Source organism: Gymnoscopelus microlampas (genome assembly GCF_963454915.1).
Source record: "Gymnoscopelus microlampas genome assembly, chromosome: 18".
Classification (NCBI taxonomy): Eukaryota; Metazoa; Chordata; class Actinopteri; order Myctophiformes; family Myctophidae; genus Gymnoscopelus; species Gymnoscopelus microlampas.
The window spans coordinates 1374359-1445959 of NC_139955.1; the positions used below are offsets into that span (position 1 = coordinate 1374359).

Sequence of the window (71601 nt, forward strand, 5' to 3'; positions counted from 1 at the left end):
ACCAGGGAAGCCTGTGTGCACATGAGGACTGTTTGGTCCCTGCTTCAGTGCCTTGTGGCAGAAACGGCACAAACGCCCTGTGGGTTGCTGGGAGTCTGACCGTTTCCTCTTTTGCCCTCTCTCCTCCACCCTCTTCTTTGTGTTCTCCAGTTCCTGCGGAAAGAATTTGGTCTGTACAAAGTCTTTAAAGGGCATTCTAGGATTTGTTAGACCCTCAGCACCATAGGCCTTGTACACCTTAGTGGAGCAGTAGAAATAGCGAACAGTGCCTTGCTGGTAGAAGTAGTGGATGGAGGAGCCGTCATTTTCGAACATGGACTTTGGCTGACCGCAGGACAGACATGTTTTTGTTTGTTTCTTGCGCCCTGGCTGTTGTTGTTGTTGTTGTTGTTGTTGTTGTTGTTGTTGGTGCTGCTGCTGCCTCTCCATGATGCCTATCACAATGCCTTCAATGGACGCCTCTGTCAAAGCTGTGGCTGCAGCAGGTTCAGGTGGATTGACAACCGCTGGTGGCATGGAAACCACAGGCACACTTATGGTCTCACTCCCCTCTGTCAAAGAGTGCCATAGCTGCTGTCTCTCCTGGAGATTCTCTGGGCTGGTGTTTAGAGAGGAGCTGGTGTTCAGTAGCTTGGCCCTGTACTTCACATACTGCGAAATGTGGTGTTTCGTTGTTGGGTGGAGCATGCTGTTTGGGTCAGTTGCAGAGTTATTAACAGCAGCAGCATATTCCTGGTCCACGCGTGTCAGCATGTCCTTCTGTCCATGATATTTGTTTAGCAGGTTGTTGATCGCCTCCTTCATAGGGGATGTCCAACGCTTATGGTCCAACACAAACACTCTCCCACCAGTCTTCACTGGTCCAGTGCGGGCACTGCTCGGTGATGCCTGCAAGGGCAGCGGGGGTGGCATCCAAGTAGTTTCTACAAGAGAGTAAAATAAGTAATGAAACTAATTATTAAAGCCTATATCTGATCAAGCACATTTTTAAAGAAAAAATAAATATATATATATAAATAAATAAATAAATCCTCTTTTTTTCTTTCTTTTTTTAAAGGGTGTAATTACAAAGCTGTCTGGGTGATATACATTTTGGCCTGACAATTACAATTGTATTGCTATAATATCGTACAAATGATGTTGTATTTGTTGTATCACTGTTGTATGATAGACAATATATGAAGTGGGCTTCAAAGTGGGTAATAGTGTAATCACAAGGAAAAACGAAATTACCTACCTGGGATGTATCCTAGAGGCTAATCTCTCCAGTGACAAAATGACCTCTAAGGTAATCAAAAAAATCAGCCAACGAACACGATTTCTATACAGGATTGCCCCACTGGTCAGTAAGAAAACCCTGAGGACACTAACTAGAGCACTCATCCAGCCCTTCTTTGATTATGGAGTACACGTTTGGTACTGCAGCGCCTCAAAGGCCCTAAAAACAAGGCTCCAAACAGCCCAAAACAAACTGGTTAGACTACAACTTAACCTTCCATCTCGGGCTCACCTTGATCATAATCATTTTATTAGTCTGGGATGGCTCACAGTAGCTAACAGAGTACAGCACCTTGCATTGGGCCTGGTGTTCAAGATACACAACACCACCAAGATACCCAAGTACCTGACAGACTACTTCCTTAAAGTCAAGGATCGTCACAATTACAACACCAGAGGTAGCTCCACAGATCATGTCCAACCCAGACATAGCTCAAACAAAGGGTTAAACTCATTCTCTTGCTATGCCACTAAAATGTGGAACGCCCTACCGAAGGCTTTAAAAGAGCACACATCCCTTCCCTCATTCAAAGCCGCACTGAAGAGCCACTTACAAGCTGGTACTTCTAGAAAATGGTAAACGTAAACCGACATTCCTCCGTAAAACAGTATTCCCATTGTAAATGCCATATCTCTCCCCTTCATTGTAAATATCCTTTGTTTCCCATTGTAAATCCAATTTTTCCCCCCCTCTGTACTTTTTTATTTTTATTATTGACTGTAAATAATGTATATACTTTTTCTCTCTCTCATCTACTGCATAGTACCATGTTTTATTGGTATGTCATTCAATGTTATATGAGTTAAAAAAGGGATCCCAATTTAAAATAAGCCTAACAGCTTTCTTGAGTGTCCTTTTAGTTGACCTTGTACCAGTGAACTGTACTGTCATGAAACTGTACCTTTTCTATGCAAACGGCTAATAACATCACGTTTCAGATTTGGTAATGTGAACAGTGAAATTTACATTTAATTTAAACATACAAGACAAAGGTGACAGAGCAGGGTACCGCAGGGAGTCGCACCCTGTATCCAGTGGAAGTACTACTACCAGTGCCTGGTTTGCTTTGAGAACACCATGTCTTTAGTTGCATGTGTGAATACAGCTGTTACACCACAGATCAACATTAAACATTTGAAAACATAGGGTGAATATCTATCAGTCTAAAGCCCATTACAGTGTCAAAGGCAGTTGAAAGTATTACTACATCTTCAAATATCTGCCCTGTTCAAGGGAGAGGCTATAGTGGCCTAAATGTCCCAAAAGAGTGCATCTATACGAGAATGATGTCATACAGTGTGCAGTATGACATCATTCTCATCACCCATTAATTATAACACAGATGCTATTAGACACTGAGCTATCCATGTCAACATGCTCTAGGAGTCTCAATAACAATTATAACCTTAATTAATGTAGCAGAAGAGGCAATTTATTGAACACAGTTTTGCACAATTTTAACATCCCAGGTCGATCAAAATATGAATCCACTGTGTTGACTACACCATGATATAGGAGCACAATAACGTTGCATTGTGAATAAAAACGTAACCACAGTGTGGTTGCAGTGTGATGCAACCATGAGTGTGCTAAAGATTAGCACACTATCTGCTTTATGTATTAAAATTAAAAGTGCATTCCGGTACTGTGAATCAATGAATTGAGTGCTATTGTTAATTTCATGAAAGCACCAACTCCAGTGTTTACTGATTGACATACAGTATAACCACAATATACAATAGCACAGTGAGTCTCAGACTGGGGTACGGGGACCCCAGACTTTTTTTTTTTTTTTTTTAATATAGCATCAACATCAGCTATAACCACTATTTACATGGGCTATTTGAAACTAGTCGATCTACGAGCTTGTTGATCAGTAGCCCTAGAATGTCTGTGATCTTACATACATTTCAAGTATTTGGAATACTTGAAATGTATGTAAGATCACAGACATTCTAGGGCTAGTTGATCAGCTATTTTCAACAAATCAGACCATTATTAACATAACATCGAGTCTTTTGTAGGGTCTGAGGAGTAGTAACTGATCAATGATTAAGTCCTATGTCATTATTATTTGTCTGTCTAATATGGACTGTTGGTTGCTATGCTGGTTGCTATGCAGCGTTCCGACCCATGTGTTGTGTACAGTCAGCCCAGTACACTATTAACAAATCCCCGATCGATCTAAAAACTAATCCACTATATTCACCAAATCACCAAGACAGCAAAGCATTAAAACGTTTCCTTTGGCGAGCCAGAAGGTGATCTATTCAAAAATGCCCTAAAGATACACCTTCAGGAGGCTGCAATTCAAAAATGGCCCCTGTCCAAGTCCTAACCTACCCCATGTCCTAACCTAACCTACCCCCCCCCCCCCTCTCTTTCTTTTTTGTACATATTTTTCACCCTTCATACTTCATACCAGTAACCTGTAAACTGATTGTATGACATTCTGTATAGTAGTGTGTATATCTGTCTGTCTCTTATATGTCAACATGATTTGTGTGCATGGGGATCTCATCTTAAACAAGCTACGTGCTTAACTGAGCTATCCAGTTTAGTAGACCTTGTATTGCGAATTTGTACTTCCATGTACTGTTATGTACTGCCATGTACTGTTCTCATGTCTTACTAAATAAAGTACATCAATCAATCAATCATGCCCCACGGAGCCATAATGCGTCTGTTTACAACGATGCTAACACGCTAATCCAATTAGCATCCGTCCAAATAAAACAATGTGTCAATTTAAACACACTATGTTACATGTCTTCAGTGAAGTTTCTGTTGTCAAGAAAATACATTTGGCCTGTCTGTTGCTGCTGCTCCCCATCTCCTCCGCTCCGTCTCTCCATCTGCTGTACTGTATGTGGTGTAAACATTAACAGGCAGCGATACATCCTCCATGTAAACATCAATGGCCGCCGTTCGAGAAACTCAGAGACGAGGGAGGGGGCGGGGACGGGGCCCATCCGAGTCAATGGAACAGCGCCACAGCGCATTGACACCCACGTTGTGGCCAGAAATGGCATTACGTCCGTAGTGGTTTAGCACTACCATAGAGAATGAATGGGAAAGCGTTTAGGGCCGTTTAGCTAAACGCGGGGGAGGCCTGGGTTCGATTCCCGGCCAATGCATGACAGGCCAGCCCGCGATAGTTGGCACAGACGGACAGCCAATGAAAAAATGGTGTGTCTTTGCTGCCAGGCAGTTTTGCCATCCTTTTCACCCAATCAGAATTTTGCACTTTTCTTGGTTGGGATTAGTAGAGCCTAGTTCGATTCCCCCTCATGGAAGATAATTCAGGTATTATGAATCAATAAATGGAGTGCAGTGCTGTCCTTACTTGCATGACAGCACCTACTTCTGATTGTCCTATAATCAAAATATCTAATATCACAGTGATTTTCAGACTGGGGTGCCCAGATTATTATTATACATATTTTTTTTAATGTAGCATCAACATTAGCTTGCCACTATAGACCCTTTATGCATCAGCTATTTGAAAATAGCTGATCTACAAGCCTGGTGATCAGCTATTGAACAGTCAATGTAAATGTGTGTAAGATTATGTATATGGTGATATATATAATGTGAATTATCCTCTCTTCGCTATCTACTGCTGTTGAACATAGAGCTCGGAAAACACAAAGACATTTTACTCTGTGTACAAGTATGTAAGATGTAACAATAAAGAACCTTGAACCTTAGGGAAGTGTCTCAATACAAAGTCTTTATTTAAAAAAAAAACAACGAAACAAAGAGAAATAGTATTATAAAATAAATAAAATATATATATTAAAAAAAAAGAAGTAGGATACAGTATATCGGATCGAAACCTCCTAACTCTAAATCTTCATTTTCGGGAAAATGAACTTAAGTGGAGTTAAGAGGTTTTGACCGGAGCACTTTTTACTACTTTTCATTGGCTCAAGTGTGTGTGTGTGTGTGTGTGTGTGTGTGTGTGTGTGTGTGTGTGTGTGTGTGTGTGTGTGTGTGTGTGTGTGTGTGTGTGTGTGTGTGTGTGTGCTTGTTTACAAGTGCTGCCGACCAAGTCCAACTTGGCAACCTGGTACCCATCAGAACATGACCCACACTGTATCCTACACCCAATCCCACATGATAAAGAGACAGTCGCACACATCTTAAATGGATGCAGCCACTATAAAGGACTGTACATTGCCAGACACGACCGTCTGGTGGACCTGGTCTCAGATAAGATCAGAGAAGTACAGGAAAGGACAACAAAAATGTATAAACACAGCACTGTAAAACTAGACTGGTTTGATCAAAATGACACACATGTCAATTCACTGCAAGATATTCCAAATACCCCAGATATTGTGTTCATTAATGAAAATAGAAAAACTGTTACTATCTTTGAAATAGGCTGCCCATTTGATTTGTATATGGACACTTGTTTTACATCCAAACTTATGAAATATCAGCCTTTGGTAGAACGTATTATGGCCTTGGGATATAACTGTCAGCTTATTGTCCTTGTGTTTGGGAGTCTGGGCCACATTCACAAACTTGTGCTCCGTGGCCTGCAATTTGGAGGATTGCAAAAGACAAGAGTGTGTGTGTGTGTGTGTGTGTGTGTGTGTGTGTGTGTGTGTGTGTGTGTGTGTGTGTGTGTGTGTGTGTGTGTGTGTGTGTGTGTGTGTGTGTGTGTGTGTGTGTGTGAGTCTAGGGGGTGGTGGTGGGGGGTTGTGCTAGTCCAGAGTCAGTGGGGGCTGAGTATGTGAGAGGGTGAGGGGGACGGGCTGGGAGAGAGAGTGGTCTATACCAGTCTGGATTCTGGTATAGACCACTCATTTCCCCTTTTCCACCTCCCACCTCTGTTTTTCTTTTTCATAAAACACAGACTCCTTGAAATCTTTCCAGGTCATCTCCTTGTCCATGCCCTGGTCTTTGTACAAGGAAAGGACTTTGGCTGGACAGTATATGTACTTTCCCGCAACACCAGGGAAGCCTGTGTGCACATGAGGACTGTTTGGTCCCTGCTTCAGTGCCTTGTGGCAGAAACGGCACAAACGCCCTGTGGGTTGCTGGGAGTCTGACCGTTTCCTCTTTTGCCCTCTCTCCTCCACCCTCTTCTTTGTGTTCTCCAGTTCCTGCGGAAAGAATTTGGTCTGTACAAAGTCTTTAAAGGGCATTCTAGGATTTGTTAGACCCTCAGCACCATAGGCCTTGTACACCTTAGTGGAGCAGTAGAAATAGCGAACAGTGCCTTGCTGGTAGAAGTAGTGGATGGAGGAGCCGTCATTTTCGAACATGGACTTTGGCTGACCGCAGGACAGACATGTTTTTGTTTGTTTCTTGCGCCCTGGCTGTTGTTGTTGTTGTTGTTGTTGTTGTTGTTGTTGTTGGTGCTGCTGCTGCCTCTCCATGATGCCTATCACAATGCCTTCAATGGACGCCTCTGTCAAAGCTGTGGCTGCAGCAGGTTCAGGTGGATTGACAACCGCTGGTGGCATGGAAACCACAGGCACACTTATGGTCTCACTCCCCTCTGTCAAAGAGTGCCATAGCTGCTGTCTCTCCTGGAGATTCTCTGGGCTGGTGTTTAGAGAGGAGCTGGTGTTCAGTAGCTTGGCCCTGTACTTCACATACTGCGAAATGTGGTGTTTCGTTGTTGGGTGGAGCATGCTGTTTGGGTCAGTTGCAGAGTTATTAACAGCAGCAGCATATTCCTGGTCCACGCGTGTCAGCATGTCCTTCTGTCCATGATATTTGTTTAGCAGGTTGTTGATCGCCTCCTTCATAGGGGATGTCCAACGCTTATGGTCCAACACAAACACTCTCCCACCAGTCTTCACTGGTCCAGTGCGGGCACTGCTCGGTGATGCCTGCAAGGGCAGCGGGGGTGGCATCCAAGTAGTTTCTACAAGAGAGTAAAATAAGTAATGAAACTAATTATTAAAGCCTATATCTGATCAAGCACATTTTTAAAGAAAAAATAAATATATATATATAAATAAATAAATAAATCCTCTTTTTTTCTTTCTTTTTTTAAAGGGTGTAATTACAAAGCTGTCTGGGTGATATACATTTTGGCCTGACAATTACAATTGTATTGCTATAATATCGTACAAATGATGTTGTATTTGTTGTATCACTGTTGTATGATAGACAATATATGAAGTGGGCTTCAAAGTGGGTAATAGTGTAATCACAAGGAAAAACGAAATTACCTACCTGGGATGTATCCTAGAGGCTAATCTCTCCAGTGACAAAATGACCTCTAAGGTAATCAAAAAAATCAGCCAACGAACACGATTTCTATACAGGATTGCCCCACTGGTCAGTAAGAAAACCCTGAGGACACTAACTAGAGCACTCATCCAGCCCTTCTTTGATTATGGAGTACACGTTTGGTACTGCAGCGCCTCAAAGGCCCTAAAAACAAGGCTCCAAACAGCCCAAAACAAACTGGTTAGACTACAACTTAACCTTCCATCTCGGGCTCACCTTGATCATAATCATTTTATTAGTCTGGGATGGCTCACAGTAGCTAACAGAGTACAGCACCTTGCATTGGGCCTGGTGTTCAAGATACACAACACCACCAAGATACCCAAGTACCTGACAGACTACTTCCTTAAAGTCAAGGATCGTCACAATTACAACACCAGAGGTAGCTCCACAGATCATGTCCAACCCAGACATAGCTCAAACAAAGGGTTAAACTCATTCTCTTGCTATGCCACTAAAATGTGGAACGCCCTACCGAAGGCTTTAAAAGAGCACACATCCCTTCCCTCATTCAAAGCCGCACTGAAGAGCCACTTACAAGCTGGTACTTCTAGAAAATGGTAAACGTAAACCGACATTCCTCCGTAAAACAGTATTCCCATTGTAAATGCCATATCTCTCCCCTTCATTGTAAATATCCTTTGTTTCCCATTGTAAATCCAATTTTTCCCCCCCTCTGTACTTTTTTATTTTTATTATTGACTGTAAATAATGTATATACTTTTTCTCTCTCTCATCTACTGCATAGTACCATGTTTTATTGGTATGTCATTCAATGTTATATGAGTTAAAAAAGGGATCCCAATTTAAAATAAGCCTAACAGCTTTCTTGAGTGTCCTTTTAGTTGACCTTGTACCAGTGAACTGTACTGTCATGAAACTGTACCTTTTCTATGCAAACGGCTAATAACATCACGTTTCAGATTTGGTAATGTGAACAGTGAAATTTACATTTAATTTAAACATACAAGACAAAGGTGACAGAGCAGGGTACCGCAGGGAGTCGCACCCTGTATCCAGTGGAAGTACTACTACCAGTGCCTGGTTTGCTTTGAGAACACCATGTCTTTAGTTGCATGTGTGAATACAGCTGTTACACCACAGATCAACATTAAACATTTGAAAACATAGGGTGAATATCTATCAGTCTAAAGCCCATTACAGTGTCAAAGGCAGTTGAAAGTATTACTACATCTTCAAATATCTGCCCTGTTCAAGGGAGAGGCTATAGTGGCCTAAATGTCCCAAAAGAGTGCATCTATACGAGAATGATGTCATACAGTGTGCAGTATGACATCATTCTCATCACCCATTAATTATAACACAGATGCTATTAGACACTGAGCTATCCATGTCAACATGCTCTAGGAGTCTCAATAACAATTATAACCTTAATTAATGTAGCAGAAGAGGCAATTTATTGAACACAGTTTTGCACAATTTTAACATCCCAGGTCGATCAAAATATGAATCCACTGTGTTGACTACACCATGATATAGGAGCACAATAACGTTGCATTGTGAATAAAAACGTAACCACAGTGTGGTTGCAGTGTGATGCAACCATGAGTGTGCTAAAGATTAGCACACTATCTGCTTTATGTATTAAAATTAAAAGTGCATTCCGGTACTGTGAATCAATGAATTGAGTGCTATTGTTAATTTCATGAAAGCACCAACTCCAGTGTTTACTGATTGACATACAGTATAACCACAATATACAATAGCACAGTGAGTCTCAGACTGGGGTACGGGGACCCCAGACTTTTTTTTTTTTTTTTTTAATATAGCATCAACATCAGCTATAACCACTATTTACATGGGCTATTTGAAACTAGTCGATCTACGAGCTTGTTGATCAGTAGCCCTAGAATGTCTGTGATCTTACATACATTTCAAGTATTTGGAATACTTGAAATGTATGTAAGATCACAGACATTCTAGGGCTAGTTGATCAGCTATTTTCAACAAATCAGACCATTATTAACATAACATCGAGTCTTTTGTAGGGTCTGAGGAGTAGTAACTGATCAATGATTAAGTCCTATGTCATTATTATTTGTCTGTCTAATATGGACTGTTGGTTGCTATGCTGGTTGCTATGCAGCGTTCCGACCCATGTGTTGTGTACAGTCAGCCCAGTACACTATTAACAAATCCCCGATCGATCTAAAAACTAATCCACTATATTCACCAAATCACCAAGACAGCAAAGCATTAAAACGTTTCCTTTGGCGAGCCAGAAGGTGATCTATTCAAAAATGCCCTAAAGATACACCTTCAGGAGGCTGCAATTCAAAAATGGCCCCTGTCCAAGTCCTAACCTACCCCATGTCCTAACCTAACCTACCCCCCCCCCCCCCTCTCTTTCTTTTTTGTACATATTTTTCACCCTTCATACTTCATACCAGTAACCTGTAAACTGATTGTATGACATTCTGTATAGTAGTGTGTATATCTGTCTGTCTCTTATATGTCAACATGATTTGTGTGCATGGGGATCTCATCTTAAACAAGCTACGTGCTTAACTGAGCTATCCAGTTTAGTAGACCTTGTATTGCGAATTTGTACTTCCATGTACTGTTATGTACTGCCATGTACTGTTCTCATGTCTTACTAAATAAAGTACATCAATCAATCAATCATGCCCCACGGAGCCATAATGCGTCTGTTTACAACGATGCTAACACGCTAATCCAATTAGCATCCGTCCAAATAAAACAATGTGTCAATTTAAACACACTATGTTACATGTCTTCAGTGAAGTTTCTGTTGTCAAGAAAATACATTTGGCCTGTCTGTTGCTGCTGCTCCCCATCTCCTCCGCTCCGTCTCTCCATCTGCTGTACTGTATGTGGTGTAAACATTAACAGGCAGCGATACATCCTCCATGTAAACATCAATGGCCGCCGTTCGAGAAACTCAGAGACGAGGGAGGGGGCGGGGACGGGGCCCATCCGAGTCAATGGAACAGCGCCACAGCGCATTGACACCCACGTTGTGGCCAGAAATGGCATTACGTCCGTAGTGGTTTAGCACTACCATAGAGAATGAATGGGAAAGCGTTTAGGGCCGTTTAGCTAAACGCGGGGGAGGCCTGGGTTCGATTCCCGGCCAATGCATGACATCCTTTTTACCAACATTTAGCTGCACATACACGACATGTATGAGCATGTAAAAAAGGAGTGGTTTTCTTCTCAGACTGTCTCTGGATTCACCATTAACTATTCGTCTGAACAGTTTATCATGTTGTATATGCTATAAGTCAGAATTAGTCTGGTATGGTCCTTTAAAAGGTGAAAGAGAGGCTCAGTGAATTTAGAGAAAACTGTTTCCGTGGCCCACTCAGAACCAAAGGATACTATTAATGGGCTTTATAACAGCAGCTGGTATCTACCATTTTAGGTTTCTGCTGCCATCTTGTGGCTTGTGTATAATAAAACATATTCAAACTGAAAATCATGCATTCCTTAAATTAACATACACTTACAAGTTGTTATTGGCATAGTTTACTTACATTCAGTGGTGATTTTATTGTCCAGATCTGATCCCAGCTCTTGCTTTTTGGTATTTTTCTTTATTATTGTTTTCTTTATATAAACCTAATGGTAACACTTGCTATGCATCCCATGTTTATAATGCATTATAATCTACTCATAACACTGTATAATTATAGATATAAGAACTCATAAATACTCTTAATGCTTTATAACTTGTAGAACCCTTTTTGAATGGATCATAGTGTAATTATAATTGCCATAGTTGCAATACATTATAATAATGTTATGTATTACTGTTATAATGCATTATAGTGTAATAAAAAGGCACTACAAGTGGTCATTGGGTGCTTTAAGTAAAGGAACTACATCCCTGAAGGTATAGGCAGAATACGTTTTTCTTGCATAAATTCAATGCTATTTATTGTACCTTACTTAAAGCACCCAGTGACCACTTAAAGTGATTTATAATCACATTGTAATGCATTATATACTTATCATAATGTATATGACAAAATCTTGCCCCCTCGGCTGACAAAGACTTAAATAATGTATGCTTTCAACTGATGTAAGAATTATGTTTTTACAATCGAATCAGGGGAGAGCGCGAACGCAGTCCCCCACTACCAGAAATTATGCAATCGAGATTCCCACATTTGAGGAATTCGCAGGGGTCAGCAAAGCACGGAGTGCAATGGCTAAGCCTCGCCCTGGGTGAACCACCTTCTTGATCATGGTGTCTCCCTTGCCAGGTAAGTATGAGTTGTACAAGGAGACATGGAGGATCTCATTCACAGACATACCAGTCACAGTGATGCTTCCAACAACATAATGCTCATCCACACAACCACTATGTTAACTTGAACATTACATTACTGGAACATAGTTGATGGTAAAGGTTGGAAGATATGCAACATTTCGACTAGTATACATTGATTTTGGAAGTAGACTTCTGTACCCATCATGCATTGCGGTATTAGCATAGGCAAAGGCATGCTGGGTAATGGGGTAAGAATCCATTATGCAAGTCAGGATTGGTGTTCTCTAGCGGCTCTGTTAACACCCCTCCCCCTCCTGCCTGAAGACGCTGCCGCCTCTTAACACACACACACACACACACACACACACACACACACACACACACACACACACACACACACACACACACACACACACACACACACACACACACACACACACACACACACACACACACACAACGAAGTCTCACAGGGATGAGCAAACACTCCGCATAACAAAGAATACAGTCGTTTAGCAGAACTTTAACAAACCAGAGGAGCGCCAACAGTATGAAGAAACACAAAACGATTCTCCCTTAAAAGCAGAATAAAATGCATATCCTGTATAAAATAATTCTGACCTATGAAGATATGTCCTATATATTTTTGATTCTGTCTTACTGTAAAGTCCTGTACATTTTCATCGTCCCGTGTTTTTATAATGTTATTATAGAATTATGGGATGTAAGCATTGGTGGTTCAGTGGTAGAATTCTCGCCTGCCACTTAAAGGTAGGGTAAGTGATTTTCTTTGGTTAAAATAAGTGTTAAATAGCTCTATATTCTGATAGTACTCATTGCTATGGAGTGTTTGTTCAGTAAAAGGAGTCTCCTTGTCTCTCCAGCTCTTTATAAAACAGAAAATGCATTTTTGTTTCAGTTTCAGTTTAATTTCAGATTCTATCCAATCAGGATAGAGAACTCAATCAGGATATAGATTAAACAAGTGAAATTGGAAGTGATGACACTAAGAAATGAGCAGGCAAAATTGGAACTGGAACACTATAAAAATGAAGCTTAACAATGGGTACTTTCTCCTGATTGGCTGAGATTTTGACACCTACCGAAAATGTTATTTTCTGTTTATTAAAGAGCTGGAGAGAGGGGGAGACTCCTGTTACTGAACAAACACTCTATAGCAATGATTACTATCAGAATTTATTACACGGCTTGGTTGAATGCTCGATTCTGATTGGTCAGTCATCGGTCATTATTTCTGGATAATGACCGATGAGCTCAATAACGGACCGCTGTCTAATCAGAGACTCAGAACACCTGCTCATATCAACCTGCGCTGCTTGATTTTATGCTTTATCCAACATGACAGCCATGTAAACAAACAACCAATGTCATTTACAACTAAACGTTGCTCTCAAGAATGTTTTTGAAAACATTTGAAGTGAGAAATAGACGATGCAATAACCGAAAAGTCATTCTATTTGATCCACTACACTTCCTTGTTTATCGTGGCGCAACAACGGGGGAATACCAAAACGCTCGCCCCAAAACATAGTCGCCCCGGGGCAAATCCGGCGGTATTACAGGCAAATCGGCAGTAAATAGAATGGGGGGCGAGTGTGTTTTGGGGCGAGTTTTTTTCCATTTCGTCATTTGTTTTTGCGAGGCGAACTTGTCCGCCCAGCCCAATACTTATGGAATACTTTCATTGCCGTAAGCAAGGAAATACTTCGTTTTGTTGTTACTTTTGGGTAAATGTATTTATGTATTTATTAAGTAGCCGTGTAATAAGCGGGATAATGCATGGGGAGGTAGTCATTATTGAAATTTAAAGCCCTTCAGGGCGATTAACCACCTCGGCTGCGCCTCGGTGGTTAATCGCCCTGTCGGGCTTTAAATTTCAATAATGACTACCTCCCCATGCATTATCCCTTGCATAGTGCGTTAACCTTTTAACAAAATACTTTTTGTTTTAACCAAAAAATATCACTTACCCTAAGTAAGTAAGGGCGAGACGTGTATAGTCGCCACCCACTGACAGCCAATAGAATCGCATCAAGTTTTCCCAACGCAAAGGCCCTGTAGTATCAATGTCCAGTGAACAGGAGGCAGCATATCGCGGTAGGGCCACTTTGAGGCCAGCACACATCAAAACAGTATACTTGGCCACCAGACGGTGGCAGCACTGCACTGTAATAACAGATCAATAAAGCTTTGCTAGTAAACCGTTACTATCAGCTCAGCGCCATACGTGGCCATTGTTAGGACTAAAAAAAAAACTGTAATAGGTCTAAATCAACTATTTAGACATTTAGAATTCATTTCTGATATTGTTTTGACCATTAAGGATCATCCTGTCATTGAAAAATCAATGTCAATACCATTTTTCAATAACTCGATTACGATTTTGTTCTTTACTGTCACTTTTATTGCATTGTTTGCGTAATGATTTGTTTCATAACAAAAGACATGAACATGAGAAATTATAAACATCACCCTTTAACTTTTATTTTTATTTTAATTGACTGTTGAAATTAGCAAATAAGACTGAATAAAAGGGATAAATAAAATCATAATGCAAAATTAAATAACAATTTCTCTCAAAGTGCACCATATGTGCATGCAGATCAGTGTGATGTGTTTTTACAGGATGGATTTTCCATGCCTGAACACTTGCATACTGTGAGCAGAATCGAGGTAAAAAGGCCTTCAGATATTTTGATGGCAGGAGTTTACCAAAGTGCTCCAGTCTCCTCCCATCCATGATCCATTGGTTCTAGTCTTAACTCAGGTTCTTTGGCCGTCGCAAGCAGGTGGTAAGAACTATGCACCAGAAAGGTTGGATGTGGCCTCTGATCACACTATTTGTGGGAGGGAGAGCATAAATTCCAGCACTGGCACTGGTATAGTTTTCTACCCTGAGGTCATCTAACGTCTCAGCAGTTTATACTTTACCTGGCCCCTGCCCAGACACGCACCAAGTACTTCTCTGCCAACGCTGTGTCTTGTCCTGTCAAGGTGTCTGCCTCTCCAAAGTTTATTAGATATTGCACTGGGTCAGAAGCGATAGCTGCATATTTTAGGTCCCCTAATATATTGTAATGTAATAATGAAATGGCAGAAATGTTATACATGGTTATTGTAAGGATATTTGTACTATCATTGAATTACTGTTTTATTGCTTTTAAAACTGTTCATGTACAACAGTAGGCTGTTTATTTAGGTACATCTTTAAATCAGCATCATACACTTTTTATATTAATTTAAAACTGTTAAATATTTGGCTTCTAAACCAGTGGTTCTCAAACTTTTTCATGTCAGGGACCCCCACATTGATGTATATTTGGCCGCAGAACCCATCTGAAACAAGAAAAACATTTTTTTGCAGATCTACAAGCTTGCAGAAGCACGAAATGACACACTGTGAGCTTGTAGATCTGCTGTTTTTTAAATCACTAACGTATAAACCGATAGTGGTTAAAATGATTGTGATGCTACATTAACTACTTTTTCTAGGGACCCCTGTAAGACCCTCAAGGACCTCTGCCTTGGGGGTCCCCAGACCCCACTTTGAGAACCAACACTCTAAAACAAAGACTCAAATTGTCCACCAGAGGGAGCTGCAGCTGAACTATTCACATAGGACAGTGATTCTCAATCTTTTTCATTTCAAAGAATCACAGTTTGATATGCATCCGGCCACAGACCCGCATTAGATACAAGTTTTTAGCTCAGCGACCCCACTCTACATAGCAAAATCCTCAGTGATAATTTAACTCGGTGTACAAATTCAACCAAATTGAGTAAACGTCAATTTTACACATCCTCAAGGGTCCATTTGGGGCCTAACGATCCTATTTGAATCCTGAAAAGTACGTTTTGCACTTGGTTTCCACCCGACAGAGACAATATTTATAGTGCTTGGTGTGGACACCCTTTAATTTCCAGTAAGAAAAGTATCATTTCATTAAAAACAATTCGGAAATTGTGTAGACTAGGTCTAGCTACATAGTAGGCCTTTGTCATGAATTACCACTACAGTATTTCCATCTTTAAATGACTATGGTGGTAGAGCTGCTGTGGGCATTAATGCAATAACACGACCATGAGAAGATCGTTGAAGATCTGCTCTTTCATTAGTACAGAGACACTGTCATGCTGGGACATCTATACTGCACCTACTGTATTAAGGAGCTTATGTTAACCACTTAAGCCCTATGTTATACTTTGCCATATGACGGTGTCATGCAAAAAATAGCCCAGCTACGAGCTCACAACGTGTCGCTTTGTGAGCTTATCGATCTGCTCTTTTTGACAAATGTTTGTCTATATGACATGCCCAAAATAGGGATGCCAGGCTGAAAGTCGATTAATACAACTTTTCCTCTGCTCAAAGTTGTTCTGGCTAGAGCCATCAGAACAGATCACGTGACCCACTTAGTGGCCTTGATCCTGTCCGGTCCTCGGTCACCTCTGTACTGGGAATGAATGACCATTTCACAGAACATTGTCATGATAAGGATAATTCCTTTCCTTTTAACAGGTCGTTCATGAAAGTCCTTGCGGTCTTGTTTCCAATGAGAACCTGTGAGGGTTAAGAGTCTTGCTCAGGGACAAATTTCATTTCATCGACACATATGCTGACCTGGCCTGGTATCGAACCTGGGGCAACCAGGGCCTCTGGCACCCTAGGCGGGTTCACTAACCATTCAGCTATGGCCGCCCCTAATGATCATGGGTTAACGTAGGTTGTAAAGGCTAAACTCGGAAACGTGCTTATATTTATTTATCCCATCATTTGTAGGCAAACAACCCATTAAGAGTGTCACGGTTGCTTTGGGTGAATCATTTCCATCTCTACATGATTTGTCTGTAGAATAATGATGCTTTACACCACAAGAAGCACGTCAGACGTTTCAATTGACATGTCTTTTTTTATAATACATATTTCAGTAAAATCTACTTCAATACACTTTGATAGTACAAGAAAAATAGCATATTATACTTCAAATGTGGAGTACACTATCTAGTTATTTTTTTATTTTAGTTATTTTTTTCCATGGAGACATCCTTTCGCTCCCTTTTATGAACGGCAAAAAGAAATACAAAATAATTCAAGGACGTGATGTTTTGAGAGAAAGGTTTACGTTTAGACAAAACCATAGAGTGAGATACTGGAGACAGAGGGGGGGAAACAAAGCAATGGTTAAAGACTGCTGTTGCACTGATACATACCTGCTGAGTATAAAAAGGTTTGTTTTTTCTTTCTTTTTTCTTGAATTTTTGTTACAACAAAATGTTACCAAGCTTTTATTTCATTCATGATTACAAAAAGAAGGAATTTCTTAATTTACAATCTAAGGCCGCCTATCTCTTTAGCGTAATATGAGCTGTGAAAGTGTATTTATACATAAGTACAAGACAGTCCCTTTTATCCAGTTTGAGGTGTTCAGCCTTGGTTTATACTTAGTTGCCCGTGCAACTAAAGCCTCATTTATTGTTCGCGCACGATGGTGTCGCGCTCCGAAAATAGGCGACCTACAAGCTCACAACGCACCATGGATTCGACTCGTTGTGAGCTCGTTCAAACCGGGCGTAAGTATAAATTGGGCTTTACCCAAATGCGTCAGTACAGTTTCACAATGACAGCCTCTCACTGGAGAGAGACACTTCCGGTCGAAGGTCAAGGGCGGGGTCAGGGCTCGTCCAATCAGAGAAGCTCTGCTCCTCTTTTAAAAAAAAGAAAGTAAAGGTCCCACGCGAGTCGTCCTATAGGCTGGGATGAGGGGGGGGAGCAGTTCCTAAACAATGCCCACAGTCCCCCAGCCGCAGGGCTGGCCTCTCAACATGCCGGGGCGTCTGTGCTGGGGGAGGAGGTGGACTGGGGGTCCTTGGAGTCCTCTGCTGTGACCTGGGGCTGTGGTTTTGGGGAGCTGGGGGCTATCGTCCCTGGCTCTGATTGTGTCGCTGTGGCGTTACTGTTGGAGGTGGAGGGAGCCTGGGGGGTCGGGTCAGGGTCTGCAGCGGGGGCTACAGGGGCCGGCGTGGACACCTTGGCTGGGGACGGAGCGGGCTGGAGCTGGCCCCCAACTACCTGGACAGAGAGCTGCGGCAGCGGCTGGGCCACGGCCGCCGGTTTGGCCAGGATTAGCTGGTGGGCCAGCCTGCCCGCTTGAAGCTGGAGAGTGGCCGTGGCGGGTTTGGCGATGGCCTGCGCAAGCGGCGTGGTAGAGAGGGCTTTGGCCTGGATGAGTTGGGTTAGCTGGGTGGGGTTGGACGCCATTAGCGAGGCCAGCTGGTTAGCCGGGATGGTGATGATGGTGATCTTGTCGCCCATCTTGGAGCCGTGTGGCAGCATTGTGGGCAGCGCCTGGATCACCAGCTTGGGCGGGGCGGCACCAGAGGTGCCGCTGGACATCGAGATGGGAACGCCCGAGGTGGTGGTGAACATGGGAGCGGAGTTTAAAGTCACCTGACCCAGAGAGTTGGTCATGACCATGGGCATGGCACGGATGGTCCTGCAACACAAATCACACATGATCACACCGAGCTCGCTGTCGTCCGATTCAACCATTTCATCCAGGCTCTCTAAGAGAACATTTAGATACGTCTAACATCACGAACAATGTTGCACACCAATATTGCTTTAACCTAAGTTTGTTTTCCAGTTCAGGCTCAAAACTACTACAGCAGGGTAAAAACATGGCAGGCATGTGCATAAGGCTGACCGTATGGTACACTATGACGTAAGCAACACAGCTGCCGCTAATCAAATTAAACAAGATGTTCAGTGGGCCCCGATCCAGAAAAAGGTGGAGAACCAGTGCTCTATAATCGCTGAATCAAGTGAGGGTGTTGGAGCTGCACCTGGTGCCGGCGGTGTTGGATGGGATGACGGTGACGTAGCTGGTCTGCTGGGGCTGGGGGGCCATGGCAACTTGCTGCTGGTGGTGGTCCGACGGCCCGTCGCCTGCCTCCATTTCTACCTCCACGTCGTCGTCGTCTTCGTCGATGATGCGGATGTTCTTGGGCATTTCTTTGAACTGGTAGGCCAGTCGCTGCCCTTCCACCTTGGCGAGGATGCCCCGCTGGTAGTAATACCTACACACACACGTTTGTATTATTACTATACTTCTGAGGACATTAACATTTTAGGATGGTGATATTATTATGGCATTTGTACCATTTTTGGACATTTTTAAACCCAACCCTGAAGCCGAAAATAGCCGATCTACAAGCTTACAACGTGACACATTGTGAGCTAGCAAATAGGCTATTTTTGGTGCACGACACTGGCATGCAACTGATTATTAATCAGGCATAACTCTCCAACGCCAACCTCTCAATGACTAATCCTTACCTGAATGTTTTTCTAATTGTAAGCCCCAACTCTAAAACATCTTTTAAAACCATAAAACAACCGTTTCTCTTCCGAGGACCAGGAACATTGTCCTCACAATGTCTAATTCTCACATTGTACTATACTTGTAGGAACATTTGGCCAAATAAGTGCTGTGATACAAGTGCGCACACACACACACACACACACACACACACACACACACACACACACACACACACAGTATACTTTAAGTCCCTTTCTTCATGTCCACGAATGTGGTTTCAATTCTTAGAAAAATCACCTCTGTTCCATTAATACACGTCACTAACATAACATTTCCCTTTAGGAGCTTTAAGGTACCTCTATCTCAGTATTCTAGGATCTATGAATGTTAGATTCTAAGATGCAATGTGAATCAAGCGATGGTGAATGGTGATTCTGCATTGATGTGACATAATCGATCATGACACCGATGTAGTATAAAATTGGTCTTATAAGTGATTAATGATATATACATAAGTATCTTTAAAAATATGTATGCTTCTCGATTATTCAGGGGTTACTCGTTTTTAACTATATCATGTTGTTGCTGGTCATCCTTATTGTTAAGCCAAATTCCGGTACTTCCGTTTAGAAACTCAAACGGCTAGATCTCGCCCATCGTGGTTGCAACTAGGTTTGGTATCCTTTAGAATTTTGGTTGGTTTCCTTTAACGATTCCTATAGGGGGTCAACAAATGGACCCTTACAGGTCTGTAACTCTGTGAGTACTCTTGAGAGGAACCAAATGGACCTGTATGGGTCCATTTGGTTCCATGTGTACACTCTCATGAGTTATGATGGTCCTTGAAATTAAAAAGGCTTGAGAACCACCAGTATTGTAATAGCAGACGCGAAGTCCACACACCAGCCAGTGTTGCCAGGTTCTGTGAGAGAAACAAGCAACCAGGTCTAGGAAAACCAGCCCAAAAGAAGCGACTATGGGCCACATGAGCACTTTAACATATACATAAGCTATTTGAAAATAGCAGATCTACAAGCTCACAACGCGTCGTGAGCTTGTAGATCGGCTATTTTCAAATAAGATATTGCGGGGAAATTATACTAAGCAGATCTGGCAACTCTGACACCAGCCCTGACAGTGTGATAAAACTGGTTCTGAAAACGGTTCCAAAACGTGATGGAAACCGATTCGGAAACGTTGGCTCCGGTTGCAACCCCTCGCGGCTCTCACCTGAGCGCCCGGCCCATGGTCTCGTAGTTCATGTCGGGCTTGTTCTTGTGCTTGCCCCACAGCTTGGACACGGCCTTTGAGTCCACCAGCTTGAAGATGCCCTTCTCCCTCTGCATCCACTTGATGTAGCGCGGACACGTGTTCTTGTCCTGGAGCAGCTCCAACAAGAACTCCCACAGGTAGGTGGTGTTACCTGAAGGACGACACATTAACAACGACTTAGCAACGCAACTACACATTGTGGTGGACTAATCCACCACGTTGGCGTTTTGTAAGTGGTGACATCGTTGTGACTTTTTTAACCCATTAAGACCGGGAACGCATCGGTGTCGTTTTAGATTTTAGCTATAATCATTATTTTATACTTTGGCTATTAAAAAATAGCAGATATACAAGCTCGGAGCTTGTAGAGCTGCTATTTTTGGGGAAAAAAATGCAAATCTTTGAATATATATATTTTTAAGGCAAACATTTTTAACTCAAATCATTGCTTTTGGGGTCCCTGGAACTTAATAATTTTAGATGGGGGGTCCGCGACCAAACACATAATTTTGGTGGTCCTTGACATGAAGAGGTTTTAGAACCACTGATATTATGGCAACATAAGTGTTTCAGAAAACTGTTCTGGATTCAGAAGACATAAGGGAATTGGCAATTGAGTACACCTTTTCCACGGCAGCCATACTGATATAAATAGTTGTGTAATGTTACTAATTAACCATTTAAACCCCATATACTTCATTGACCGGGGTCCCCCAAGGTCTATCTTGGGCCCCTCTTTTCTTTTGCAAGTTAATTGCATTTGAATGTCCAGCTGTCTGCGCACACAGTGGTGGCATTTTGGCTGCCTGCTCCAAACACCATGAAAACACTCTGCTTGGTCAATTTATTCTGGGAAATTCTGAATTTTATCATTTAGAAAACCGAATAGGAGCAATAGTCTGGAAAATATTTTTCCATGCGCCCTTTTCTTTAGTATTTTCCATACTTATCCAGACCTGGATATCATTAAAATCACATTCCATACAATTCCAGACTTTCCACACTTGTGTAGGAGGAACCCTGCTAATATGACATGCCAGAATAGAGATGCTAAGGGTCTGTTCCGTTTAGTGTAGCAGGGTCTTTCCAGTGAGCCGACATACAAAACAGCAGCACCCTGACATGAATGGAACATGGTAGTAACATCACGCCACTATTTGTCAATACGGCTGCTGTGAAAAAGGCCTATTGGGAGAAAAAGGGGGAACATTTGGCAAAAGAAAAAACATTTGTGGAAAAGGAAGAAAAAAAAGATAAATAATTAAAACGACAAATATACCTTTCCCCTCTCTCGGCCTCTTCTTCATCCCCAGGTCATATGATCCGTTGGCTGCAGGCTGGTGTGTCTTGGGCTTACGTCCACCTAGACCACACACAATTATACAGATCTTTCTAAAATGCAGAGTTCCAGTCCTTGATTCTGACTGGCTGAGTTCTGTGGTAAAATACTCGATAAACTCATACCTTGGACTGCATGTATATGTATCACTGCGGCAAACAACCAACGCAAGTCTTAATATCCAGACTTGACATCAATCAGTTAAGATTAGGGATGGGTATCGTTAGGATTTTTACGAGTCCGGTTCCGGTTCCGGTTCTGCTTATCGGATCCGGTTCCTATCGGTTCCATATTTCGGTTCCAAAATGGTAAAAAAATAAGAGGTCAAATGTTTATTTAATAGAGATGCACCGAATGGAAAATTCTTGGTCGAAACGAATACCGAATACAGGAAACACTTGGCCGAAACCGAATAGCCGGAAATTATTAATTAAAAAAATATATATATACATTTTTTAAAAAGTTTTTTTGTACCATTGCTGCCATGGCTGTGCCTCTGTTGTAGAGCTACATGATTATGGCAAAACTTATCATAACTATAATGGGTCCATATTGAGATCAGTTATTTAAAACATTTATTTATTGTGTAGAATTATTGATTTACTATTGTATAGTAATAAAATACAATATGCCTCAAAACATTACCCTGCCATATTCAAGAAATTAAAACAAATATTGAATAGCCTAGCAAAAGGCATTATAATGTCTGCATTTGCATTATTGCACACACAGCCAAAATGCATGAATAATATTAGGTCTGCCATTCCTTCCTTTTGAAGAAGTCACTTTCAGTTTCACACACACACACACACACACACACACACACACACACACACACACACACACACACACACACACACACACACACACACACACACACACACACACACACACTCAAACAGAAGCGTTCACAGCTGGTGTTAATTATTTAGCCCTTCGCGAGTTCTTAACTAGCGCTGGTTTTCCAACTAACGTTACACCCTCTGACATGTGGATTCTAGTTTTCAAGTTGACAACAGCAAATCTTGGTTACAAAGTTTGCAGGGCAGGTTATTCCTTTCCTTACTACTTCAGTTCAGATGGTGGTGAGTGAGGGGAGGGGGGGGGGGCGATGCGGGGAGGAATGAGGCTGGGCTGAGTGCGCCCGTAGAGAAGCAGCAGTGTCTACTCTTCCATACGGAGAGACGCTACTGATCTATACTTCTCCATACATAGGTGTTTTACCGGATTTGTGATTTTTGCTCAGATTGTGCTGTTTGTGTAGGACTTCTAACGCCTTTGTTTGAACGGCTTTTAGCGCATCTAGGAACCGATATGCAGAACCGAAATTACATATTTTGTTTGGGTACCCGGTACCGACAATTTCTTTATCGGTTCCGTACCGGAACCGTATTTCGGTACCCAACCCTAGTTAAGATAGAATTAAGTGCAGGGTCTTATGAGACCGGGGTACATGCGTTCCTGCGTTGTCAAGCTTGCAAGGCACAGAGAGTATTCGGAACCAGATAGGTTTACTTTCGTTTTCACGGCTCGTCTTTGAAAATATAAACAAAGCTTTGATCTCAAGCATACACTAGTTGACAGCTAGGAAAGCAAAAGCTATTCCCTCTTCCTCCGCTCTCCTCCAGATCTGCTCCATTCGAGTAGCCTACCGGGGACACAGGTCCGGGACAGCTGTTCATTCGTTAAGACTCGTCGGACATCAGTGCAACAAGAACGTGCCTTATAATAGTTCTTAGAATGGCCCAAATTGATTAACATTCCACGCACACTTTGTATTGCGCTTTACATTTAAGTTTGGCATTTTAAGAGTTCATTCTCAAGTAGGCAGAGTCAGAGCAGTAAATTTGCAAAATAAAATGACACATATTGCCCCATAAAAACAACTGATCGCTGATTGCCAATATATTCGCCATATGGTCCAACCTTGGTTGACATGTCCACTGACCTGCTCTCTTCTTCTTGGCAGCTGGTTCACATTCCGGGGGAATGGGAAAGGAGTCGTCTTCTTCCATGGGCCCACACTCTGTAGACACCTCCACCACTGTCTCCATCATCACGTCCTCCACTGGACACAAAACACCACAAAACATCATCACCACATCTTCCACTGGACTAACAGGCACAGAATGTCATATCAAGTCATGTCAAGCTGTGGAGAAAATGTAATCAGCTTTTTAATATTTTAAAATTATTTTATTTTTTAACCCATTCAATCCGGGAACGTGTCTGTCATTTTAGATTTCTTTGGCTATTAAAAAATAGCAGATATACAAGCTCATAGCGTGGCACCGAGTGCCGCGCTATGAGCTTGCTATTTTTTTTTAATCATGAACATTTTTGCAAATATTAGATTTTCCCTTTTTTGCAAACAATTTTAACTCAAATCTTTGCTTCTGGAGGTCCCTGGAAAAAAATATTTTACAAATGTTCGCTTTAAAAAATATTCCAAGATTTGCCCAAATGTTCACGATTTTTCAAAAATAGAAGATCTACAAACTCATAGCGAGGCACTCGGTGCCACGCTATGAGCTTGTATATCTGCTATTTTTGAATAGCCAAAGAAATCTTAAACTGACACAAATTATGCTTTCCCGATCTTAAAGGGTTAAACAAAAACTTTAATGTTGGACAATACACATTAACATGAATCCAACATAGTAGTATTAAGATAGATAATGTGTAAACAAACAAATAGCATTACAAAAACAACACTGATAGTGCTTTCAAACTGAAGCATCACTAGGAGACGACTCATAAAAACCTGTGGAATACTAATACTTCCAATCTAGTGTCAAATCTCTCAACAGTCAACAGACAATCAGCTGAATATAGCTAGCCTTGAAAGCCTTTTATTGTCTCCGCCGCCGGCGGAGTGTATGTTTTCACTTCGTCCGCGTGTGTGTGTCCGTCCGTCTGTGAACACCTGTGATTGGCTAGCGAGACACATGATGAAATTAACTTCAAACGTAACAGACGCGCTGTGATTGGCTAGCGAGACGCATGATGAAATAAAATAAAAATCACACCCAGTGTGAAGTGAGCGGTGCTATTTAAAAACAACAGTGGTCATCACAGTGATGGAAGCTCACTTAAAAAAAAAAGTTATTTTTTTGAAGTGAGTGGTGATATTAATTTCGTCATGCGTCTCGCTAGCCAATCACAGTACTGAGCAAAGGGTCTGAATACCAATCAGCAAATCACAGGCTGACGGAAAGAAAAACTTTCGCTACGGATGGGTCCCAAACCCACTTCCTGACCTGGCGGAGACCTGTGCTCCGAGGAGCACATTTTCTAGTTATGAATCATTTTCATTGACGGCTTTCAAAAAACGAAATGTTCTACAATAAAGAGGGTGTCCCTGCTTCGTCTCACTCTCAACTTAAGGGACCCGCATGCTACCAAATGAGGTGGTCACCCTATCACCCTTTAGGTGATAGAGAGAGCGCTCTCTGAAAAAGGCACAGCAGAGACTGTTCTTCCTCCGGCAGCTGAGGAAGTACAGACTGTCAAGGGCTATGATGACCCGTTTTTATACGGCCATCATTGAGTCCATCCTCACCCACTCCATCATCACCTGGTTCCCCGCTGCAGCTGCAAAAGATCTCATCAAGCTGCAGCGGGTGATTCGTTCCGCAGAGAGGGTGATCGGCCGTCCCCTGCCCTCCCTCAAGTCCCTGCACGACTCCAGGGCGCTGAGGAGGGCAAGAAAGATCATGGCTGACCCCTCCCACCCTGGCCACGGCCTCCTCACCCTGCTCCCCTCTGGGAGAAGGATGCGGCCACCACAGCACGCCACAGACTCAGCTTCTTCCCCTCAGCTGCCAGGCTGCTCAATGAGTCTGGCTTCCCTCCTCCCCCGCCCCAAAGGGTCACTGAAACTGAAACTGGACACTAGCAATGACATTGCACTACTGAACACTCTGGCACTTTATATTTATCTATTTTCTTGCACGGTGTTGTTTTGTGTTTGTTGGTATTTTATGTTATATGTGAAAAAAGAGAAACACAACAATGTAATTGCCAAAGCAAATTCTTATGTGTATTACACAATGGCTAATAAAGGAATCTGAATCTCTATGATAGAGAGAGCTCTCTCTATCACCACCGCGGTGATAAGGTGACCACCGAAAATGGTAGCATGCGCCCCCCTTAACACATTCCACGCCAGAGGTTAATCTCATAATGTACTCACCAGTGCCAGCGTTTTATTGTTGTTTTTTTTGTTTTCTTCACGTCGCCACAGACAGTTAAATCCGTTAAAATTGCGCGTTCATTTGGTTCGAAACACACAGGGGATCTGTGTGAGACGAGCAGTGAAGACCGCTTCGCTTTGCGATCCGCCATCTTGAAGCTACAGCGGTGAACGCTAAACAGTGATCAGCGAGGAGAAAAACAACAACCGAGATAATCGACTTTTAGGTTTTGTTCTAGACAGGAAGCGGATACGATCGGAAAAAAAGGATCCCGGATAATTCCATTTCCGGTGGTGCTACAATGAAATGTGTCGTGGCGAACGAGGCCTACAATGCAATGTGAACCTGTGAGTGAAAAAAAAAAAGACCACTTCGCGTAGGTCTACGCGACTGGCACGTGGCGGCTTTAAAAAGGTTTGCGTAGCTCTACGCGATTGGCAGTCAATGTGTTAAGGGGTCCTTGGCCTGAAAAATGTTGAAGACCTCATCCCCATATCACTTTGTTGTACATCAAATCTACAAGCTTTGGTTATTTTTGGCTAAATGATTTGGTGTAGACAGAAAAAAGTTGGGAGCGTAGTATAGACCCCACTCCGGGTCAATTAAGTAAATCAGGGTAAGTTGTTAAACTGGTTGGGTAATCGCTCATAACGTAATTACGGTTGGTTCAAAGAGAGAGAGAGCAACATTGTGATTAAATCAACATATGTAGCCTATGGATGCCACAGGGTAGGAAAAGAGAACAAATTAAATATTTTACTGACACATTTCTCAATTTGAAAAAATGACCACATTCCAGAGTCCTGCCTCTGTTCTGTCTGTTAGAAAGTTTTGGTCAGCATTTGGTCCAATTAATTGATGAGCCATTTGATTAAAATGACTAGCCTAGTATGAAATTAGGGATGCACGATATAGTTTTTTTGAAACCGATACCGATAACTTCCTGCTTCTCAAGACCGATACCGATAACACAAATATATATACATATATTAAAAAAAAATTAAAAAAATGTTTTCAAATGTATATTAATCTGTAGTATTAGCACACCTTATGGTAAGACATACTAGTTGTGGGCAAAGGTGGATTTAACATAGCTTTGAACAATAGAATACATTTAATCATAGAACCTTTTAATCATTATTATTATTGATTGTGTAGCAATAAAAGACTCAAAACACTGGCTTACTGTTGAATTATTGGCAACTAAAGAAATAGGAATTCAAGAAATAATGAAGACAAATACTGACAATGCCTATGAACATTGGCTTGCAGTTATTGCACATAGCCAAAATGCAATAATAATTATGGTTGTCATTGAGAAAGGAAAATAAAGTTGTCTTTTTGAGGAGAAGTAACCTTAGAAGTCACTTTAAGTTTAGCATGAGGGAGAGGGTCTGCCCTCTTCAGGGAATTACTTGATATGATATCTCCAGGCCAGTGGTTCTCAACCTTTTCAGGCCATGACCCCCAAAATAATCATATTTGAACTGGGGACTAGGGCTGCACGATATGGATAAAAATTCATATCTCGATATTGATGCCAAATATTTCGATATCGATACGATATTACCGTTCAAATGTCATATTCTATATTTCAAGTGTTGCAACGTCAAATTCTTTAAAAAACTGACAAGTCAATATCACTTGTCACATTTTAAGTGCTATTGGGTTCACACCAGGCCTGGAATTTTGTCATTTTAGGGGCAAGGCCACTTGGCCTTTGGTGTTGAATTTTTTTTGAGGGCACAAAGGCCAAATGCCAGGGCAGGAAGGACCAAAAAATATTTAGAAGTCCAAATAAATAATTAATGTAATTTGAGGGTTAAGGATGATTTTATTTTAAAATATTATAAGAATAGTTTAACTATCTGTGACATATAACCCATTTATTTCACAAAATAATGTTTAGTTGGTCTCAATATATGTCACATTCAGCCCTGGACTTCACTGACTGAAGAAGGGGTCACATTAATCACATTAGATTCACAGATTAGAGATTTTATGTATTTGTTGTTGTTTTTTTTTAACATTTATTTTCATTAAAATTAAATGTGATTTAACTTGCACTAATAATGACTTAAGTTGATTTTTCACTAGTTAAAACATAGTATTCTTAATTATTGATAATAATTATAGCTTGTAGATTGGCTATTTTCATCATTCTTAATTGTTTTTAAATAATTAAAAAAAGGAACATACAAGGTTTCCACTCGACAGTGACAATACATAGCCAATATATGGTTCTGTATCAGTATATGAGTCAGTTTTAGCAGATGTCATTCTAATTGTCTACTATGACTGCCTATGAATTTCATTGGCCTGGGTAGGTCACCCTGGCCTGGCGGGGATCTGCCCTGCTGCGCACACTCCGCACAGCAGTACAACAAGGTCAAAGCAATTTAATCTAAACGACTAACGAGGGCTGTGTTGCGCACCAAAACGGGCTCAAAACTTTCCATTTAGATCATTGTTGACAAACTAACAGAACATGGATGTTGTTTGAAAAAGGTTTATTTATTTCTTGTCCATCAAAGAGGTGAGGTCACTCTACTCTTGTTTGATATTGATAATGATAGCCTAAACTTTTAATTTGTTTATCTTATATTAAGACTCTCATAATTGTGGGATTTCGCAGTATTTTGTTAAACTATATTTTGGTGTTGAAAAAAAACATGGGGCACATCGTTCGGTAGGCTACTACGGACTCTCTCTCTCTCTCTCTCTCTCTCTCTCTCTCTCTCTCTCTCTCTCTCTCTCTCTCTCTCTCTCTCTCTCTCTCTCTCTCTCTCTCTCTCTCTCTCTCTCTCTCTCTCTCTCTCTCTCTCTCTCTCTCTCTCTCTCTCTCTCTCTCTCTCTCTCTCTCTCTCTCTCTCTCTCTCTCTCTCTCTCTCTCTCTCTGCATTTGAAACTGGAATATAGGCTACAAATCAAACCTACCAACCTCAACCAAAGGCACTGACTGCCTGGTGTCTAAAAAAAAATGTATTCACAGAAAAATCGCGCAGAGGATAAACGGTGAAATCAGCTGCTGGCTGCGCAGCTGACACACACACACACACCCCCCAACAGGCGCATGAAAGAGAGGGAGAAACGGAGGGTTGGTTTATTTACTGGCTAAAATAAAGGGATGTTGCTCGCTTTAGCAGTGGATGAGCGGGGGGATTTATATCGCCGATATCGTAGCCTTTTGCGATACTGACATTGCGCACGTTCATACCGCGATAGCGATACGATAACGATATATCGTGCAGCCCTACTGGGGACCCCCCATCTTGTTTGACTCCGTTCCACAGGTAAATATTGTGAAAATAGCAGAGCAAAGCTCACAAGCTTGTAGATCGGCTATTTTCACAATATTTGCCTCTTTCTTATATAATTTGACAATTTGGCCAATGTTTTATAGTAGTTTGTTGATTACTTTTAATGCAGTAATAGTCTTTTTCTTTTCTTTCATATCTTTACATTTTTTAGGTTAAAAATGTCTTAAAAGTCCATAAAATGTCACTTCACTGTCATGTCATCTGGGGACCCCCAAAAAATCATGTGGGGATCCCCCTGGGGGTCCTGACCCACAGGTTGAGAACCACTGCTCTAGGCTACAGAAAACATTCAGTTGGCTATTAAACATACACAAGACACAGACGACAGACAACCGGTTACTTACAGCTGCCATTAATTAGTGCTTTTGATTGCCTGTGTGGTCAAATCAGGGTCAAATGCAGAGGCTCAACGAGCCATCGTTGACCTGCTAATGTTACACAGCTGATTGGCAACATGCGTTAAACGCAGCCACCACATATCTGATCTCCAAGCAAGTTGGAGAACACTAAAATTTTACTTTGGCTGGTCAATTTAAGATGACAACAGCAACACAGGTTAGTAGTAGACCTGTATGTATGATGATCAGTTATTATTCCAGACAGTGGTCTATCCAAGACATTTTAACACGTTTGAGACCAGGTCTCAACCAGCTCTCCTCTCTCTCTGTCTCTCTCTATCTCTCTGTAGCGTCGCTGTGTGTGTGTGAGTGTGTGTGTGTGTATGTGGGGAGGGGCTGTGCTGCTGGGCTGCTACAACGTGTGCGAGTCTCACAACGGTGTCTAACCGAGTTATACTTCTCCAGTACAACGGTGTCTAACCGAGTTATACTTCTCCATACAACAGTGTCTAACCGAGAGAGTCCATGCAGATCACAGCTGACACATTTTATATATTATCGGAGCTATTATCGGAGATAATTAGTGTTATCGGTTTTATCGGGATGACGTCATAATTCCTGATATTGGACCGATAATTATCGGGCCGATAGTTATCGTGCACCACTATATGAAATGATTGCACATTGCTGGCTTCGAGATAATGGAGACGCATTATGTTACCATGTCGAACGAAGAAATGGGATATTGGTACATCACTGGCTGTTTGCACAGCAGTTGTAGACTACTACTAGTGTTAAGTGTTAAGGTAGATCAGACTAAAGTACCCTAAAAGCACAAACAAGCATTGGACCTACCGGTGTTGCGTTCATGCAGGCTCCCGGGGGATTCCATGTGCAGAAGAGCCTCTGCTGCCTCAAAGGTTTTGTTAAAACACACCAAGTCATGACCCGACATCTCCACTGTCATCAAAACAAAAAACACAAGAGCCAAGAAGATGAAAACAGCTGCAACACATACATACACATTATACAATAGAAAATCCTGAGTCTTAATTCATCCATTCGCAACTTAGTGTCCAAATGTGTACACGTTCTGAGTTAAATTAAAGCTACACTATGCAACTTGTTTTAGTGAATAAAATGTAATTCTGACCGATCTGTAGGGTATGTAAATACAATATAATAAACACCACTGCAGAGTTTGTAATTGGTCTCAATCCTGTGGTCTGGAAGGACACCTGCTGGTTGACAAGTGGAACTTCCTGAAAGTGGTCCATTAGCTCAGTGGGGGGGGAAAAAAACATGCACAGGGGACCTGGGTTCAAATCCCCGGTAGGACAATAAACTTACAGAGTGCAGATTTAACACCAAGGATTTAGGTCTTAGGGAACGGACACAACCAAAACTTTGATTCTGCCTAAGCGGCAGATTCTGCCAATGCTTTTCAATGGGAATGGAGGGTTTTTGTGTGGAAATCCGTGAATGGCAACAAACGGCTCCGTTCCCATTCGTCGTTCGTTCGTGTAGGGCTACACAGGCAATTGGGACATCAGCCAAGAAGTGGTATCATCATCCAGTTCAATGAGGCCGGTGGCTCTATGTGGTGATTTAAAGATTGGGCATTCATCGATAATATGTTCAACAGTCTGTGGTTTTCCGCATTCACAGAGATAAGTGACAGACACTCCAATCATATGCAGGTAGATTTGGGTATTTGCTACTCCAGACCGAAGTCTGTTGAGGTTGACCCAGGCATTCCGTGGTAGGTCACACCCAGGTGGGTTGGTTGAAGGAGAGTTGATGAACTTCCTCAACGTGGATGTTGACTTGGAACATTGCTTGTTCCAGCAGTCAAGGATCCATCCAGGGTGTGGAGGGCTCGTGGTAAGGAGTCTCCTAGCTTCGGTGGAGAAGTGTTTGCGTTTGAGTCTCTGGTGGCCATATTCAGCAGGCGGGGGAATCAGGCTTGTTGGCTCATCTGCACTCTTGCAGGCCAGCTTCAAGGTCAGGAAGTTTCGACGGAGCTCTGGAGGTGGAATGCCAGACAGTATGGGGAGGAACTCGACAGGGGTTGATGGTAAGGCACCACTAATTAGCCTCATGGCGGTGTTCAGCACAACATCAATAGAGGCTGTATGGCTGCTGTGACTCCATGCAGGGGCGGCATACTCAGCCGTAGAGTATGCCAGGGCAAGGGTAGAGGTGCGCAGGGTGGTGAAGTTTGCACCCCACCCAGTGCCAGCCAGTCTCTTCAGGAGGTTTACACGGGCAGCGGTCTTGGCCTTGGTCCGTTCCCATTGAAAAACATTGACAGAATCCACCGTTGAGGCAGAATCAAAGTTTGGTGTGGCGGGCGACCACACCCTTAAAGAGAATGGTAAAAAGGAAAAAAAAATATCATGTGAGACAAATACCACATAAAGTTCTTATAGACAGGAGGGATTTCAGAAAAAAGGCCTTCTATAAGGAGGTTAGAGGCATTTGGGGGTAAAAGTTGGGAACAAGGCCATTTTACATAATTCAAGGGTGCTGAATCAGAAAAACACGGTTCCCAAGCAAAATTCTTAGTGCTTAACCTCCTAATTTGCATATTAAAATGGCTGCCGATTTTGAAGTATTTCTTAAATAACTCTATAACAAAGCAATCAAATCTGACAAATAAAGTGTATATATTTATATTCTGAGGGTCAGACAATGTGTGGAAGGTATTTATAATGTAATATATGTAAATAAATGTAAATAATGTAAATAAATATGCAAATTAGAGGCCACTATTACAGAAAACGGTTTCGTACTTAAAGTGATCCATCCGCATCCCCCTTATTTTATTTTATTTCTACTTATCTGTATGTTTACCATCCTTAAGACATCTAAAATACATATTTAGAACATGTAAAAATCCTGGTACATTTGGCCCCTGATGACCAAAAAATAAATTGCCCCCATGTATAACTCACCCACAGAATGAGTTAGAGCCACAGAACTGGTACTGATAACTGAACACAAACTACTTTCAACACAACTATATAGAGTGGGATGGGGATGGCTATAGGTACACTTAGACGGCCAACAGGGACTAGCTGAAATGTATTAAGCCCCGCCCCTCTGTGTTCCTATTGGCTGGGCTTTAAACAGCCATAACTCCAATTCCCAGCATCGAAAACCTATGAAACTTCCTAGATGCGCTTAGACGGCCAACAGGAAAGGCTGACATTGTTTAAGCTATGTAGCCTAACTTTTCAGTTGATTGCCATACAGGCTTGTGTCCCCCCCCACCCCCGATGGGCCCTGCCTAGTACAGCCTAGTCCAGCCTATTACTGCCTAGTCCTAGGACTAGGCTAGACCTGGGTGTACTAGGCTTTACTGTACTAGACTCTGCTGGGCTCTAATAGTCTGTTTTCAGCTCTAGCAGGCTTTGCTAGGCTGTACTTGGCTTTATTAGGCTATAGAAGGCAGTACTTTACTTTGGCCTACAAATGTTCATGCAAAACTATTGGTGGTGCACACACAAACTATTGCCCGTGTACACAGTGGTTAATCCCAATGGTCTGAATATCTACAGGGCTGACAAGGGACTAGCACAGCCTAGTACAACCTAATAGAGCCTAGTACAACCTAGTCTTAACTAGTCCAGTCTGTTCCATGCTAGTATAGCCTATATCGCCGTCCCCTAGTCTGTTCCATCAAAAGGCTGGACTAGGCTAGACCTGGGTGTACTAGGCTTTGATGTTGTAGTCTCTACTGGTCTCTAATAGACTGTGTTAAATTCCAGTAGGCTGTGCTGGTCTGTACAATGCTATATTAGGCTGTACAAGGCAGATCTGTACTATGGTCTACAAAGGTTCATGCAAAACTATTGCTCGTGCACACACAAGCTATTGCCCGTGTTCACAGTGGTTAGTCCCAATAGTCTGAGTATCTACAGGGCTGACAAGAGCCTAGCACAGCCTAATAGAGCCTAGTATAGTCTAGTACAGCCTAGTACAGCCTAATCTATCCTAGTCCAGCCTTATCAGTCCTAGCATAGCCTTGTACCCCCTCCCCTATTCTGTTCTCCCAAAAGGCTGGACTAGTCATGGGTGTACTAGGTTGTACTATACTAGACTCTACTGGTCTATAATAGGCTGTTTTAAGCTCTAGTAGGCTGTGCTAGGCTGTACTAGGCTCTATTAGGCTGTGCAAGGCAGATCTGTACTATGGTCTACAAAGGTTCATGCAAAACTATTGCTCGTGCACACACAAGCTATTGCCCGTGTACACAGTGGTTAGTCCCTATGGGTTGAGGATCTACAGGGCTGACAAGAGCATAGTACAGCCTAATATAGCCTATTAGAGTCTAGTACAGCCTAGTACAGCCTCATCTATCCTAGTCCAGCCTTATCAGTCCTAGCATAGCCTGGTACCCCCTCCCCTATTATGTTCTCCCACCAGGCTGGACTAGGCTAGACCTGGGTGTACTAGGTTTTACTGTACTAGTCTCTGCTGGGCTCTAATGGTCTGCTTTCAGCTCTAGCAGCCTTTGCTAGGCTTTACTGGGCTCTATTAGGCTATAGAAGGCAGTACTTTACTTTGGCCTACAAATGTTCATGCAAAACTATTTCTCGTGCACACACAAGCTATTACCCGTGTACACAGTGGTTAGTCCCTATGGGTTGAGGATCTACAGGGCGGACAAGAGCCTAGTACAGCCTAATAGAGTCTAGTACAGCCTATTACAACTTAGTCTAGCCTAGTCCGGCCTGTTCCATGCTAGTATAGCCTATACCACCCTCCCCTAGTCTGTTCTCCCAAAAGGCTGGACTAGTCTTGGATGTACTAGGCTGTACAGTACTCTACTGGTCTCTAATAGGCTTTTTAGCGGCTCTAGCCGCTCTATACCTGACTTTGTCTGTGTGCGTCAACGTTCTGATTGGTCAGGTGCGTCAACAAAGTGATTGGTCAAGCTTCACGCGACACATGGCTATAAACACATCATAAACACATATCGATGACAAAATGTATCAAAGGCACCGCTACCTTCACACAGGGTGTGATTTTTTAATCTCTAGTAGGCTTTGCTAGGCTGTACTAGGCTATATTAGGCTGTACAAGGCAGATCTGTACTATGGTCTACAAAGGTTCATGCAAAGCTATTGCTCGTGCACACACAAGCTATGGCCTGTGTACACAGTGGTTAGTCCCTATGGTCTGAGTATCTACAGGGCTGACAAGGGACTAGTAAAGCCTAATAGAGAGTATTAGAGTCTAGTACAACCTAGTACAACCTACTCTAGCCTAGTCCAACCTGTTCCATGCTAGTATAGCCTATAGAAATGATTTCATGTGCATGCCATAAGCAATGCACAACACTTCGTTGCAAATGCCGGAAATCTGCGTTACAATGCACAGCCACGTGTGCATGTCAGCAACGGAGTGATGATCAACCTCCTTGTATGAATGTGGTCTAGTGTCTAGACTTTCGTTCAACAATGGCCAATACAGTATCTTTAGAGTACTAAACCGTTATCTGTTATGGGGGCCGCTATTTTGCATATTTCGGAGTAGGCTGATTATTATATTATATTATATTATCATATTATATTACTTACAAATTCTTTACTCACATTGTAGAAACTGTAGACACTTCATTTGTCAATTTTGCTTGCCTGGCCACAGAGTTATTGAAGATAAAAAGGTGCGAATTTGCCAATTTGGCATCCATTCAGATATGCAGATTAGAAGGTCAAAAACTAAACATTTAGCATGGGGAAAAAGTATGTATTTTAGATGTCCTAAGGATGGCAAAAATACAGATAATTAGGAACAAAATAAGGGGGATGCACCTTTTGCACCGTTTGAGTACTACGGTACATCATTTTATGTAATGGTGGCCTCTAATTTGCATATTTATTTACATTTATTTACATTTATTACATTACAAATATCTTCCACACATTGTATGACCCTCAGAACATAAATATATACACTTTATTTGTCAGATTTGCTTGCTTTGTTATAGAGTTGTTTAAGAAATACTTCAAAATCGGCAACCATTTTGATATGCAAATTAGGAGGTTAAGCACTAAGAATTTTGCTTGGGAACCGTGTTTTTCTGATTCAGCACCCTTGAATTATGTAAAATGGCCTTGTTCCCGACTTTTACCCCCAAATGCCTCTAACAATCACATATTTCAGAAATCCCACCGGTCTATTAGAGAGGACAAAACGGAAAACACAACCTTTGTAAACATGCACAACAATGCTGTACTGTCAGCTAGACCACTTCCTTGTTTACAGTGGCAGCCTGTTCCCAGTGGCTCCTCCCTCCCTTCATGATCTTCCTCTATACACGACTCTATGGAGCGCCGCCCTGTAGGTGGCGCAATCATTCCTGCGGTGTCAGTCAGCTGTGCAGCGGTTCTGTCCGTCTGCTGACGTTACTCTTTAGTCTTTACCTGCTTGGTTTACTAACTTTTACTAACTAACACTAAACTCAGTTGTGAAAAACAAAGTGAGCAGCGAGCAGACGGACACCAGTCACACTTCCATATAGCGTAGCAGCAGAGTGACTACTGGAACCTCCATACATTTATGTCCCAAGTGTTCAGAAGGTGGCATACCCGTTTCCCGTTCCAGTTCACTTTACCATAGCTTCATTACTTGCGCCAGTGAAGCAGCGCAAGTACTGTATTCAGGGCCGTCATGTCGAAAGGAGTACACAACATACTATATAGATATATATATATACATATGTATATACATATATATATGTATATACATATATATATGTGTGTATATATATATACATATATATATATATATATATATATATATATATATATATATATATATATATATATATATATATATATATATATATATATATATATATATCGTATTCTGGCGTTTTGTGAATATTTAAGGCCGTGTTATTTAAATGACGCTCGGTTTCAGCCATGACATTTATCAAGGCTGCGACCCAATGTACGCTAGGATCGCCTGTATAGGATTCGTTGATGAATGTGACTTCGACGTTGGTGTACGGCCGAATATATGGAAAAATATAAGCCGGTGTATACGCTCCGTTGATAAATGAGGGCCAGCGTATGTACCCCCATGTGTTACACAGGACATTTTGCTGAAATCAGTGCGACAGAGAGATCTATTTAGTGAACCATTTTAAAATAGCTTTCCCATAATGATCAACTTTGCCAGAGAACTCCATATACAATATTAATGTATCCATTTGTAACTCTGGCAGTGTACAAATGAAACCAAATGGACCCCTAAGCTCATGATTACTTCAACCGACGTCCAAAGTTTGTTCAGATAGGGTAGCCAATAACTACAAATTGACATCATTCAGAACTTTGGAAGTGCCCGTCAGAACTTTTTTTCGGCTGTTCTTGAACCTCCGAGAAGATGTTCTGTGTATACGAAGAACGTTCGGACAGAGAATTGCATGTGTTCAGGGTGGCCGTGTTGTATTTATTTTTGTTTTCGCATTCAGCCCAAGGCTTCATTCTGCCAGCAGTGAAAGCAGCAATAATCTTTGAAAGATGCTGGCTGAGGAGCTTAGGCGGTAATGGTCTCACAAGCCAGCCTCCAGGAGGTACAAACACCAGTGGAATCCCTCTCTGGATTGACCATGCATAAACACAACCTGTCGCGAGAAATGGCAAAAACTCTGTTCCGCCGTGACAAATTTCCCACACGGCGTCGGAGGGATATGAAGGTATTAAAACCACCGCTTAAAGCACTGGCTGTACACAATGCTTTAGTGGCTTGAGCAACGAGCTGCAGTGTTGCTAGGCAGATTCATTGAGCTACATGGGCATAATGTTGAATGGGCGGGTGAGGCAGCATAATAAAACACTTTCATCCTCTCCAAAGCTTTCTTTGGATTGGAAAGCCCTTCCAAAACCGAAATGAGTTCTTGTTCGGTTGGACTTTGTCGTCCACTTTACTTGTCCATTTGGTTACATTTTACACTGCCAGAGTTAAAGGAGCTCTCAGGATTCTACCATGTCTATTGACCAAAACACACTCACCGGTCTCCACCACCTCGGTGACCACCTCCTGTTCGTCTCCTACGTCCTGCATCAGGTAGGTTTCGTCATCGTACACCAGGACCTGGGCGGCGTAGCACTGCTCCACTTGGGCGCTGGGCACCTCCTCTACGATGACGGCTGGACACTCCTCCTCCTCCTCCTCCTCCTGAAGCACCACCCCCTCTTCCTCCTCGCCCGCCTCCACGATGACCGTCTCAATCTCATCACTCTGCTCACACTGATGACAACGCACACACACACACACACACACACACACACACACACGGTCACAATAGTACATGAACCATTTGTGCAAATGTGCATTTAAATTGATTCCCACCAGGGGTCATCGCCATGCTGGCTTATGGTGGACATTTTTGTCAAAATGAAATTTTTGCCACAGACATACAAAATGAGTGGACGATAATATTACCAGAAACACATAAAGAGCTAGCCCTGAATGACCATAACAGGTCTGTAACTCTGAGTGTACAAACACTCTCAGAGTTAAGGGGGTCCTTGCAAATAAAACATTTGAGAACGACTAGCACTAATTGGACTCCTAATGTGCCATAGTGTCTTTAGTAAATCAATGTCATACACATTCTGAAGAAAACCTGGAGACTTGACAGCTGCCAACATTGGCACAGGGGAGGGTGATCACTGGCACAGTGTCTGAAGCTTTCATTCCCACTTCTTCTGGCGCAGCTTAACCCATTAAGACCTGAAGCCTATTCTACGAATGTCTCCTAAATCCCAACAGTATTCTGAAAAACGTATGTTTCTATATCACGTATGTTTCTATATCAGTGGTGCTCAATCTTTGAATATATATATATATATTCAAAGATTTCAATTTTTCAAGATTTTTCAAAAATAGCAGATCTACAAGCTCTGCTATTTTTGAATAGCCAAAGTGTAAAATAATGCTTTGTAGCTCAAATAAAAAAAATGACACTGATGCGTTCCAGGTCTTGATGGGTTAAGAGTTACATAAAAAAGGTTGAGTGGGGATATTTACGGAACGAAATGTTATGGAAATCGACATTCAGCTCCTGTTCCCACATCACGCCAATGTGGAACATTGTTAGTGGATTTACGACTTTCAGAGCAAGTGGGAAAGGGGATCTAGGGCCCTATTTTCGCCGGTGCCTTACCCATTATGCCTAAACTTCTTTGCCATTTTTAAAAACATTTTCAAATATTTCAACTAGCCGATCTACATCAATGGTTCTACGCTGTGAGCTTGTAAATTGTCTATTTGAACTATTTGAAAATGTTCTTTAAAATAGTTTTTTAAAAAAAGTAAAATAAGTTTAGGGATAATGGGTAAGGCACCGGCAAAAATAGGGCCCCTAGACTCTTCTGCCTCCCAAGCTGTGGAATTACCTCACTCAGGACTGCAGACTCACTCCCCATTTTCCACCACAGTCTGAAATTTCACCACTACTACCCCCACCCCCCGAGAACTCCTCATTCCTTGTTTCAGTTGTTGTCCACAATTTTGATAGATGCTAGTTATGTTATGCAGATGTATGTTGGTTACTTGTTCACATACGCTATACATGTTATGTAGACAGATATACGCCGTTTAATTGACCACAAATCTATGTATGCCGTTTAGATAGCATGCCGTTTGGACAGATGCTAGGTTTGATGTTTACCTGGGATCCTAGTTACTTTAGCTAGATACTTAAAGCACAAGTTTATTTTATTTTCACTATTTACATCTACCCTGTCGTCTGTTGATCTTGAACCTTTTAAGTCGTCTCTTGGCTAAGAGCATCTGCTAAATTCCTAAACATGTATACATCAGATGTGTTGTGGAAAATGTCGGAACACAGAGAGGGGTGTAGAAGGGTTATATCTACCTGTTGGTGCTCCTCCATCACTGTAACATACTCCACCACGTTCCCTCCACTGTCTGACACAACCACAGAGGTCATCACTCATTCCTGTCAAACAACAAAACAAATATATATTTTTTGAATATATATTTGAGGCGAATTCAATTCATCATAAATAACACCACATTTACATGATTTATGTTTTGCAATTATGTCAAAAACTTATGTTGCTAAACTGAGCAACTCATGAATTAATTATATATTTATTTGGTCAGCTGTTGCACCTTGCCCCAATATACTTGATCTTACAGATCTACAAGATCTACGACGTGATGTGATGAGCTTGTAGATTTTTGCTATTTCTTAAAACAAAAAAGAAAATTGCCTGTTAAGACATTCCTAAAATAAGGACGCCAGGTTGAATGAAAGTGGTTAATATAACCAGAACATTGCACAACCCATCTCCACCAGTCCCAATAGACATAGACTCAATGTGAGGACAGTATTTGAACAAATACTGTATTGGAAGGTATTAAAACATATACCCCTCCCCCCATCATTATCAATAATTGAGACTAACAACTTTGACCACAATATTAGCATAAATCATCAGGATGGTCATTTTATCCATCATCGTGCAGCCTTAGTGCCCTGATGGTCCCTGCCCTGTGGGTCCCCTTCCTGGATTGCAGAAGTACTCACACTTGTTTTAGTAGAACAAGCAGCAATACCACAAACTAAAAATACCGTCACTTGAGAAAAAGTACAAAAGTAGTGGCTACAGTACAAGCACACAACGCGTGTTGTTGTGAGCTTGTAGATCAGCTATTTCCAAATAGCCAAAGTATAAAATAGTGCATGAGCGGTTAATATATTTTATTTTAATAATCAAATTCTGCAAAGTAACTAGTTAACTAAAGCCTCTGAGATGCACTGGAGTACACACTACTTGAGTAAATGTACTTAAGTTACTCCACCCTGTTGTTTTGTTATGATGACACTTTGCTCATCATAACAATGACAAATATGACATAAACAAACACGGCAATCACGCATAATAATGGCAGCGTCATACTCTATACACACATATTTACATGTAGTTAATAGGACATTACACTGACGATTGTAATTATTCGATGAATTGAATACACAGGACTCCAATGGAAACAAGCCATAGTGCTTTCATGGGTTTAATCCTTTAAGCATCCTTTTGTTTTGAACTGTAGTTTCTGCACTTTTATTGTAGACTAAAGTATTCAATCAATCAATCAATCAGTACATTTGTAATCAACCACATCACATACTGTAAATGGTAAATAAAATGGTAAATAAATCATGCTGATCCGCACTGAGCCTACAGTTAAGAGTTTAGATAGATGGCACTTATAGCAGGTTAGCACCCTGCTAACTTATCAAGCTGCCCTCGCCTGATTAAAAGAGCTGCACGACCGCGTTCATGTTCATTTATCCATGTTAATGGTCGATGATCAGCTTCAATCAGTAACCTCAAAGACACTTTATTTACACACAGCCACTCGCAGAGACAAGCGAACGGCCAGCTAGCTAGCATCATGCTAACTGACAGGCAGCGTTATAAGACGACAGCAGAGTCGACATGAAACCCATGCTGCGTTTAATTCATTTCGACTTAAGTTACGTTAACTAACTACCCTTATTCCCCCCCTCGCTTACCTTGCTTTGTTTTCCTGTTGTAGGGACGTCTACGCGAGGCTAACCCGTTAGCCGCTAACAGCTAGCCAGGGGCCTAGCTAGGATAGCACCAACGGAGCTAACGATGCTAACGTTAGCCCACACAGCCGAGGCCAGCAGCAGCGACGACGCGCCTGCAAACACAGATATTAAATGTAAACACGAGTGTTTGTTTGCAGGCTGTGGGAGAAACCATGGACGTGAAAGTAGTTTTTTTTCGCGCGCAGGCGGTGTGTGTGTGTTTTTTAAGTCTAGGTGTTTTAGTTGTTGAAGTGTTTGTTGTTTTCAGAGGGCTGTCCCGTTGCTTTCCGGCGGCGCCACAGACACACACAGCCCGCTACGCTAAAGCATGACGTCATGGCGTGACGTCATGTTAGCCCTCCCCCGCCCCGTCCGTCACCAACAGACAAACGCAGCATTTAGAAAATGTGACATGTTTGATTGATTGATTGAATACTTTATTAGCAGTGTGCAGAAAAAAAAGCACAGGAAAGTACAGTTCAATACAAGGTCAGCTAAGAGGATTTAAAACCCAAGAAAGCCTATGGCTTGTTTTCCATTGGGGTCCTTTGTACTCAATTCATATATATCTCTCTATGAATTAACTCAGTGGTGTAAAGTAAAGTACATTTACTCAAGTACTGTACTTATGTATACTTTTGAGGTACTTTTACTTTACTGGAGTATTTCCAATTGCCTATACTTACTTCTACATCTCAGAGGCAAATATTGTACTTTTACTCCACGACAATTTTTCTAAAACTTGAGTTACTAGTTACTGTGCCGATATACATTATTACATTAGCCTACAAAACATACATTAAAGGTAGGGTAAGTGATATTTTTTGGTTAAAACAAAAAGTATTTTGTTAAAAGGTTAAAATACTATATTCTGATAGTAATCATTGCTATAGTGTGTTTTTTTAGTAACAGATGTCTCCCTGTCTCTCCAGCTCTTTAATAAACAGAAAATATATTTTTCGGTAGGTGTCAAAATCTCAGCCAATCAGGAGAAAGTACCCATTTTTAAGCTTAATTTGTATAGTGTTCCAGTTCCAATTTTGTCTGCTCATTTCTTAGTATCATCACTTCCAATTTCACTTGTTTAATCTATATCCTGATTGAGTTCTCTGTCCTGGTTGGATAAAATTGGAAATGAAACTGAAACTAAAACGAAAATGCATTTTCTGTTTAATAAAGAGGTGGAGAGACAAGGAGACTCCTAATACTGAACAAACACTCTATAGCAATGAGTACTATCAGAATATAGAGCTATATAACACTTATTTTAACCAAAGCAAATCACTTACCCTACCTTTAAGCACTGTAGCCCAGTGGTGTGTTCTAGATTTTTTTGGAGGGTATACTATAACAATTCCCCCCCAGTTACACGCACGGCACGCAGAAATCCTGCAGTTTCTATTAGCTTGCATTCCCCATCGATGATGTCACTGGTAGGCCGGCGGGTTTCTGAACTGTCCACAGCCCTCTGAGACACAGACCAATTATATAAAGATAGGTTAAAAATGGGTGAAGTCGTCCTTTAAGTTATTTTCTATTTATTTGTGTTGGGAGAGTTTTGTTGTGTGTATACGTGTGTATACGTGTGTGTGTGTGTGTGTGTGTGTGTGTGTGTGTGTGTGTGTGTGTGTGTGTGTGTGTGTGTGTGTGTGTGTGTGTGTGTGTGTGTGTGTGTGTGTGTGTGTCCAGATCCAGTACCACTATCTCCGCTTTCTCCCAGGCAGCAAGACTCCTGCTCCAGTCCTCCCCCTCCTCCTCAGGACTGGGGTCATAGCAGGGTCGGCCCTAGGCTTTCGGGCACCAAACAAGATTGTGTCCCCGGCCTACAGGTTGAGAATTGCTGCTCTATAGCGCATTCTCCCCCAACCCAGAAACATAAGTCTTATGATGTTAGCCACTTAAGCCCTACTTGTTTAACAGCTGAAATAGCCAATCTACAAGCGCAACACATTGCATTGAGACATGTGGCAACATTGTAGATCTCCTATTTCCCCAAAACTTTGAAAGAGGTTGAGACAATTTTGGAAAAACTATACATTTTTGCCAATAATGACAATTAAGCACGAAAAGACTAAACTGGGTCCTGGGAACAGGCCAACTGTCTTACCACTCACCACATCATTCAGTTGGGTCCATGGCTGGTCGGTCAGTTCTCGAAATACACAAGGAACACAACACGCACGCACGCACGCACGCACGCACGAATGCACGCACGCACGCACACATTTTGATTGATTGATTAAATACTTTATTAACAGTTTGCAAAAAGTACAGAGGTACAGTTATACAATAATGCTAAAAGGATAACACAAAAAGCCCTGAGGGCTTGTTTCCATTGTGGTCCAATGTATTCAATCCATCAAAACATAGGCAATAGAAGTATATAGAGTATATTTCTTTTGGCAAGCTAGAAGACTTGTCTAGGTCTAGTTGCAAATTGTAGACAGGTGCTCTTTTATTATGGTTTTGAAGGAGGGTAGGGACTAGGGAGTCACAGTTGAGTTGTTGATGGGTGGTGGTAGGGAATTTTACATTTTGGCATAATAGAAATTCATTCCCATGTTTGTGCAGAATCTGGGGGGAATGAGACCAGTTGAGCCCCCTCTGCCTCTGGTGTTGTGCCCGTGGGCGTTTCGCACTCTTTTGAAGTAGTTTGACAGGTCAATGGTTCTCAAACCTTAAAATTCAATGTCTCTCCTTAACTCTGACGGTATACAAATGGAACCAAATGAACCCCATTTGTATACCGTCAGAGTTACACTCTTAAGGGTCAATTTAGACCCCCCTAAAGGAACCCCGAGGGTCCATTGAATCCACTTTGAGAACCACTGCTATAGGTCCACGCATTTATTTACAGTATAGGTAGATAGATGGTTGTGAGTATACTGTTAGTAAGATAATTGATTGGCAAAAAAAAGAGAGATCCACATGGGAACAGTGTATCTCCCATGTGGATCTCGGACTTGATGTGTCAGTCTATGATGTCAGTCATCTATGAGATATCTGACTTCTAATTTGGGCAAGGTTTTAAGCCTGATTTGAGCCCAATTGACTTCCATTATATAATTAAAGTGACATATTTCAAAATATATGAAACGTCTGTGGAGGTACTTGGCACAAGACATTTTGTGCCGATCTTGATCCAGCAGTATCTGAGATTTGCTCCCGAAAAACAGACACATGCACACAGACGGACAGAACCTCTTATAGTAGGCTAGCCCCTCCTAACAGGGCCACAATAAAAAAAATATTATCTAGGAGTATGAGTTGGCCCCAAACCAATCCCTAACAGATCCCTAACAGATGTTTAACCACTTAAAACCCCAATATCGGTATTGTGGGGAAAGCTTTCGCTGAAAATAGCAGATCGACAAGCTCCCCGCATTGTGAGCTTGTCGATCGGCTATTATCAGCTAAAATAACGGAAAACCGAAAAGACACTAGTATTGAGCCCTGACGGACTCCGGTTACCCATATTGGGTTTACGTGGTTAAACAGTGTCAACAACTCAGTGTTAATTTAACTCTGAGAGTGTACAGATGGAACCAAATGGACCTGTAACCCGACGTTGGGAACCAATGCAATAGAGTTCGACTCTGGATTATGTATGGGTCAGTATATGATTGTGGTTGATAAGCTTGGCCTGTCGAGAAGGTGTTTGTTCGCCTAACCACTCCTCACAAGCTGGAGCTGTCGCCCCACAGAGCTTGCCGCTCCTGCGATTTGCGTCTCTTCCGCACCTCTTTGTCCATTGCCACCAGCTTCGCACGCACTTGGGCTATGCAGTTCCCCGGAATTGTGATGCCAACTTGCTTGTTATGCTGTTTGGTTTTGAGGCGAACTATCTGCAGGATGCTGGAGCTGTTGATGCCGGAGACCACGTCGGCCACACGATTCCACACATGCAGCAGAGTGCCGCACAGCATGTGGTACTGACGGATGCGAACGCCGTACATACAGTGTTGTCCCTGTTCAATGTTCTTGCATCTCCCACTCCAGTTGGTATGGCTACACTTCTCGAAGGAGAAGGTGAACTGGTTCTCCCAGCTTCCCTTTGCCTGGTCTGGAGTCACCTTGTGATAACGTTGCAGCAGGCTGTCTAGGTTCTCAGGGAGGGCCTGCTTGCCAATGTTGGGCTTGTACACCACAAAGTACTTACCGTGACCCCCTGGGCTCTGCTTAGCTAGCAGTACACATGGCTGCTTACCTCGTAGCTTGTGAGATAAGTAGAATCCCTCATCAGGGCAGCTGACTTTCTTTGCCTTTTCACAGGCCTCTTCCCATGGCATACCTCTATCCACGCTGAGCCTATACAAAACAACCTGTCCGTCCTGAGGGTATCCTGTTGTCAGGAAAGTCTCCTGTTTCTCCTCGTAGATCTCATTATTACCAGGGGCAAGGTCTAGGATTCCCATGTCGAAATTGCCCTCCTTCTTTTCCTTCTCAATTAGGTAGTCAAAGTTGTCAGTAAAGTACTGGAAGAGATGGTTCTGCTTGTGGACTTCCAGGCCCAGTATCCGGTTCAAGAACTTAGTGACGTTGCAGTGTTTCACAGTATCGATCTCAAAGCTAGACCCCATACAAAAGATGCCTACATCCATCAGACCACTCTTCATGTCACTGAAGAACTGGGCCTCATCCCCAGGGTAGCCTTTCGGCAGGTCTACCTTGTTCTCTATGTGACCCAGGATTGCTTTGGTTATTGTATCCAGAGCCTTGGTACCATGCTTGTTCACAAAGTTGTAGTTAATTAAGTTGCTGGACTCAGTGGCTCTTCTATCCCCATGGGTCAACGCACCCAGACTCTCTAATCTCTTGGCCACAATGGAGGCAAAGCGTCTCTCCCCAGCCAGCTCAGAGATGAGGAAGACATACTCCGGGGCCATTACCTGATTGGACCGATGTGTGCGACCAAACTGCTGTATAGCTCGGTCTGCACTCCAGGGCAGCTCCAAGGTCACGTGGACCCTGCGCCTCTGGTTCTTCACCCTCTTATCTGCCTGCAGCGAGATACCAGAGCTGGCTGCCTCAGAGATGATGGCCACTAACTTCTCTCCACTCATAAAGCGGTCTTTTTCCTTGATGTTGATGAATTCGATGGTGTGGCCCTGCTCGGCCCGCGATTCGTAGTGTACGCTGCCATCGGGCCTCCGCACCACGCGACCCTTGCGGCTCGTCATCTCTGAGACTTTCTCTGGTCCTCCGAACTTGTCAATGAGCTCGTCCAGTGTGTTGAGAGGTAGGTATTGTCCCAGTTCGGATATCTTGTTGAGAAGGCTCTGCTTCATCTCCCCTATCCTGGCTGTTTTACAGTTAGTGTGGTTATGGAACATGACATAATCGTGGCTTAGCAGGGAGTCTGGTGAGGAGCTGGAGTACATGTCCATGCTGTCCGAGTCACTGCTACTGTCGTCGTAGTTTCTGATGATGTCCACTGTGTACTTAGCTCGCTTGGGCTGGCCGCCCTGTGACTTATGTTTTCTCTTATTCCCTGTCCTCATTTTCTCAGAGGGAAAATGATTCATGACCAGGGCTTGGAAAACACCCTCTGCAAGTGAGACAAATCTGTTGACATGGCCTTCATTCTCATTCAGGACTTGTCTGGTGCGGGCCTCCCCTGTGGACTGCAGTCCTATGACTATGCACTTCCCAGCCTCCAGCTCTTTCTGGGCCAATTCCACCAGATAGTCAACCTTGGCTGCGATGCAGAGGTATTTGAAGAAGCGCTGGTGGGACGACCAGAAATGTGCCCACAGATGCCTCCTGTTCACCAGATGCAGCTCGTCTGCTGCACACGTGAAAACCTGCAGAGCCTCCACCCACAGTTGGCAAGCTTTGTTGTAGACCAGTTTAAAGTCATCGTCCAGGCTGATCTCCTTGACATGAAATGACACCCCTGAGAAGCTCAGTTGCCTGGCGATGTACATGCCACTCAATTTCATATCCATGGCAACAATCTCCATTGCACCGACACCCTTATTCTCGATGGCGTACAGGAAGTCATCAAATGTTTTAAAGGGTGTGCCATCTCCCCAGATCCCCAGGCGGCTCATATAGATCATGTTCTTTGGCTCAGAGGCACCTGTGGCACTGGCATAGACCACTCTGGCCCGTGGCAGCTTGTTCTGCAAGTCTAGCACAGCCTTGGCCATCTTAGCCTTAAAAATATTCTTTATCCAGGCATTCTTTGCTTTGTGGCATTCATCAAAAACAATGACTCCATCGAAATCTGCCGTGCACCAGTCCAGAATTTGTTTGATCCTGGTCCGGTGCTGCCCTCCTGCCTGGCTCTCTCCAATCAGCGCAGCATAGGTCACAAAGAGGACTCCTTCTGAGGCAGCTATGTCTCCATACTTAATCTTGCTCAAGGCATAAACAGGAATATTGGATGCGTCTATGTCTTTGAGATCTCTCTCTGCATCAAATTTTAGGTCATTGGATACACTGAACCATAATATCTTCTTCCTTCCCTTCAGGTAGTTCTCCAGTATTATTCCAGCAATGGTGCGTCCCTTCCCCACACCCGCACCATCTCCGATTAGGAAGCCTGCTCTCTGGTTGTTGAGGAGGATCCTCTCGTGTTGTTGGCAGGCATAGATGATGGATTCAAGCTGCAGTGCTGACAACTGGCCACTGTTGATGATGGATTCTGGTATGGAGACATTGTAGGTGATGTCCGGTGGAGGGACACTGGATAGTGTGTTGGTCTCTACCACTATGTCTGGATGGGAGATTCCTATGGTGGATTTGGAAGGTTTATAGTCAGCATAAATGTCTACATGTCCCAGCTCTATCTCTGCATCCTTCTCCTCCTCCTCCTCCTCCTCCTCCTCTTCCTCTGCAGGGGAGCTTTGTATCTTTTTATTTTTGTAACTCTGAAAGATTCTGCCACCATTAAGTTCTAGCTGGCTCTGTGCTGAGGTGCTAGTGGTACTGTTTATGTCCCAGTGGTTGGGCACAGTGGCCAGGCTGTCGACATAGGGGGATCCTGAGTACCTGTTGCTGCTGCTGGCCCAATGGTATTTCTGCTGGTTTCCAGATTGCATAGTGTATGTGGGTGCCAACTTTGTTCTCTGAGCCTGGAATCCTGCTAGAGGTGGGGTGCTGATCATGGCATCAACCTTGGTGCCTGTGTAGGGGAATCCCGAGTACCTGGTGCTGCTGCTGTTCCAGCAGTATTGCTGCTGGTTTCCAGATTGCATAGTGTATGTGGATGCCAACTTTGTTCTCTGAGCCTGGAATCCTGCTAGGGGTGGGGTGCTGATCATGGCAGAAATATCCTCCAAACTTGCTAAATCCTGAAACATCCTGCTACCATTCAGATGTAGTTGGCTCTGTGCTGGTGCTCTGGTGGTGGAAGTGTTGTCTACGACCCAGAAGGTTGGCGCCGTGGCCACGCTGTCTCTACTACTGAAGTTCTGGGCGGGAACACTGGTGTTAGAGTTATATTGCCAGTACATTGGTACACTGCTGCATGCAGCCTGCTGAGGGAAGGGTACACAATCATTAGACAAAGTATACATTCTCTCCATAATGAGCAAGTGTGATGCTTACTTATATATTCTTAATCCAGGATCCTCTCAAACACACACAATGTGACACAAATATTCACATTAATCTCTTTTCTATTATTTGTATGGAAATGAGTTAAAGCTTTGATTGCCTTATATGTCTCTGTTAACGCATGAATACAATCAGAGTTGGCAACTATCTCCTGATTGCTAACCATTATAAGGTGAACCAGCTGTGCGAACTTTTATATTGAGGTTGTGACGTCAGACGTCGTAGTTCCAAACTCACATTGTGATTGGCTGAGAGAGGCATCGTCAATTCTCCAAATATGGAAATACAAACAGAGCCATAGATCAGAGCGCACGTTTATTTGGGCAACCTGTATCCTAGCAACGGCCGCTGCCACAATGAGGCTAGTTGTCGCTTGAATCCTAATGATCATAATAAATATCGATGAGGGGAAAGGGGGGGAGGGGAGAAAAGACACTATAGGTCACATTCGGCTATGTTTAGTTTTCCCATTGGTTCTTCGCCACTGACTGAATGTTGTTAAATAGCCTATTTTGGACTGGGCTGTAGCCTTGGATCAAGACTATCATATGTATTTTATGGAGTCTGACTTTTACTTTCGTAGTCGATGAAATACATCTAGTCTTGATCCAAGCAATGGAGGAAGGTACTCACATGTTGTACTTAAGTAAAAGTATCAATACTTAGAAGTGCAAAAGTATCGGTATCAAAATGTACGTAGGCTACCAAAAGTAGAAAGTACTCATTATGCAAGGTCCCATTTCACAAGTTTTCAAATGTATAAAAATGTTTTTAAAATGGCTCTCAATGCATTACAATGCATTGTGAGCTTGTAGATCGGCTATTTTCAAATGGCCGAAATAGGTCTGAAGTGTTTTGTAATAATAATCTAAATTTACAAAATAACTAAAAGTTTTCAAATAATTGTAGTTGAGTTTAAAAGTACAATATTTGCCTCTGATATGTAGTGAAGGGTATAAGTACTGAAAATTGGAAATAATCAAGTAAAGAAAAAATACGTCAAAATTGTACTTAAGAACAGTAGGCCTACTTGAGTAAATGTACTTAGTTACTTTACACCACTGGATTAGAGTTAAATCAAGGAGACACGGATTAGCCAGTGGGTCCCGAAGAGAATCAAGACATCCTCTAGTGATAGAGTCTAAACATGAATAAAGATGAAACGGACGCAATAATAATTAGCCTACTACTTCCTAATACCCATCATGTAAACGCGCATTTGCTTGTTGTTCTCAGTGTCACCAGTGACCAGACGATGGCGCCACATAATCTGTTTTCAATGGGCTGCGAATAGAAATACATTTGAACATTTGAATACATAATGGTTTACAGGTATTACGTGTATGTATATTATTTAATTATTATTTAATTTTGCAGTGGCACACACACACACACACACTCACTCACTCACTCACTCACTCACTCACTCACTCACTCACTCACTCACTCTCTCTCTCTCTCTCTCTCTCTCTCTCTCTCTCTCTCTCTCTCTCTCTCTCTCTCTCTCTCTCTCTCTCTCTCTCTCTCTCTCTCTCTCTCTCTCTCTCTCTCTCTCTCTCTCTCTCTCTCTCTCTCTCTCTCTCTCTCTCTCTCTCTCTCTCTCTCTCTCTCTCTCTCCCCCTCCCTCTCCAACTGCCTGATTGATTGATTGATTGATTGATTGATTGATTGATTGAATACTTTATTAGAAGTGTGCAGACAAAAAGCACATGGAAGTACAGTTCAATACAAGGTCAGCTAATAGGAATTAAAAAACCCAAGAAAGCCATTGGCTTGTTTCCATTGGGGAAACAAGTACTCAATTCATAGTGGGAGTAGGGAGTTAAAGATCAGCTACCTCGATTTTCCAAAAACAACAAAATAATTGACCTTTAAAGGTGCTGTAAGTGATTCATTTACTCATTCATTTATTTAGGCTAGTTATTTGTTTAAATATGTGTTAAATAGATCTATATTCTGGTGGTAATCATTGAGTGTTCAGTAACAGGGGTCTCCCTGTTTCTCCAGCTATTTAGTGAGCAGAACATTCCTTTTCAGTTTGGGATACCAAATTGATCCAAGCAGGAGAGAGAACCCATGGCATACAGGATACAGCAGGATTGAATTGATGAAACAAAAATACTAAATAATAAAACTATAAAATGTAAGCTGATATTTTAACCTGTTTAATTGTTACAAACATGTGATGATGCTTCCTGTGGTCATAGTAATCGAAACAACCAAGATTCAAGATTTTTGAGTGGTGCCAACCACTCCTATATCTGACTTTGTCTGTGTGTCCGTCCGTATGTATGACCAATAAACAAACATTGATGACAACATCAATACGGGGCTCATCAAAGGCACCACTCTCTTCACACAGGGTGTGATTTTTATTATTGTTACATCTTACATATGAGTACACACATGTAGAATTATTTGGTTTTGGTTGTCATCACTCAAAAAAAGAAAAGGAAATCTGGGGTTGAAAAAATGGTCTCACACTTGTGCACCATGCTGCACATCAGCATCATGCTTCTCCATTGCCTATAAAACTGAAATAATAAAACGCCTTGACCAAAATGTGGCAAAATTGACTGGACAAACTTCAACACATATTCGAGGCGGCAGCGGAGTAACTCTTACAAAATAGGGAATTCAGCTGCTGAACCCCCTGCGGTGGCAGTGGTCACATGGGTTTAGTGTAACCGAAGACTCCCACGGGGAAATGCTTGACATGTGTCGGCCACTGGGCGGCTAGCTGGAAAAACTTGACGTCGTTCCACTCAACTCCGTCGATAATCACTCTCAACATGGTGTGCTGATGCTTGGCTGTGCAGACCAACCTGCTAATGCCATCGATCACTTGGCTCTTAGAGTTCAGCTCTTTCTCCTTGAGCTTCTTGCTGAGGAAAATCACTTTCTTGTTCTTGGTGACCACAGTCATAGCCATGCTGGGAGGGGGGAGTTCGCCACAGCCGGTGCCGGCGCCGGCGCCGGCGCAGGACACTCGGCTGACTTGGAGAGAGCGGAAGTTTCCCTTCAGGGTGTTTTTCCGCACGTCTCTCTTCTCTCCCTCCTTCTTCTTCTCAGGGCCCTGCCACATCCAGTAGTCCACCTGGAGCCCCATCACCTCACCACCGGTGCATGGACAACCGGGTCCAGAGAGGCCGGTGGAGATAGAAGGGGACTGAGAAGGTGGACTCCCTATCTCTTTACCAGCCAATGGTGGGGTTGGTGACGGCAGGATACCGGTGCTACTGCCCCCCATGGCATCGTCCGAGTCCACTGAGGTTGAGAGGCTGTGCTCCACAATACCAACCATCACAGCATCAATAAATGGCACAAATTCCTGACAGGAGTCATCATCATGGCTCTTCTGTTTGTAGGTGAGCATGGCTTCTGAGATGGGGAAATGGTGGGACAAGTTGGCGCCAGCCAGATACTCAACAACTCGCCCTGCTACATCAATGTTAACTGAGGTGGGCCGGTCCGTCCTACGGAACAGCTCCCTCCATGCTGTGTCCATGAAGATGCTGTTGAATCTGCTGTCAAATGAGGCCATGTACTTTGCCAAGGGGTTAGAACCAATCGGGATGACCAGGAAGACGATGTAGCTGAGCCAGTCAGGTGTCTTGTTGGCCAGCTGCTCCACGAAAAACCTCAGGATGGTGCTCAGGTAGCTCTGGTCCCCCACCACCGCCACCTTGATGGTGGGCAGGGCCTCCACATGGCAGTTACAGAATCTCTGGATGCGGGTGACAATAGTGTTGAAAGCAGCCTGCACATCGGCAGCAGAGCAGGTGGATACGATGGGCTGTTCCTGTTCATGGAGCACCTCCGCTACATACTGTCCTTGCCATTCCATGGTGTTGACGAGGATGATACTCTCTGGCAAGCACTCATCAGAGATGAGGATCTGATTCAGCTGGTCGTATACAGACATCCTGGGAACCTGTGCTCTGGAGTCTGAAGAGCACGCGCTGTCCACACTGCTGCTGGATGTGCTGTGGGGCAATCGCTGAAACTTGTTCTCCACTTTGCTGGGACACATGGGGTTTTGGGACTCTGTCTTGAGTGTGCCCACTGTGGTGTCGGCCAGCAGTTCGGTAATGACATCCCAGCTGCTGCTCACCTCCTCGGACACCGTACCAACATCATCCATCTCCGTCTCCACAACAGGTGTGTCTACAACTCTGTCATCTTGATAATTGTCCCCTTGCACTTTAAATTTGTCAACAGACAGAAACTCTCCACTAGGGAAGGACCGTTGTCTTTCTTGGATCTTTTGGCTGTGTGCACGTCCAATCTCTGTATGGGAGCTGGAGTGGGACATCGCTTCAAAAAACGGCTTGAGTTGTGGCCTGGGCATGCTGATGATACTCTCATTGTCCTCCATCTCTGATCCACTATCGCTCTGGTTGTATGCCTCCAGGCTGTGGTACAACAAATCCAGGTCCTCCTCCACCTCCTGAGTCTGGTTTACCGGGTCCAAGTCCAGGACCCCGTCAGTTACCTTGAACTTCTTCAGCAAGGCCACAAACTTCTGCTTGAAGTTTGGGTGCCTGGACATAGGAGTGGTACGGCTCATTTTCCTTCTCACTCTTTTCCTGACCAAATCATCATATAGATCACTGGCTTCCTGCTCTGACATATAACTGTCATCATCTTCCTCTGAACAGGTAGACATGTAAGGGGGGCGATCTACGGTTTTGGTCTTACGTCTGGCCCGGCCGCTACTGTCCTCATGGTCGATGGGCTGGCTGGACAGAGAGCACACAGTTATCTCCGCCACACGCACTGGCGGATCCTTCACCCTGCTATATAGATCAATGTGTTCTCTGTCTGTCGGGTGTTGCATCACATCTGTCATATTAATGACTCCTTCAGCCAAAGTCTTGTAGCCCAGGATGGTGTGGTGCTTGTAACGCTTTCTTCGCTGCAGCATGATCTGGAGTCGGTTGGCCCTCTTCAGAAAATGGGGATATTGTAAGGAGAGGTGAAGCTCCAGATCAGTCTCCATTGGGCCACTAGGTGGGAGAACATACTCATGTGATCTCAGGAGCCTTTTGTAACCCTGTATTTTCACAGCTATAGACAGGGAGTTGAGTTCTTTATCCATTTCTTTCAGGACAACGAGTTTCTTCAACGTGAGACTGCAAAGCCTTGGAACACAGCTTGGGGATGATCGGTCTAACTCCCAGGTTGCGATGATGTTCATAGGCACAGGCGCCGTGCCAGAGCTCGAACCCAGGACACCAGCCCCGGTGACCGCTCCTGTCGGGAGGGTGATCGGTGCACCGCTGCTTGGGTTCAGGAAACCGGACCGAATGCCTGGTCTATCTACAGCAGCCGCCGCCATCATCACCTCAACTAACTGCCTGGAGGGAGCTTGAGCTAAGTAACTATCGGTGCAGGAGCTACCTCCCTCTCTCTATCCGTAACTGATGAGGAGAGTGACTGCACTTGTCCTTTTTTTACTGTGTCAACTGATGTCACGATGACATGACCGTATATGGTTCTCACTACAGCTGCGCCCAAATATGTTGTATTTGATCTAATCTAACTGTGTCAGTATGATGTCAGATTCAAACGATTCAGGTGGCTCCATATGGAGCTCCACGTCAACCATGACCATATATGGAGCTCCGGGTTGACCATTATGTCAGAATATGGAGTACATGAGGTCGCTCACTCAAACATCTTGCATGGCGATCTAACGTGAAATCCTCTCAAACATTCATACTACTTTGTGAGTGTGTGCGTGTGTAAGTGCGTGCGTGCATGTCCCTTTTATGCCCTATATGGAGATCCCTGAACTTTCCCAAGCTGATTGGCTGAAATACTCTCCCAAGTTGGTGTGTCATCCACAGGACATCCCTGAAGTACTGATGTCATAGATTGGCCTCCAAGTACTCTGATAACGTGTTTTGCAACTAAGTACTCTGACACTGGGTAATGACATCATAGTAGCGTACCTAGTACCAGCTGAAAACTAATACTGCACTAGTATCCTACTACAAATGTCTCTGTCCGTCCGTCTGTGTGTGCGTCTGTAGTTCACGTATCTCGAGAACAGTTCAACCAAACGATTCAAATTTGCCACAGATGACCTGAGGCAGTGCCGTACCGGGTGTCGAGTCGGTCGGATAGGCGGTTGTTCAGGACTGCCGATCTGACTGATACGCCCAAAGATAGGTAGGCATACTATATGGAGATCTGTTTGTCCAGAATCACCGATCCGACCGATATGCTGCATGCCCATATATGGGACTGACAGACTCGGCGTGCGTGTCAGCGAGGACCCGAGGACGTAATGCCCCAACTGGGAAGTCAGTTGGATCAGCGGATCTACAAAGTAAATCTATAAAACCGTAAATCGCCATATGGAGTATGCCGATGTCATCAATATGACGTCATAGACTGGCCTTAGACACCATATTTGGGCATGCCTGACACGGAACTCCATATATGAGACACAGACACATACATAAATTCCTGAGTAAGCCGGTGATGAATTCCAGGAATCTTTATCTTTGTGTCTCTTTATGCCCAAATATGGACATGACTGATGTCATAGTGCATAGATGACTGTCATAGACTGGCCTTCAAGTACCCTGATAATGGGTACCGCACTAGTGATTAGAACGCAAAAACTAGCCTCACTAACAATTGTTGCTAGGATGCACGTATGGTAAACAAGGTGCACTCTGAGTCGTATATTTCCATATTTGGAGACATTGACCATGTCACCACGGCCAATATAAATGCTTGTGCTGCTGGGAAAGAGTGTAGGAAGGGAAGAAAACAAAGTCAGAGGATTGTGAATATTTCTTTTAATAGCCAAAGGGCAATAGATTGTTCTAATAAAGGGTGATATGGACGACACAGGCATTACACGGACGTTCCGTGACACACGTGACTTGTCTGGGATGGATGATGGCCGTCCGTCTAATTACAGCGTCCAGCGGCAGTCGCTGCTGCACACGTCGCTGGTCAAGCTGCATCAGCGCAACAAGCGGGCAGACCCCGACCTGCGTCGCTCCGTTCTCATCAGTAACATGGTGCAGGACATCCAAGAGGAAATGGACCAAGACGGAAACTCTCAGGTGCCGTTTCCAGACTACTTCGGCGTGTCTTGTGGTTCAGACCTGTCCCAGCGGCCCGTGGCCAGTGGTGAGCTCTTGTACCAGCCTCCATCGGTGTACCAGAACCTGATGACCTTTGACCCCTATCCTGAGGAGGAGGAGGAGTCGTTCTGCTGGGAGGAGGAGGAGGAGGAGGAAGAGTCCTACTGGGAGGATCATGACTGGGAGAATCATGACCTAGAGGAGCAGGTCATTCCATTCTGGGAAAGGAGTTGACGGAGGAGGTGGACCTCTCAACCTCTAGCACAGTGGTTCTCAACCCTTTTTGTAATTTTGAGAACCATCCAGTTTGATAAGCATTAGGCCCACTGACCACCGTCAGATACACGTTTCTTTATCTCTGTGACCCCAGTCTACACTGTAAAATTCTCAGTGTTCATTTGACTCTGAGCATGTACAAATGTGTACACACTCAAGGACCTCAAGGACCACTTTGAGAACCAGTGCTCTAGCAGACCAGAATTTAATATCAGAGAGAGGCAGAATTTCGTCTCCGAGGTGAGATTCAAGAGTCGTCCAAGGCCTGTGAAAAGAGGTAGAATAGAGAGACCGTGGACGACCTGGAGAAGAGATGGACACAATGACAAAGCGCGCACCAGTAAAGTCATTACTGAGACTTACTACTAATACTTGGTCAGTCTCAGCCTCGGCTTCCAAAAGGATGCTCCACACTCAGTGTTGCCAGATTCTGTGAGAGAAACAAGCAAAGCAGGTCTAGGAAAACCAGCCCAAAAGAAGCGACTATGGGCCACATGAGCACTTTAACATATACATCAGCTATTTGACAATAGCAGATCTACAAGCTCACAACGCGCCGCGATGCGACGCGCTGTGAGCTTGTAGATCGGCTATTTTCAAATCAAATCTTGCAGGGAAATTATAATAAGCAGATCTGGCAACCCTGTCCACACTCTGCCATGAGACTGGCCAGCTCACTGGTCTTCTCTGCTCCGTTGTCCTTTTTACCCCGACATAAGAGGGTCTCCTGCCTACTGTATCGCTTCTTGCCTTGAGTTGGTTCAAACAGGAGGACTTTGGATGGGCCCTGAACACCAGGTGACTCGCAAAGGACCTGCCGACTGCATTCCTGTTGCTACCTTGTGTAACTAGCAGTGGTGGAAGAAGTACTTAAGTAGAAGTACCAATGCCACAATGTGGAAATACTCTGTTACAAATAAAAGTCCGGTATTCAAACTGTACTTGAGTACAAAAAGTATTCACATTCAAATACTTAGTACTGAAAAGTTTCCAAATGTTAAAAATGCTTTGAAAATAGCAGATCTACAAGCTCACAGCTGAGCTTGTAGATGGGCTATTTTCAAATCGCCTAAGTATGCATAGGGCTGAAGTGGTTAATGCATGTTTTGTAATAATATTAAAAATCTACAAAGTCATTAGTAACTAAAGTTCTCAAATAATAGTAGTGGAGTAAAAAGTACAATATTTGCCTCTGAGATGTAGTGGAGAAGAAGTTGAAAACTGGAAATAGTTAAATACCTCCAAATTCCACTTAAAGGGCAAGACCACTTTGGTAGAGGTTTTGGTTGTGTAGTTACCTTGCCATGATGTACTGTAACTCCAAAGGTGGGCAAGAAATTCAAAATAATTTCTCCATTGACAAGAAATTGATCATTGAAAATATGCTACTCATTGACTTATATTGTACGGTAAAACAACTCTGGAGGCTCTTTTATGCCCGTAAACGAACGCGGACAAAGCTGATTCTGACAGTATATAGAACACAAAACTCTGTACTTTTATTTAAAATACAAATGTCAACTTCCTATTGGTTTTACTTTATAAGATTCTGATCTAGATCGTCGGATCCAGTCTGGGTCTTCAATTCAAATTCATCAATAGGAAGTTGACATTTGAATTTAAAAATAAATAGTACTGGGTTTGGTCAGCTTTGTTTTAGTTTGTTTACAGGCTAAAAGAGCTCCTCCTGAGCTTCTTCACTGTACAATATAAGTCATTGAGGAGCATGTTTTAAATTATCAATTAGTCAATGGAGAAAATATTTTTGAATGCTTGCCCACCTTTGGAGTTACTTGCCCTTGACTTGCCCTTTAAGTACAGTACCTGAGTACATGTACTTTACACCACTGGTACAATAAGATAAATGTTAAATAGCTAATACAACCAAATAGCTCATTGCTATAGAGTGTTTGTTCAGCAACAGGGGTCTCCTGTCTCTTCAGCTCTTTAGTAAACGGAAAATGTATTTTAATGTTACCAATTTGATCCAATCAGGAGAGAAAACTCATACAGGATACACTAACTATATATAACATTTAGGCTGATAAATGGGTAATCTCACCTGATTGGCTGACATGGGCAACCCATCTGAAAATATATTTGTTGCCAGACCCAAGGGGTCGGGCTTACATGAGGCTTTGTATCTGTTTTCTCCATACATGGGCATGGTCACTTTATCCCCCGGCCCCAGCCAAAAAGGTCTGTCCCCCTTTCGTCATAGAAGGGTCATAGAAGGGACACACGTCATGCGAAGCCCGGATTTCAACCACTAGGGGTCTGGCAGTACCAGGTCTCCTGGTTCCCTTGTTTCTGTTTAATAAAGAGCTGGAGAGACAGAGATACCCCTGTTACTGAACATATAGCTGAATATAGAGCTTTAAAGGAATAGTTCACCCAAAAATGACTTATTTTCTCTCAATTACACACCCCATGAAGCCTTGAATTCATGGAGATTTGTTTTCTTTTAGTCACATTCCTAAGCCAATAATTTGATGACCGGGTGTATTTCTGGTAGGAGACTCAAAGAGTCACCTTTGAGTCTCCTACCGGATACATTAGCATCTTTCCGCCGGTAATCAAATAACTGGCTTAGGAAAGCGACAAAAAGAAAAAAATCTCCATGAATTCAATGCTTCATAGGGTGTGTAATTGATAGAAAATAAGTCATTTTTTTGGTGGATACTCCTTTAACCTTTTCACAAAAAACTTTTTGCTTGAACCAGACATATCACTTAAGCCTTATGTAATGTAATGTAGCCTACTGTACAGTATGTATTAGGCCAGTGAGTCTCAACCTTTTCTCGATCAGGGCCCACTTGAAAATCTCAAAGGAGTTTACGGCCCACCCATCTGACCACTTGACACGGCAGGTTGACTGCCGTGTCAAGTGGTCAGATGGGTGGGCCGCGTGCATTTTCAGAGCATGTTATGATCAATCAATTGATTGTGTTCCGGCTTGGATCCATGGAACAAATGCAGTATACTTCAAGTTCCTATTTATAGTGGGGTTCCGTGTCAATGCAATTTTTAATTTTCGTTTCCGATTCTTGTGAAAGTTTCGTCTTCACTACTAATTTGAAGGTAAGGGTCTATAAAACTAGCCTGGTAAACCCTCCCTCCAGAAATCTCATTTATAGAAATCAAATGGAAATGAGAATTCCGGAGGGAGGGGCATTACCAGGCTACTATATGCAATTCTGGTCGAAGATATTTTCGCCCAGATAAAAAATTGGCCTCTAGGGGGCGCCGGCAGTTGCCAGCCCTAGCAAAATATGTTAACTGTTGTAACTTTTGATTGGATTATCCGATCTGAACATATGAGATATGTATGGATGCAGGATCAGGAGTAGCATTTGGCAATTCAAGCATATTACCCATAGAATCAATTTCATTTTCCAGTATTGGCGCATATCGACAAAAATAGATGTAGTAGGGGACCGAGTATGGGTAATTTGTTGTTTTAATTTCAAATTGATGTGAAAGTTTCGTTTTCACTACTAAATTGAAGTTAAGGGTCTATAGAACATTTCTGGTTTGAGTGTCAAGCACTCAGATAAAGAAAATGGCCTCTAGGGGGTGTCCACGGTTCCCAACCCCACACCAGCCATAGAAAAATATGGGAACTGTTATAACTTTTGATTGGATTATCCAATATGAACATAATGAGGTATCTATGGATTCAGGATCAGAGGTAGCAACTGGTACTTAACACATATTTCCCAAATAAGCAATATTTCTTCTGCTATCTGCACACTTCCACAAGAATAGTCAGAAGAGGCGGTGCAATACGTTAGTCCGACAGCGCATTCCTCCGACAGCGCAGTGCTCCGACATTAAACAGTAAACCCGAACCAAACCCGCACCCTAACCCTAACCGCACACGGATGCCACATAGTCGGAGAAAAGGTCTGTCGGATTAACGCATGCCTCCCCAGAAGAGGTCTATGCGCTAACGTATGTGTCGGAATAGCATTAATTTCCATTTGTGTCTCCACTACCCATATATCGACTTGAATAACTAACATTACAGTGTCTTGCTATGTCAATTATTATTATTAGTAGTAGTATTACTTTCCATTTTAAGATAAATCATTCCAGAACAGCATGTTAAATGTCTTTCAATTTCTATTAATTTATGGCATACAGTACATGTTTTTTGGGGGTCCAGATTTGAGGGCTGAGCAGGGCCATTAAGGGTATAAGTCAGATGGGCTTGTCACAGCTTGGCTCTAGGCCGTGACAAACATTGGGACGAGGAGACCAAGATGGAGTTTATAAATCAAATACATATTTATTAAACGAGAACTAATGATAAAGAACTGAGGAGGTATAAACAAACATAAGGATCCTATGGAGTGTGGAGTCAGTAATCAGTGGTGTAAATGTGGATGTGTGAGACATGGTGTGGTGCAAGGTGTGTGGATGGAAAGAAAGAACATAATCATAATGGCATGGAGACTAAGGGTTGGAGCTGGTGGAGATCTGGTCTGCTTCTCTCAGCTTCTGGCAGACACTGGTGAGGGCTGAGCTTTTATAGCCTCCTGGAGGCACCGGGCCCAGGTGCTCTCCAATCACTAATCAGCCCCACCCTGCTTCCTATAGGGCAAGAGTTAATACACAGCACACAACCACCCAGACTAATATATGTATGGGGCATCACACCCCCCCCCTTAAAGTCGTGGTCCCACTAGGAACCACGGCTCCCCACTGAACAATACTTAATACAAAACAAAATAATCAAACCCAAAATTCAATCATCACTTAAGTGCACTTTACATCACACAATTTAACATTATATTTTACCATGGTTTTACTACATTTTAAACTTAGATACTTTCAGATATTGTGTCTACTACTAGAGTGTAAGACCACCCTTAGAGCCCTGGCCTTGCAACCCCCCTGGACTCTCCTCCCCCCTCAACAGCTGGATCCTGGTGTTTCAGCTAGCAATAGGGCTGTCAAGGAGCAGGACAGGCCAGGGACCACAAGGCCAGGCTCTAAAAAAAAAAAAACACATCAAGGATTAGACAGACATTTTGACTGGTGCATTGTCTCTGGCTCCAGTTTACTATAGACACCAAACCTTGGGTAGCTGACCCAACTGTCCTCTACCTCAGTCACTGCCACTGACTGAGAAGAAGGACCGAAGGTGGCTGACCTAGGACCATAGCTAGGTCGTAACAGGTTTACATGACACAACTGAGTAGCATTTCGCAGCTTCGGAGTTGAAATGAGGTAGCTGACCTCTGACATACGCTCAACAACAGTATATGGACCTGAAAGATTTGCTTGGAAAGGCAACAGAGCCAGCACTTGTTCACCCGGTCTGAACTGCCGACGTTCAGCCCGCCGACCAAATGAACGCTTAATTTTCACAATAGCATTTGAACTGACCTCTTTCGAATGCGTAGCAGGACCTACATGGTTCAACAGTGGTGGTGGCGACACATTTGCCCACACGCGGCCCCCAGCATGCATGTTCCCCAGGAGAACATCGACCCCAGCCATTGGCAACGCCGTGCGCAACGCCACTTCCACCTCGCCCTGAACCAGCCCACACTCAAGATTGAGTTTGTGTATAGGAGAAGGGATTATGGACATGCCCATACCACGGCTCAACATGTCACCCCCAGTAGCAGACTGTGCAGAGAATGGTAGGAGAGAGTCAAGCACGTATGTGCCCAGTGCAGCAGTGTCCCGCAGAATTGTCACGGGCACTTTTTCACTGGACCCAGCAAGGGAGACAAATCCCCTCTCCACGAATGGACGGTACGCCTCGTCTACATCGTCGAGACTCCTCTCGTTCCCATGTAAAGGACCTTCCGACCTTGACACCACTGACACCGGCGCAACCGCCGCTGCCGACTTCACCTCCATTTTTTCTCTCTGTTTCAGTGAATAACAGTCTGCTTTAATGTGACCCTTCTTGCCACAATAGTGACATGTTTTATCACCGTCACGGGCAGCCCAACTTGTCCCGTCCTCCATTTTAAAATTCCTACTGAAAGGTGCGCTGCGCCAGCCGTCGCCATGGCTGGATGCGGTGCCCTCCTGATGCGTAATATGGGAGCCCCGTGGTACCCATTCACGGTGCGTCAAGACATACTGGTCAGCCAAAGCGGCTGCTTCTGCCACAGTTTTAATCTGCTGCTCGGTGATATAAATCGCTATGTGACTGGGAATTGCATTTTTAAACTGCTCTAGCAGCATCAAGTCGCACAACCCCTCACATGTGCTCCCACCTGCAGCCATACGCCAACGGTTAAAGTTGATCACTAATTCCCGTGAGAATTCTAAATGTGACTGTTTGTCGTCTTTTCTGTTGTTTCTAAAGCGCTGCCGGTAACTCTCAGGCACCATTTCATACACTTTCAGAACAGCAGACTTAACAGTGGCATAATTTAAACTTTCTGTGACTGATAATGCCGAATACACCTCCTGTGCCTTCCCAGTAAGCATGCACTGCAGCATCACCGTCCGGTCCGCATCAGGCCAACCTCTCGAGTTTGCTAGTCTTTCAAATAATGAAAAAAAAGTTTCAGGCTCCTTCTCACTGAACTTTGGCATCAAACGCAAGCTCTTCACCAAATCAAAAGGTTGCTTTTCTGAAGCTACATTTCCTCCTCCCTCCAACATAGTCTGGTCCATCTTACCTTCCTTTACTAGCTCTACCTTCTCCCTCTGCAAATTAATTCTCATTTTTTCTATTTCAATTCTCTCTCGCTCTACTTCTCGCTGTTGTTTAATCCTCTCCATTTCCAGCTGAATAAGCATCAGTTCTTTTTGTTCTGTAAAAGACAGATTTTGGTTCGGTGGCGGCACCGCCGCACCGTCTCTCTTCCCTGTTTCATTACCTGGTAAGATACCAATATCTTCCAAGATGTCACTTAATACTACCTTAATTGTATGTACTTTCCGTCTCCTGTCCCCAATGTCAATTTTGTAATGGTCAGCAATTTCTAGAAGCTGCTCCTTTGTACAGCTTTCTAAAAAATCTACTGACGGCGACGCAATAAATGTATCAATTTGAGCCATTTTACTTATCACTTGAATGTATATCTGACACCAGTTCAATACAACGCCAACACCAACTGACTGAGCAATCAGAAGCGTCCCCTATCTGCCTCATTAAATCTTATATAACTCATCCCTAGCTCTTCATGGGGTTTCGCGGGGGTATTTACGCACTAAATATATGCAGGAGACAACGCAATCAGTTGATAATTACGCCGTCAGCCACATACCGTGCTCCCGAGACAACTGCTACTACCGCTTCACCCCAACATTACCAAAATACAAGAAAAGAAATAAATCCACGAAAGTCTAAAGACTAACGTGGCTTATGCCTAACATGGGACAACAGTAGCTCCTATATGATTACTCAATCTCTCAGTATCAGTATGTCAAAACTTAGCCCATATACACATTCAAATAACTCCATGCTCAAAGAAAAAATACGGGTTATCAAAGAAATTTAACGATAACGCAACGTTAAACAAAACACCGCACGCACTGAAACACTTTGAAACCGCTTCAAACAAAGAAAAAGGGAATCCCGAGTTAGGCCCTCCCAAACCGCATTTGATTGGCCCAACTTTACATTACGTCACGGGGAATACCCCAACTTACTTCAAGACCGGTTTTCAAAAAAAACATTCAGTGACTGCGCGCAACAAAAAAAACTTTAACTGACTTTAAAGTTTAACAATACTCACTTAAAGTTCGGAACGAGCCCCCATTTGTCACAGCTTGGCTCTAGGCCGTGACAAACATTGGGACGAGGAGACCAAGATGGAGTTTATAAATCAAATACATATTTATTAAACGAGAACTAATGATAAAGAACTGAGGAGGTATAAACAAACATAAGGATCCTATGGAGTGTGGAGTCAGTAATCAGTGGTGTAAATGTGGATGTGTGAGACATGGTGTGGTGCAAGGTGTGTGGATGGAAAGAAAGAACATAATCATAATGGCATGGAGACTAAGGGTTGGAGCTGGTGGAGATCTGGTCTGCTTCTCTCAGCTTCTGGCAGACACTGGTGAGGGCTGAGCTTTTATAGCCTCCTGGAGGCACCGGGCCCAGGTGCTCTCCAATCACTAATCAGCCCCACCCTGCTTCCTATAGGGCAAGAGTTAATACACAGCACACAACCACCCAGACTAATATATGTATGGGGCATCACAGGCTCATCAGTGGGGATACAGTGAAGAGGCATGGAGAGGGTGTGGAGATCAGTGCAGAACTGTCAGAACAGTGTCTACTGGGTGTCTAGGAACGGGTAGAGCCGGAGTGTAGCAGGGATAGGGTTTACCGTTGCTTTTTATCTGGAGCTTTTTAACAGCTATAGGGGAAAGGTGAACAGTCCATGATGCCCTGTGCTCCATTCTCCTCCATATGATCCTAGTGTAACCAACCTCCAGGCCCACAAGGGGCCACGTCCCTGCTGCTATCGGACAGACAAGCATTGTTTTCTGTATTCACCTGTTACAGCCCATGCCATAATGATAAGTCACTGTTGACCATTGGTAATATTACTTAGAAACAACCAGACTCTCCTGTGAGCCAGTCTGACATAGGGATATCCTTGTCTGCCTGACACCACTAGCGCTACCTATGTCTGCCCACGAGCACCTATCTTGGGCATAGGAAGAGCCAGCAGATCCGCATGGAGGTCCACTTGGGATGAACGTATCCAGTGATCCAGACCGACATAGGGACACCCCTGTCGGCCATACGCATAGCCATGCACTACATGGAGTTCTTAGAACCACCATCACTAAGGAGGTGCAGGGCCTTCTCAAGGACAGAAACACTGCTTTCAAAGCAGGCGATCGAGAGCTCTACAGCTCTGCCAGAGCTGCCTTAAAGAGAGGAATCAGAGAGGCCAAAGCTGCCCAAAAAAGAAAGATCGAGGCTCACCTTCAAAGTAACAACTCCAGGAAGGTGTGGCAAGGCATCCAGCAGATGACAAATTATAGATCCAGTAAGCCCTCAGCCGACGGTGACGCTACACTAGCGGAGGAGCTGAATAGCTTCTACGCCCGCTTTGAGAGGGAGAGACCGGTGGCTGAAACACCACCCACCACCCTCCCCCCAGCCCCACTCCCACCAGCCCCACTCCCCCCCTCCTCCCTCACGCTGGAGGAGCATGACGTGAGGCGGACACTGAGAGTGGTGGACCCAAGGAAGGCCATGGGCCCCGATGGCGTCCCGGGACAGGTGCTGAGGGAGTGTGCTGACCAACTAGCAGGGGTCCTTACCAAGATTTACAATCAATCTCTCTGCCAGGCCGTCGTTCCATCCTGCCTGAAGACCTCCACAATCATCCCCATACAGAAGAAGACAACCATCAGCTGCCTAAACGAGTACCGTCCAGTTGCGCTCACACCCATCATAACCAAATGCTTCGAGAAGCTAGTCCGGACCCACATCACCTCAGCCCTACCCCCCGGGTTTGACCCTCATCAGTTTGCATACAGAGCTTATAGGTCCACAGAAGACGCCATCGCCACAGCTCTCCACTCTACCCTGAACCATCTGGAGAAGCGGGGAAGCTACGCACGGCTGCTCTTTGTGGACTACTCCTCTGCATTAACACCATCATTCCTGACAGACTGGTGAGCAAACTGTCTACCCTGGGAATTCCAAATTCCACCTGCCTGTGGATTAAGGACTTCCTGTCTGACCGCCCCCAGAGGGTGAAGGTGGGTCGCCACATCTCCTCCAGCGCCAACCTCAGCATCGGCTCCCCCCAGGGCTGTGTGCTGAGCCCGCTCCTATACTCCCTCTACACCCATGACTGCACCCCAGCCCACCCCAGCAACTCCGTAATAAAATTCGCCGACGACACCACAGTGGTGGGGCTCATCTCGGGGGGAGATGAGTCCGCATATAGGGATGAGGTGGAAAGGCTGTCGATGTGGTGTGGAGAGAATAACTTGGCCTTGAACATCTCCAAGACAAAGGAGCTAATCATCGACTACAGGAGGTTAAAGTCAGACATCCTGCCCCTGATAATCAACGGTGACGCTGTAGAGAGAGCCTCGGACTTTCGCTTCCTAGGGGTGCATTTGAATGACGACCTGACCTGGACCACCAACACCACTACCACTGTAAAGAAGGCACACCAGAGACTGTACTTCCTGAGAATACTCAGGAATTACCATCTTCCACAGGAACTGCTGGTGTCCTTCTACAGGTGCTCAATTGAGAGCATCCTCACCTACTGTATATGCGTGTGGTTTGGCAGCTGCACCGTTGCAGAGAGGACGGCACTCCAGGGAGTGATCAGGTCTGCCCAAAAAAATTATCGGCTGCTCCCTCCCCTCCCTGGCTGACCTGGACAGCTCCCGTTGTCTCAGGAAGGCCCATAGTATCCTAAAGGATCCATCCCACCCCGGGCACTGCCACTTGAAGCTGCTGCCTTCGGGCAGACGATACAGATCGCTGAGGGCAGGAACAAATAGACTTAAGAACAGTTTCTACCGAAGAGCAGCAGTGGCTCTCACTGTGGAACTAAATGAGAACTAACATATGCACTTTATTGCGATATAGGACACTTTTTAAAAAATCGACAGGTCTAGTTTTCTGTATTTTAATATATATAGTTGTTGTATAATGCACTTTTAAGGGGTTTGCTACAATTTTGTTGTTCTTAACTGTAACAATGACAATAAAGTTCATTCATTCATTCATTCATTCACTAGCAACCGACTCACATATCAACACTCTCACTAACCGGCTATGAGCACTCCTCCTGGGCTCACAAGTGCCCCACTCTACAGCATTATTTCTTTGGCAGCTGTTATGAGATGGGAAAGGGAATCAGCCGATGGAGTGCTTTCTTGGTCCCCATAACTTTGATCTTCCATGCTCCAAGTGCCCAGGGATCTATCCAGTGACCCCCAAATCCTAGGCTCACTAAACTCATAAACCAGACCCCCTATTACCTCCAAACCCACCACCACCCCCTAATGGGGGCGGCCATAGCTGAGTGGTTAGTGAGCCCGCCTAGGGAGCCAGAGGCCCTGGTTGTCCCAGGTTCGATTCCAGGCCATCTCAGCATATGTGTCGATGAAAGAAATTTGTCCCTGAACAATACTCTTAACCCCTAATTGCTCACAGGTTCTCATTACATTGGAAACAAGACCGCAAGGACTTTCATGAACGACCTGTTAAAAGGAATTATCCTTATCCACTCCATACCCCCCTCTACCCACCTGAGGGGCTCCATAGCCCTGTTACACTCATCCAGACAGTGGGTTCTGATAGCTTTGCACAGTAGTAGCCCATCTTCCCTATACACCTGATGGCCCAGCTCAATCCCCAGGTCGGGAGCTTTTCAAATCCATATATTGTAAGTACTTATTGTACAGCAGATATGTCATGGGATAAAGTTGGTTGGAAAACCTATTCATCAATAAATGACCATTCATATTTGATCTCTAATCAGAATATGCCATTGTATTACCCATATGAAAACCCAATAAAGCAAAATGCAATCCAGTTTATACCTGGTTTAGTTAAAAGTATATGTTGTTTTAAATATATTTCAGCATAGTGGTGGCCACCATCTTTAAATGGTCAATTTTGAGCCATTATCAGCTATTTCTGAACCATTTCTGAGCAGGGCATACAGAAGATTTGGATCCAGCACCCCTTATTACCCCTAAAACCATGTATGCCATAAATTAACACAATTTGCCTTCATGGTTAAGATTTTTGGAAATCTGACCTACATGTAGACTAATTTCGATTGTTGCCATTTTGGAAAATGGGTAAAAAAAACAAAAACATTTCAATCTGGTTTCTTGACACTCAAACTAAAATTGCTCTATAGACCCTTATCTTCAAATTAGAAATGAAAACTAAACTTTCACAACAATGTAAATGGCAGCCATCTTAACTTTTTTCCATACCAGAATATTCAAAACATCAATATTTTAACTCCAGTTGATTGAACACAGTATTGACGTGATATAGCAATAAAAAAAACATGACACAGCAATTGTGAGAAAATTAAGAAATTGATCAAAACATCATAATTCCGATTTTGGCCATTTTAGAAATGGGGCAAAAACAATGTTTTTCTTTTCAATCTGGTTCATATCTTCGAGCCAAATTGTTCTATAGACCATTATCTTCAAATTAGAAGTGAAAAATCACACCCTGTGTGAAGAGAGTGGTGCCTTTGATGAGCCCCGTATTGATGTTGTCATCAATGTTTGTTTATTGGACATACACCCGGACACACAGACAAAGTCAGATATAGGAGTGGTTGGCACCACTCAAAAATCACACCCAGTGTGAAGAGAGTGGTGCCTTTGAAAGTGTAACTGGTTGCATCCTTGTGTTGCAATCAGCAACAATATGTTGTCACGTGACACGTGACAACATATTGTCACGTGAAGCTTGACCAATCAGCCGTGCTCAAACATACGGACGGACATACGGACGGACGGACATACGGACACACGGACAAAGTCAAATGTAGGAGTGGTTGGCACCACTCAAAAATGAACTTTCACATGAATTTGAAATGACTGAGTGTCCTGGCACCCCACTATTAGTGGTATCACAATGAAAACTCACCTTTCAATAGTGTTATACCAATAATTTGGGGGCTCACTTGTAGTATCCTCACGGCCCACCAGTGGGTCCCGGCACACAGGTTGAGAAAAAAATGTGTTTTTCCAGTGCTTGATGTGTACAGGAACTGCCATACTGTATAATAATACTAAGAGACAAGCATGTTTCTCACCACAAAAAGTCGCATCACGGTACTGTAGGCCAGTAGTTCTCAAACTTTATCATTTCAAGGACCCCCAAATGAATATAGATTTGGCCACGGACCCCGACCCAAAACGATTTGGTATTCTTAAAATCATTCAGAAAACATTCCAATTTTTTTCAAGATTTATTTTTCAAAATTAGCCAACGTATTATGTTTAAAAAGTTTAAAGTTGTTTAAAGTGGTAAACTGTTATTGATTTTCACATGAATTAATTTGGCTGGGGACCCCCTGGAACCCCCTGGAACCCCCTGGAACCCTTTAAAGGATCCCTGGGGGTCCTGGAGGTTATATGTATTATTATGATGAATTAAACACACACTATCACAATAATATGACTATTATATGATTCATCGGCCTGCTTAATTTCAATGAAATTTGTGCTGTCATGTTTTTGTTTAAAATATATTAATGCCCTATTTTTGCCAGACCCGAAGGCTCTGTATCAGTTTCATCCATACATGGGCATGTCCATTTGTCCTTAGGTCCCAGCCAAAAAAGTCTGTCCCCCTGTCGTCCATACATGGGCATGTTTTGTACCTGTTTTCTCCATACATGGGCAAAAAACATGGCCCCGTCCGTTTGTCCTTAGGTCCCAGCCAGAAAAGTCTGTCCCCCTTTCGTCCATACATGGGCATGTTTTGTACCTGTTTTCTCCATACATGGGCAAAAAACATGTCCCCGTCCGTTTGTCCTTAGGTCCCAGCCAGAAAAGTCTGTCCCCCTTTCGTCCATACATGGGCATAGACACAGGCTGACACGTCATGTGAAGTCCGGCTTAGCCTGGGTCTGGCAGAACCAGGTCTCCTGGTCTAGTATATTTATTTGTAGTGTCATATATATATAAAATAATAATAATAACTGTACAACAACTGTAAATAATAATAAAATGTATATATATCATGTCATCATCCATTTGTCTCCTCAGTGGCCAAAAAAATATATACTCAAGAAAGTAAATGCTTGAACGTTTGTTTTCTCACATAATTGTGAATGTTTTTCACATGTTGTGAATTCATAATCTCAGTTTTCACCATCCCACCTCCCAAGACTGACATCATCAATCAATATGATGTCATCAACATGACATCAACAACATGACATCAACAACATGACATCATCAATATGATGTCATCAACATGACAGCAGAGTTTGGAAGTACATGGTTTCACTGACGCTGAATTGACGTTTTCTCCTGGACCTTCAGATCATCAACACCATGTTCTGCAGAACCCTTACAGAACCATCGTTGTGTTAAACTCAAACTATTTTTGTTTGTTTTTTGCTGTTGTTTTGATGTTGTTGTCCCCGGGGAGGACGCTCCTGTCGTCTATAAGGAGGTTCTCTGTCCTCCCACTCAGATATGGACCAAACCAGCAGCCGAAAGACTCGCTAAAGAGTGGCGAACCGGAGAGAGATGACCTCCGACCTCTCTACATGGACTTCCAGGCCACTACCCCCGTGGACCCCAGGGTGCTGGACGCCATGATGCCCTACCAGGTCAATTACTACGGAAACCCTCACTCCAGAACGCACGCCTACGGCTGGGAGAGCGAGAGTGCCATGGAGAAAGCAAGGAAGCAGGTAGCCGATCTCATAGGGGCGGATCCCAGAGAAATCATCTTCACCAGCGGCGCCACGGAGGCCAATAATCTGTCGATCAAAGGCGTGGCGAGATTCTACAAGGCTACAAAGCGCCATGTGATCACGACCCAAACGGAACACAAATGTGTTCTAGACTCCTGCCGTGTTTTGGAGGCCGAAGGATTCAGAGTCACTTACCTGCCAGTTCAATCCAGTGGCTTAGTGGACCTGAAGCTCCTAGAGGACTCTATTGGTCCAGACACCTCTCTGGTGTCAGTGATGACAGTCAACAACGAGATAGGTGTCAAACAACCCATCAAGGCGATAGGCCAGTTATGTCACAGTAAAGGAGTGTATTTTCATACTGATGCAGCTCAGGCAGTAGGGAAAATACCCCTCGACGTCAACGACTGCAAGGTCGACCTCATGTCCATCAGTGGACACAAGATCTACGGTCCTAAAGGCGTAGGGGCTCTGTTTGTGCGTCGCAAACCCAGGGTGCGCCTGGAGCCGCTACAGAGCGGTGGTGGCCAGGAGAGAGGCCTGCGCTCTGGCACTGTCCCCACCCCTCTGGCCGTAGGCCTGGGAGCTGCATGTGAGATTGCCATGCAGGAGATGGAGTACGATCATCACAGAATCTCGACGCTCGCCGACCGCCTGACACAGAAGATCACGTCTGAACTCAGCGATGTCATCTTGAACGGAGATCCGGAGCACAGATACCGTGGATGTATAAACCTGTCCTTTGCCTACGTAGAGGGGGAGAGTCTGTTGATGGCTCTGAACGACGTGGCCCTGTCATCGGGAAGCGCGTGCACGTCTGCGTCTTTAGAACCGTCTTACGTTCTCAGAGCGATCGGAGCGGATGAGGACTTGGCGCACTCCTCTATCAGGTTCGGTATTGGCAGGTTCACCACTGAGGAGGAGGTGGATTACACTGCCGCCAAATGCATTGAAAAGGTTCAAAGACTGAGAGAGATGAGTCCTCTGTGGGAGATGGTCCAAGAAGGAATCGACATCAAAAGCATCAACTGGACGCAACACTAGACTCCGCCCTCTTCCT

The 71601-nt window shown here is 43.5% G+C and overlaps 3 protein-coding genes across 3 annotated transcripts; all 3 read right to left on the bottom strand.

Moving 5' to 3' along the window:
- Positions 1 to 16666: 16666 nt before the first annotated feature.
- LOC311034210 (ETS-related transcription factor Elf-2-like) lies at positions 16667 to 41518 on the bottom strand. Its single transcript, XM_084042012.1, has 9 exons — positions 41174 to 41518; positions 39506 to 39589; positions 37635 to 37872; positions 30459 to 30563; positions 23698 to 23817; positions 21690 to 21773; positions 20369 to 20561; positions 18660 to 18893; positions 16667 to 18310 (listed from the first exon to the last, which is right to left on the bottom strand). The coding sequence occupies exons 2-9, from the start codon at positions 39578 to 39580 to the stop codon at positions 17635 to 17637; spliced, it is 1725 nt and encodes a 574-aa protein (XP_083898138.1). The 5' UTR covers positions 39581 to 39589; positions 41174 to 41518; the 3' UTR covers positions 16667 to 17634.
- A 3371-nt stretch (positions 41519 to 44889) lies between these two features.
- Positions 44890 to 49036, bottom strand: LOC311033461 (protein strawberry notch homolog 2-like; the record flags this gene model as incomplete). The annotated part of the gene is made up of 3 exons (XM_084040973.1): positions 44890 to 48061; positions 48434 to 48696; positions 49013 to 49036. The coding sequence occupies 3 exons, from the start codon at positions 49034 to 49036 to the stop codon at positions 44890 to 44892; spliced, it is 3459 nt and encodes a 1152-aa protein (XP_083897099.1).
- Positions 49037 to 51443: 2407 nt separating this feature from the next.
- LOC311034229 (phosphofurin acidic cluster sorting protein 2-like) lies at positions 51444 to 54119 on the bottom strand (the record flags this gene model as incomplete). Its single annotated transcript, XM_084042048.1, has 1 exon — positions 51444 to 54119. One exon carries the CDS (start codon positions 54117 to 54119, stop codon positions 51444 to 51446), a length of 2676 nt encoding a protein of 891 aa, XP_083898174.1.
- Between the last annotated feature and the right edge of the window lie 17482 nt (positions 54120 to 71601).

Excerpts from the sequence above, each read along its gene's own strand:
- LOC311034210 (XM_084042012.1), bottom strand. The coding sequence starts at position 39,580 with ATGACCTCTGTGGTTGTGTCAGACAGTGGAGGGAACGTGGTGGAGTAT. Across the intron at positions 21,774-23,697 it reads TGCCAAGAAGAAGAGAGCAG|GTGGACGTAAGCCCAAGACA; the intron begins GTCAGTGGACAT and ends TGTGTGGTCTAG. Across the intron at positions 18,894-20,368 it reads ACCATGGGCCGGGCGCTCAG|GTATTACTACCAGCGGGGCA; the intron begins GTGAGAGCCGCG and ends GTGTGTGTGTAG.